Source organism: Aedes aegypti, chromosome 1, assembly GCF_002204515.2.
Source record: "Aedes aegypti strain LVP_AGWG chromosome 1, AaegL5.0 Primary Assembly, whole genome shotgun sequence".
In the NCBI taxonomy this organism is placed as follows: domain Eukaryota; kingdom Metazoa; phylum Arthropoda; class Insecta; order Diptera; family Culicidae; genus Aedes; species Aedes aegypti.
In genome coordinates, this window is record NC_035107.1 from 268,482,706 (window position 1) to 268,554,794 (window position 72,089).

The 72,089-nt window shown below is 40.6% G+C and overlaps 1 protein-coding gene across 4 annotated transcripts; it reads right to left on the minus strand.

The window, feature by feature from the left end:
- Positions 1-548: 548 nt before the first annotated feature.
- LOC5573328 (dual specificity protein phosphatase 10) lies at positions 549-34,116 on the minus strand. Of its 4 annotated transcripts, none has more exons than XM_021837773.1 (4): positions 34,092-34,116; positions 25,325-25,435; positions 19,698-19,925; positions 549-2,710 (listed from the first exon to the last, which is right to left on the minus strand). In XM_021837773.1, the coding sequence occupies exons 1-4, from the start codon at positions 34,099-34,101 to the stop codon at positions 2,022-2,024; spliced, it is 1,038 nt and encodes a 345-aa protein (XP_021693465.1). In that variant the 5' UTR covers positions 34,102-34,116; the 3' UTR covers positions 549-2,021. The 4 variants fall into 4 exon arrangements, with proteins under 4 accessions (XP_021693465.1, XP_021693462.1, XP_001654548.2 ...); XM_021837770.1 differs by lacking the exon at positions 34,092-34,116 and adding an exon at positions 33,529-33,565; XM_001654498.2 differs by lacking the exon at positions 34,092-34,116 and adding an exon at positions 31,926-33,104.
- Between the last annotated feature and the right edge of the window lie 37,973 nt (positions 34,117-72,089).

Below are 72,089 nucleotides of genomic sequence, written 5' to 3' on the forward strand. Positions count from 1 at the left end.
CATTCGATTCGTCTTTGACGTTCACTTCGTAAAAAAAAACTCATTAAAGGTTTTGTTTTTGACACAAAATATTTAGGTAGATTATCAAATTAACAAATTAAAACAAACAGAGCTATTAAAGCCAGAATGTAAATTTTGAAAAATAACATAAATTAAAATTAACATAAGACATGTTTAAAAAATCGAAAACTAAAGATGAAGTACCTGAGAGTAGAAACACTTAAAATGTAAAATTTTTGTAAAACCTAAACCAAAATGAATAAAATGAATTAAATTGAAAAAAATAATTGATACAAAATATTTCTGTCTGACTTTTCAAAAGGTACATGAAAACATAATTTACCCAAAATCAGATTTTAGTTTAAAAATTTAAATCAGAGGCAATGTTTTTTTCTGTCCTTAACTCAGTACAAAACATTAAAAATAAGTAAACTTGTGTTTCAAGCACATAATTAAGCATATAGAACAAAATTAAATTAGGATGACTCAGGACTTTATTATGACGATAAATGATATCGGATGGTGTAGAAAGAACAAGACTGGATCAATTTTGTTCATATTTGTGTTATTTTTTTTACTGTCGACTCTCCTCAGTAGTTGTTTGTTGTGTTTACACATAAATGTTTTTTTACTGTCTTAGGGACTACGACGTTTAAATAATTTAACTGATAATTTTCGAAAGGGGGTTTCCTTTTCGTGATTTATAAATATTACTTGTATAGTAGTTTTTGTTTATCGCTTTCTATTTCAGCTCATGATTTCTCCTCTTTCGCCTGGTGCAGTATTTAACTTGTGCCTTTATTATACATTTCTAATCTGTTTGCGACTGCAATTCATAGCTTTGATTCAACTTTTTCAATTGTGTATACAGAAGAGTATCGCATAAAACATTAGCAGGAAAAACAATCGCGAAGGCGTTAAGGCGCAGCAGAGCTTTAAGGATATAATTATTTTTGTTATTCAAAGTACAAACAGGTACAGTCACACGGTTTTCTGCTGCTATCCTTCTGCCACTCGAACACACGGATCGAATAAGGATATGTTTGTTCTCGAATCAAGGAAAAGAAATTGATGGGGTCAAGCTGAGAACGAAGTCTTAGCGGGGAAATTCGGCGTTATTGTTTCGTATTACAGCTACAGTTTGTTGGTTTGATTAAAATTTAACACAGCCTTTCATTAAACTTTTACACATTTTATCCTTTATTGATCGAGTTGACTCTTCTTTTGTTTGAGTGTTTTGTTTAAAGGTGTTTCGGCGTAAGCACGCTTCATTTTTTTCTTACAAACAGTCGGTTCAAGAAGTTTCTAATAGTCTAACGATGACCTTTTTAATTCTACAGTTTCTTAGCGTAAACTTGGATTGCGGTAGGCATTACGCTGGACAGCAGGAGCGCATTGGTCTGTCAAAACGTACAGATGATTTGTCCATTGTAATTGTACCATTTGGTAAACTTAAAATGTAAATGAGACTAGAATTGGCTTCCTAGAGATATAGGAGTGTCTTACGGCTATTGTGTAAAGAAAGAACCTAAGAAAAAATAAATCAAATGAAAACCAAAAAAAAAAAACATGGCGAGAGGGAAATGTTTTGGCTGCTTCCGATCGCAGCAGGTGGTGCTCGTGGCTGTCAAAAAGTGTGAGTTTCTGTATGTGTTGGTGTGGGCGTGCACGGTTGGTGCTGACAGTCGCAACGATCGGGCGACCGATGACGCTATAAATGCATCAAAAATAGCTGTTTTTCAACAAAGATTTTTTTCGCAAACCATGATATGAATGAACTTTTCATTACGAAGGGGATATAGATTTTCTTGGTTTTTTTTCAAAGAACATACTAACACACTTTCACATTGCAAAACTGACTATGCTAACAGAGGAAAGCCGATTTGCTTACGGGCTACTATGTACACTTTGAAGGACGCGTTTATAAATTAGCTCTAGAGTTTGTTTTAAAATTTGTATCACACTTTAAATAGGTAGAATATAGGGGACGAAGATATTACACCTAACTAGCTTAAGCCGAATCATGAGCTAGAACTCGTCTGGCCAGACCTCACGTTGGAACTGCTGGTGCAGCTGCTCGAAATAGAAAACGGCCGGGGTGCAACGATGCAGACGGGCGTTGCAGGGACTGGTGCTAGCGACTGAGTGGGCGAGGGCGTTGAGGAAGAGGATGACAGCGAGGACGGTGACGAGAGCGAAGATGGCGACGATGGAGGTGAAGTGGGCAGCTTCAAGGTTAACCGCGGTGGACACCGGCCATTGATTCCGTGGCAGTGCCTACTGCTGGTACTGTGAAAGCTGCAACCGGAGCTTGTGCTGCTGGTGCTAGCGGTGCTGCAGCCACTATCCCGATTGTTGTTCTTGCTGTCTTCGCTGTGGTCGTCTTCGTTGTCCATTTCCTCGTCGTGTTGGTTGAACTTGCTGCAGTTGTTAATCAGGAAGAACGGTGGCTGACTAGGTGGCACAACTGGCGACGGAGGCGGAGGCTCAAGCTTCCCGTCGGCGATCAAATTCTGCTCCAGCTCCAGCAGCTGGCCCATGAAGTTGAGGTTAGGTGAGATGATGGGACGGGCCAGCTTCACCATTTGGTACGCTTCCAGCAACGAGACGGCCTTGTACCGCATGACGTAGGCGATGGCAATCGTGGCACTGCGGCTGATACCGGCTTGACAGTGCAGCAACACGGTGGAACCTTTTTTCCGGGCGTCCTCTGAGGAAAGAAAGAAAATAAAGGAAAACGTTAGTCATTTCGTCTGAACGAACATCGATAAGATTCCGGTATCGGAACCCTCGCGGGTGAGATATAGTTTAGCGCTAATGACTTCACGAACTGCGGTGCTTGACAACCGCAAGAGATCAGGGTTATCTTATCTGTTGCACGCGGCGCATTACTCCCGGAAATCGGACACAAGCTCTGGGACTACCGAACGGCATACGATTTATGGCGTACAGGGGGCTTCAGTAATAAGGACGAAGCTTAATCATGCTTTTGTCTGTTTTTTTTCCGATGTCAGTGTTCCTAATCATTTGTAGCGTTCGAAGCTGGCTTTCTGATCTAATGAAACGGTTCAAATGTATCAATAGGTCTGTGTCATTGATGAAAAAAGAGCCTGGTGATATGCAATCTCAGGAAATCCCTGAAGGTCACATTCTCTTGTGCAGATTTGTTGGTAACCATGTGGTTGCCATCCATGGCCTACTGCATGCTTTGTTGAGTGGTCAACTCACACAGAGCCCCACCTCAGAAACACGCTGATTAATCGCAAAACAATGCGTCGATATGCGACACGCAACACCGAAAACCCGCCGCCGAATGCAGGAAGTGGCATTGGAATGATGTCACACTCGACGAATTTGACTGATCGGTCGCAAAAGAACGGTCCGAGAAGCATCAAGCCCAGGAGGGATCAGAACCATCTAAACAGCTTGGATTTTAAGTTGTTTTCATCGTTGTCGTTCTTCGCAGTGATAAACGCGCGCGCGGGCACGTGATGTGACTACTGCGATGCGTCTGCATTTGACAGAGATGATTCACTCTCACCCGCACTCTGACCGACTGCTGCTTGTGATGGGAGATGCAATCGCAGCAAGCGCTTTGTTCAGGATGAATCATCCTGCTTTGTAGGATCCGTGATGCGTGTCCCTTTTTTACTGTTCGCGCAGTTAGAATCCTTTTCCAACAAGCGGATGTGTAATGGATATCGCTTTCAGGAATATGGGATATTAAAAAAAGCGTATTCGTCTGAATCGGAACCGCTTTCTCTCCCTCCGACCTTTTTTTTTCGTCGAATGTTGTTGTTCGTCCCAGATCAAATTTCCGGTTCTGTTTTCATCCCACGGAGAGCAGCAGAGCAAACAGATTATGATTAGTTTTTAATGTTGAAGCGCTGTACAAGGGGAAATCAAACGCAATCATACAGACAAACAGACGTAATACGTGCGGTACTACCGAAGACGAATAAAAAATGTTCATGTTTCTTGTATTTCCCACAATTTTATGGCACGTGAGGTAGTAGAGCAAAATCTAGCATGCTGTGAAAAGTGTACTGCTTTCAGTCAATCTTTGGTATCGAATGCAGCACCATAAATGACCAAATGTAGTACTAGGAGACTCGCGTTCGGTATTTTAAGGGCGTATCTGCAATGATCGATTTCTCTTCGTTCGGGTTTCTCTTTTGGTAATAACTTGGTCGAATATGATGAAATCCAGCTTTTTACGAGTGCTAATGGCTGTCATAAATAGGCTCGATTTCTGGTAGCGATAATTTAATTTGACGTTTAGCTTGGGTCGTTTTACATCCAGGTTTTTACGAGCGCTATCAACTGTCACATACAAGCTCGCTTTCTGGTAGGGATAAGTCGATATGACATTTGGCCGATCCAAGCCAAACGTCAAATCAACTGATCCCTATCAGAAAGCGAGCTTGTACGCGGCAGTTGTTAGCGCTCGTAAAAACCCGAACCCTACCAGAAAGTGAGCCCCTTTGTGGCAGCCATCAGCACTGATAAAAATCAGGATACAGTAATTTACCATTGAGCCGATAAGGATAAGAATTGTGCGACGAAGATTTCGATCGCATACTGTTCTTAGAGCTACGCCTGTTTGTCTATGGTAACCATCTAACGGTGTAATCCAGGGATTGAGTATTGGGCGGGTTCCTATCAGTAGAGATTTGCATTGTCCGTACACAACTCCCTTCGCTCTCATTGCCAAGTATTCTAATCCTCCTGAAGCGCTGGGATTCGACAACAACTGTATGGTAATTAGCAATCGCAAGCGTCGACGGCTTCACGGAGCATTAGGCATCCGAACCGAGCAACCGAAAGCCGGAAATTGATTAATGACGAGGGACGTCCAAGAGCGCGCTCTCTCTCCCCCTTTCCAGTTGGAAACGTGTTTCCAATTAGAAGCGGGAGATTCTCATCTGCAGACGCAAAATAGACGTCGGGGATTCATCAAAGCTACTCGTGTTGCTGCTGTTTGCGATTTTTGATTATTGCGTGGGTGAAGGGGTGTATTTTTAATCTTGCTCGCTGGTTTCTCTCTTCTTCTGGTGTACGACGAAAATCTGCTACACAGCGAGAGAGAGAGAGAGGCCACTTCGGAAACGATGAATGAGTCATAACCTCGAAAAAAGTAAAACGCAGCAACCCACTACCGTTTCTGCCTGCGTTCAAATGCGGCCGAATTGAATTGCGCTCGGCTTGCTATGATGGAGCTCTTTTTTCAGAGACAATTTTGTTATTAAAACCATTCGACTGTTAAAATAACAATATCGAGTCGAGGCAAACAATGCCGCAAAGAAGAACGTAACGAAAATGCAGCGAAACGCGATTCTGACAGCCAGTTGTAGTAGACGAAAACACATCAGTAGGCGTTGACTCGGCGGGGCCTGCTTATAATGCTTGGTACAATTTAAAGTGTTTGATTGCGCCATAGCCAACAGAGTTCACTAGCATTTCCTGTCGCTGCGTTTTGAACGATAAACAAAAAAAAAAAAACGTCTGCAGAAGCAATTTCGAACAAAAGTAACATAATTCTCACACGTTCGACTGTGCTGAAAGGGCCGAAGCAATAGGAATGTGTGCTCGTGCGTAAAATAGCGACTTAGTTTTTGTGTTGCCTTTCACCTTCTGTCTTCTATTCGTCGCTATCGCCGGCTGGCTGTAATTCTCTGCTCTTCGGGTATGAGTCATGCCCGGTCCGAGTAGAGTGAGTACGCATCGTCGCCGTACTTTCACCCTTGGAGGCAATCCCTTCGGGGGTTTGGGTTATGGACTTTTTATTATTTCTCTATTTCAGCCCGGCAAATTCCCGTTGGGTTTTTAGCATGTTAAATTTGATCTGTTTTTGATGCAGTGCACATCTGTCAGTGGCAGGGGTGGGCAAAAAGAGAAAGTCATCGTGCGCCGAGATTTTCTAGGAGAAGGGACTGCACAACTTTGGCCGGGAGGATTATGGGGCTTAAAGGATCGATTTGGTTGGAATTTATCGATGGGGAATGTTTGTTTATAATGCACACAAACGGAAAACTTTTTGGCTGTTTTCTATTTGAGCAGGGATGTACCGCGGGCCCAAATGTAAACAATCCAAACAAGGCGGGCCAATTTTGCCAATCGAATGCCAAATGGTGCATTAAATCGTTGTCCCTCCCCTTCCGGAAGTTCGTCTGTTTGAATGGCGCAGATGAAACGTCGGGCTCCTCATTCGGAACGGTCGTAAAATTTAATTAAAATCAATGTTCATCATGCTCCCGTCCCGTGTCCGTCTGTCCGTTCGTTGACGAGAACGAAATGGGCGCTTTTATGGGTGCCAGCTTCCAGCCAGCAACGGGTAAATATCACATCAATGAATGTGCCTGAAAACGGTTTATTCTCCCCTCGCTGTTTTCCGCTTTTCACCATCAGGATGATTCATTCATTCTATGCCCAGAACGGCATTTCATTCATAGATCACAATGTGTAGTGTTCGTTTAGTGCTTGTGCAGACGTTTGCACTTGGCGCGGCAAAAAGGGAAACTCAACGCCTACTTCACCTTTTTCCCTCCATTGAAGCTGGCTGTCCACCGTATGAAGGAAATGCGAATGACAGCTAGCAGCGCAGGGGTGGGTAAATTTTCACATATGTACGCGATGTAATAAAATGCATTCTTGGAATGATTACAAGCATTTCTGTATCCTGTTCTTCCGTTCGCTCTTGCCCAGCCAGCTCGACACCACCGACGTAAAAGAGCTAATAAAACAATATTTATTCCCCCTTGTTTTTCGCATATTCGGGTGCGTCGTGTGGCAGCTTCAGCAGCCAGAAGCCCGGCATCCGAATAAGGGAAACCCCGGCAGCACCGCATTTATTGAATAACAAGTAAAACAATAATTTCCCTATATTAGCAGCAGATGCAGAAGTGGTTTTCGTACACATTTTGACACATACCGTGCCTCACGGGTGCTGGCAGGGGTGCGAACTGTGGAGCACCCGTCAAAAAAGATGAAAAACCATGATCTTTTCCCCCTTTTGGCTTTTGCTGTGTTCGATGCTGGATGATGTCGTGGAAAATGCGTAGCGATGACGTGTTGATAATATCAGCACCAGAGCTATTCATCGCACCTGCGCCTCCTTGCGCAGATGCTGCCGAGGATGCGATGATAATTAAATCAACCGATGACAGCGCGCTAGCTTGGATCCTAGCGTCAGGGGTGTAACAAAAGACGAATGGCAGAAGAAATTAATCTGAACGCCCACCTGAGTTGTCCTCCCAAAACCGTGATATCATTTATCAAACGGAGTTGTCGAAGTGGGTTTCCTTTTGAAGAGGATCATCATTAGACAGACTCTGGTGCGCAGTGAAGCGGACCGGAGGCGAAGGCAGGAAATTCGATAACATAAATGACATCATCTTGTCATCATACGGAGCCGTTTGTCAGACGTTCGTTTGTTGTTGATGTAATCGTCGTAGATGGGGGCAAACGGCGCAACCGATTCGCGTTTGGAAAGAACGACCATTAATCTAGCTAGTGTCTGCTGGTTGATGAACCGAAGAGGGTTGCCCCGATGACTACGATGGCGACGGCGAGGGTTGAGTAAATTCAATAAACGCTTGATTGTTTCCTTCGGTAGCATTGATGATCGCAATTTTACGCATCCGAGGCGTTGAAATTGCGTTAATTTTTATGGATCTGTTTCCCTCGTATGCCTTTCCGTTTGAATTTGTGTTTATGTCATTAAGTGGAACTGTCAAAGTCAAAGATTGCCGAAGGTGATTGAATTGAGCATAGCATCAAAAAGAAGTCTATGAACCACCAGAATTTCTTGAAACATCTCCATAGCAGTTGTGGTTGCCAAGCAACGCGAGGAGATCTCAGTAACGGAGTAGCCCTCGGTTAGAGAAACCTGCACCTTTCCGTCCGTGCAGGGTCTAGCTAGGGAAGGGAATCCGGACGAACGCGGCAAGGCACGACTTCTTCGAAAACCTGATTCTCCACTTCTCGCAACATGGGTATCAACAAACTTGTGGTGGAGTAAAACTTGATCGCGATCGACTCATACCAGCGCGCAGGGCAGGACACCGGAGAATGGAGGACTCGAGAGACTCTACATTAGATTGCCTTGCCTGCCAGTCGGGTTGGGTTTGGTGGAATGAGAAATTTATTGCTAAACAAGCGGTTTCCTACGGCCTTTGCAGTGACGTCACGATTGAGCAAAGGTCATTCAAATGAGCATTCCGTGCCGAGTTCCCTTCTATGTGTGCGTGGTAATTCAGTTGCGTTTGCCGTGGCATGGCCTACTTGATAGCTGTTGTTCCCACAGTGCTCGGTTTTCAAACCGCCTAGGTAACTAGATTGAATTGAGGCTTTGTTTTTTTGTGATCGTTTTGACAATTGCCGTTCTACACTCTGCCTACTTCTGTTTCGCATTTGGACGACGCGCCACTGCCATGACTCATTTGTGTGCCGTCCTGGTCGAACTGTGCGGTGTGCCGTTTTCGGTTCGTTGAATTTCACAGAAGGAAAGTGCAGTACCGTCTGTCTGTGAGGTCACCGAACCAAGACAGCAACGCGCTTGATTGACCCCTGCCGCTCGCTTTTGGTGGAGGCAGCTGCGAAATCGAGTACGACGCAATAGTTTACGTTATGATCTATGAGTCACCGCGTGTTCCGTTGCGTTGCGGCGTTTCATCGCCGCATGCCAGTGGGCCATAAAATAGTTTCGATGCGACCTTCCCGCTGCGTCCGTCGTCGTTCACACACCATGGAGGAGGAAAGCGACCCTCATCTCGTCTACGAGCATTTCATGGCAGGCCGGAAGCACGCAGTTGCGTTGCGGCGGCATAAAATGTATGATTAGGAAGGAAGCACATTAGTCATCACAGAAGAGAGCGCACTGCCATTAGTGCCAAGCACACCATCTGTCAAAAAGGTTGAGTAATCATGCGAGGCGACGACGCAGGGCTGTTGTTTGCTGTAAGGGTCTCTGCAGTCTGTTTACGCAATCGCCACCACTTGAGAAAAGGCTCTTGTGAATTTATTTTCTTTTCGGTCTGTCATTTCAAGATTAAATTCCTGAAGACCGCAATGTACGAGTCGTGAGTTTACTTTCCTCTTGAAGAGGAAGGTAGACGGGCAAACAGAGCCGCCATTGTTTGTGTGTTTATCTTCTCTTGGTCGACCGCAAATTTTTGTGCAGGGTTGGATGCTGCGCAGGCAGCAGCGGCAGGTGATGACGCCTGTAATGGATCTCATTTATCACTGTGTAAATTTGGGGTCCCTTATCTGGTGGCAGTATTGCCCGCATGTTCGTCGCGATGACTTTCAGCACTAATCACCCGGAAACGAGAGATAACAGTTCGCTTGTATTCCGTTGATTCCTGTGGATCAATCCTTAACGTGGTGTTACGAAGACTAAAAGCCCTGCATCCGGAGAACCATTAGAGGTAATAGCCTCGGCCGCCACAAGATTTATCCGGTACCGGAGCGGAAACCACCGCAAATGGAGAATTGGCAGCAGAAGAAATCACTTATTTTCGGCTACAAGAGAGGGGATGATTTTTATTGTTATTCTAATCTTTACCCTCGCATTTGCACAGGATGCCATGAGCGTCGTTGCTACGGCGGTTACCTCTGAATGTCTGCAGGGGTGTGCTGGGTCGTATGGGAAGGCTATTAAGAGCAGTATACCTTTCGGGGTTCCACCCTCTCATTAGTTGCAGCTTTTGGCACACAATGGCAGCAGCATCAGCATGGTAAAAAAGATGGTGACAACCGCCCTCGGTTCCTAAATGGGAGTAGGTACCGCTTCGGGAGATGAGTCATCCACTTTGCCTGTCCCTCGTACAAAGGGGGAATGCCGGTGATGGTACTTTCCATCAGTTGTACGACACCGAGGACTAATCTGAGCGTCGTAAAAAGATGCAAACGATTCCGCCCCGAGGCACTGATCTTTGTTTTTCCAACAAAGGAAAACTTGAAGGGTTGTTTGTGTTGTTTTGTGGGATTTTACATTGACGGCGACGAGGGATGTTGTTTACAGGCACGACCACGATTGTTTTGGTCGTCTGACCGAAAGATCAGAAAACTAAATGAAATATTACATCAGTGAGGTGTGAAATATTTCACATGAGAACGTGGTTCGACAAAGTAGGCCAATGCGATGGTGACGAATTCCTTTATTTTCCGTAAATTCCCCGTCATCGAAAATTCCCACCCCTGAAGGACAAAGGAGTTGAGTCGTTATTTGTTTATAATTTCCCGAATGACTCACGTGACACGCAAACAGTTGCGTGCATGAACGACGTGTGGAAAAAAAAATTCGGTAACCCAGTTCTGACTCCGAAAGGTGAGGAAATTCTGTTGCAAAGCAACAAAGTTGGCCCTCTACCGGACAGTCATACAAACCACAGCGTGTCTAGCGTGCAACTGCCGCAGCGAGGATTGCTTTGATTGTTTCCCTCCTGCAATCGTTTCGCTGTGGGTCTCGACTCCGAAACGGCTGGCAAAAATGCAGCAGTTACGAAAAAACGTGCAGCAATAAGAAATATGAAATCACAGCGGCAAACCGACAGACACGAAACGCGAAATGCCACCAACTTGAAACAGGTGCGCGCGTTCGAAATCGTGATCATGCTGCGTAATTGCTGCTATTATTGGCCATCATTCGTGGCCACCACACCATCGCCGACTATGATGAAGAAAATGCAAGAGCTTTGAAACGTCAAAATAGAGAGAATGCCAGCCATGCCAGCGACGACGAAGCGGGTGAAGGAATTTCGAACCAGCAGGAAAATCAATTTCACACGATGACTCACTCTGTGGGCCGCACGGTTCGGTACACTTGCGGATTATTAGTTCGATATTTTAGCGTGCTAGGTTTTCTTTTTCGTTCCTAGGAAAGAAACCGAGGAGCAATTTTCTTAAGCTTTTCATGCTGCATGGGCAAGAGGGGGTGCTCTGTTATGAGTGTCTAAACATGCACTATAAATAGCGGAGCACAAGAAAAAAAAAAACGTTTTTTGGTTCGTGATCGAGCACAGTATGCTGCTTAGGAAACAGATACCTATAGTGCAGTGCGTGTTGCAATCAAATGGAAAAGGATTACGACGAGTGGAGTTTCCACGGCGTGTACAGCCCTGCTTTTGATTGGACCCTGCAGCAGACGTAACGCGCGAGCGAATGCGATTCGATGCACGTCGTAATCAGCTTATCGCCGTTGGCAGGGCTGGGGATGCGGCAATGGCCGTAAATCCGTCCCGGAGTGACACGTGCTGCCATTTTTAGTGTCGCTTACGGCGGTACGGCAGTCACGTGTCAAGTGTCCCTTACAAGCAAATTTAATTCTCGTCGATGGTCGTGTCGTTTTTTGTTGCGCTTATAATGTTACAAACTACGAATCCTCTTGCCAAAGGGAGCAACCTTATCTTGCGGTTGGCAGGTAGCTGCGGTTATTCGTTAAGAAAAAAAATCGATGAATCGAAACGGAAAACTAGATCGGTCTATGAGTCACCGCTTTATGCATATACGCGCATGTTCTTGCAGGGGTGGATCAATTATCAGTGTTCCAAAGCTGTGATTGAGGTTGGGTGTGTTGGCCGCAGTAGCGAGCAACTTGACAAGTGATATGTCCTTGGAGCATGAGCCGCACACCAACCCTAGAAGAAACCGATCGATGATTGAAAGTGCTTTGCATTGAGCCAGCGCAGCGAGCTGTGCAGGGTTGGATTGTGTGGTAATTAGCTAGCGCCCGTCAGTTCTGGCACCGATGAATGGGTGCGAAAAAAAATTGGTCACCGAATGCGTCATCGCCTTCGAACGTGATCGGTTTGACGCTGCTAAGCTGTCAGAAGAATCGATTTCACGCAGTGCAGTCATCAAATGTTGTTGTACAAACAAAAGTTTTGTAAACACAGCAATATTCGTTTGCACTCGCTGGTTTCTTTGTTTGTTCAACGAGTACGATGCACCCTTCTGCTCGAAGCAAATTTAGGGATTACACCAACGGATTTCCTCATTATTTATTCATCGAGGGAGGGGACCGTTAAATTCACAATTAATTCCATAACAGTCTCATCCGAGAACCGAAAGATGTATGGGTCTCTTTTGCCTTCGGAATAACGCCGAAAGTTTTCCCAAATGTTTATTTAAAATTTATCTAAATTTGCTGCCATTCCGAGCGCATCAAACCGACGAAGACAGAGAAAATTAAGCATGCAAAGCCGGGTTTGATCTCGATGTGGCAATACCCGTCTGTTTGCGGATAAAGGATTCAGCAGCAGCACTCTGGAAACATCCCCCGAGGGAGTTATGTCATCCCGAGCAGGGTTGGACAAAATCAATGAGGCTAATGAACCGCATTTGCTTCGTCCCATCACTTTCGTTTACACATCAAAGTTTCCATTCGGAGTTTCGAAATATTTCAAACCTGCCACCGTTCGTTGCCAACGGTAAATTTTATACAGTGAAGCGGTGCTTCTGGACTAGTTTAGGTATGGAACCGTCTAATTATCGTCACGCAAGTATGCCATCATCGCCAGCCGCGGCAAACATGCTAATTAAAGTGAGTCAGACAGTGTCGAAAAGATTTTCCTTCCGCGGTGTAACGCGTTCTTTGCATGATGCAGCGATTGAGCCGAAAACGCAGAGCGTTGTGAGGTTCAGCCGGTATAATATGGTCATACAGAGCCCTATCTCAATTTGACTGTTGAACGCTTAAGCTGATTCGAGAAACACTTGTTTTCTAATATTTCAAATGTTTTGTATTACTGCCCATTTTAGGTCCACAAAACAGATTATAATTTTCCAGTAGATGTCATACCCCTGGATTTAAACTCAACTTTTGGATGAATTGATGAATTGGATGAATGGATGTTTTCCGTGTACCTTTCGAAATAATAGACAGACATGTTATGTGAAAAGTCAAAGTTGTGAAATTCAGACTCATTTAAAAAATAAATAATAATTGTGAATAAGTCATCTTTTGAGAGGCAATATTTACCAGAGTAGACGCTACTCTGGTATCGTTTTATTGATTAAAAAAAACATTATCGATCAATTTTGGTCATTTTTCGTCTGCAAATTAACTTAAATTTAACGAGAGGTTCTTCTTCTTCTTGGCATTAACGTCCTCACTGGGACAGAGCCTGCTTCTCAGCTTACTCTTATGATCACTTCCACAGTTATTAACATAGAGCTTTTTTTTGCCAATGATGCCATTTTCGCATTCGTATATCGTGTGGCAAGTACGATTATAATCTATGCCCAGGGAAGTCAAGGAAATTTCCAATACAAAAAGATCCTGGACCGACCAGGAATCGAACCCAGACATTTTCAGCATGACTTTGCTTTGTAGCCGCGGACTCTGACCACACGGCTAAGGAAGGCCCCATGAGCAAGTTTTATGAGAGTTTATAATAGTTAAAAAGTTCTTTTTCTGTAGAAATTGTAGTAGTGTTTTCTTTTCTCGATAGGGAAATTTACGTATTCTCGGCAGCCCAAGCCGGAGCCGTGATTCTTTTGTAACTTTCTCAGATATCAGCAGATAAATTACGCGTTTGTCTGTTTACATTTATGCACTGCTCAATCCTCTGTCGATTCACATCGACATACTTGTTAAAAGCTTTTTGGAAACGTTTTCACAACGCTTTGAACATCTCTTGTCAGTGTGACTATTGTCGGCAGTCTCATTCTCTTCGGCAGGTTTTCCATAACTGCAAGTAAATCTGTTCGGCAGCTCCAATTCACCCGCATATTGAGACGTATTTATTTGTCCTGATGATACCTCTGGCGAAATTGTTTGTTCAGTCTCTGAAATCTCATCAGAACAATCATCTGAATGTTTTCATTGGTGTGCTTTGATAGAAAAATACTATGTATTTGGCGTTTGAAATTCGGTTGCCGATAATAGTCAAATGGTGCTCCTTATCATCACAGTTTTTTGTCCAGAATTTTAACAACTTTAACAAAGAACTATGACTAACTGTAAGTGGAGCATTGGCCCTTTACAAACATTACTTTTGCTGCTGTTGAGAATGATAGAGCATGCAACTTCACTCTTTAACGTTCGTTCAAAGACTGATTTTCTTTTACATTGGCTTGACGTTAATGAAGAAGCAAGGCCTTCTATGTTTAAATTATTGTAATACTTCGGCATGCTCTATCATTCTCAACAGTTGCCACTGATTGAACTCCTTGACTAGCGCCTTACATTTGATTCCACCGATCGCATCTGAGATAATCGTCGTCAAGAATTAGCAGTGCACCGGTTGTTTATGATTGTGGTTCTTGTTTTCCGAGCAAGCATACAGGTATACCTATAGTTATATGCCCCAATTAGAGCAACGGGTTGTTGTGGCAATTGTTTGAGCGCGAGTGCAAACGCTTTTATCGGGGGCGGTCGCTCAGCTGCTGATAAAATGCGAACAATGATTACAACCTCCCGGTCGATAAGAGCAACTGCCCGTTATCGCTGTACTCCTGTGGCTCAAAAAGTGACTCATTGAGTATATTGTTCTTGTTGTCCATAGAAATCGCGAGAACACAAACAAAATTTCAACAATAGGGTTGTAAAATTCGCAAACTTTCCCATTCAAGAAACGTCAAACTTCGAACATTTGAAAAGGGCTCAAGAGGTCTTGCTGTTGAGCCCTTTTAAGGTCGTCCACGCAAACTAACACCACTATCAGGAAGATTAGTGTTAGCTCTTCCTGATAATGGTATTGGTAAGCGTGATCCAGTTGAATTGTTTTTTTTACACAAAAAAAATGTTCCTGACATTTTAAAAGAAACACGGAAAACAAAATTCATTCTAAATTTGATTCCAAGTTTAAAGGTGTGACAAAAGCAGTAAAACCAAAAGAACATATTTTTTAGGCTTAAACCCATACAGAACATTTAAAAAGTGATCTGCAGATCTTTGTTTATTCTACCATCCATACTTTAGAATCTCGAGAAAAGAAAAAAGTTGGATGTGCAACGCTTTTCAAATGCGCAATCAATGGCAGAAACAAGGTGCGCGATTCTAAAGAAGGGTGACACTGCAAAATGGCTTGTTTAACATGATGACAAAGTTACGATGACACCTTGAAATTGAGCCTGCTTTTTTTGCTGTCATCTTTGGTTGCGTTCTCCGTCAGTGTGCACTACTGGCTTAGTAATCAACAAACGCACCGGTCCGTCAGCCGAGAGAGTTGAATGAATTTTTAATATTTTTAATTCACCTCCACCGATGATGGCATGGCATCACACCGACGACGACGGTGATCGAGCCATTTTCAATAAGCTTATTTATTTATATTTACATTTGCGAATGCGAACTGCGCACTGACACTCGCCTATAGCTGTGCGAGGCCCGTCAGCAGCAGCAGTACCGCATCGCACACAGTGGGGCTACGTAAGATTTAATTTTAACCCGCGTAAGCAATCAACCGGCGGCTTTCGTCTCTGCTCGGGCTTGCACGGTCGCTGCGCGGGGCATTATACGAGTTTTTTGGCCCATTTGTGAGTGCTTCGCGCGCGCACGGTCGCTCAAATTTAGCAGTGACATCAACTTCGGACCGTTGCGGTGGTGCACGTACCTCTTTGCCGTCCATCAGGTCCTCCTTGCCCATCCCGATTTTGGTCCATCGAAGTAGACATCGTTTTTTTTTTATTTCTCGCCTAGCACCAAAGCCGGTTGCCATTGGCGATCGTCGGACAAAGAGAAACGTTAACGAAATTGACAGCCATGGCGGAGGCACAACCGTTGTTGTCCACTTGTCCGCGCCCGCTGTTGCGCTAATCAAAAAAGTAATCACAACGCCATCATTAAACTGCGAGTATGTTGATCTGAGCGCGTCCTTGAAGTTGTCTGCTTCCCTGTTCCCTGGTTACAAAGCGGCACCATGCCTATATATGCGTACTTCCAGATCAGGAAGCTGTCCGTAGCTTTAACTTTCGATGCTGTTTCTTGAGATCATAACGGAGCGCTCTGCACTTCCTCATATCGCTGGCAACAGTTGAATGACCAACCAACGACGACAACGACGAATTCACACACCCATCGTCATCGATGTGCGGTCGTCGTGTGGTCAACACACATAGTAGGTATTGCGGCAATTGCGTGCGATAAAATTGTGAAACCACACGGCGAAGCCTCGGAGCCGGAAGTTGGTGGTTGATGTGACACCACCACGACCAACGTGTTACAAGCCTTATGGGAAGCAAAAATGGCAACGGACGACCTCGATCGTGAGAATATTGATAACGCAATGAGTGGGACGGCCTGAATGCGCCTCTCTTTCGCCTTCTGAGCAAGAGTTCTAAATAGTTTTCATTGAGTATGGCTAGATTGACTATCTTCAACTGATTGACTGGAACTCAATTGTGTTCGTTGGCATCTAGAGTACAATTATGCTTAAACTTCAGTCTACATCTGTTCGAATATCAGATTAGGTCTCAGTTTACATTCGAATCTCAGGTGAGATTATGTTCGAATCTCAGATCAGATTCTGTTCGAATCTCAAATAAGGGATCATGCACAAATTACGTCACGCTCCAAGGGGGGGGGGTCGAGCCAAGCGTGACAAGCCTTACAAAATTTTCGTAGGATTCATACAAAAAGTGTGACAAAGGGGGGGGAGGGGGTCGAAAAAGTTGAAATTTAGCGTGACATAATATGTGTACCATCCCTAAGATTCTGTTTGAATCTCAAATTAGATTCTGTTCGAATCTCAGATGAGATTCTGTTCGAATCCCAAACAAGATTCTGTTTGAATCTCATATAAGATTCTGTTCGAATCTCAAATGAGATTCTGTTCTAATCTCAGCTGAGATTCTGTTGGAATCTTAGATTAGATTTGGTTCAAATGTCAGTTGACATTCTGTTAGAATCTTTGATGAAATTCTGTTCGAATTTCAGATGAGATTCTGTTCGAATCTCAGATGAGATTCTTTTTGAATCTCTGATGAGATAATGTTCGAACCTCAGATGAGATTCTGTTCGAATCTCAGATGAGATAATGTTCGAACCTCAGATGAGATTCTGTTCGAATCTCAGATGAGATTCTGTTCGAATCTCAGATGACATTATGTTCGAATCTCAGATGAGATCATGTTCGAATCACAGATGAGTTTCTGTTAGAATCTCAGATGATATTCTGTTTGAATCTCAGATGAAAATCTGTTCGAATCTCAGATGAAAATCTGTTCGAATCTCAGATAATATTCCGTTCGAATCTCAGATGAGATTCTGTTTTAATCTCAAATGAGTTTCTATTCGAATCCCAAACGGGTTTCTTTTTGAATCTCTCGTCTTCTGAGCTAGAGTTCTAAATAGTTTTCAATGAGTATCGCTAGACTGAAAAGCTATAAAGATGACTGGAACTCAGTTGTGTTCGTTGGAATCAATCGTTGGTACAATTATGCTTAAACTTAGTCAACATATGTTCGAATCTCAAGCTCTCAGCAAACACTTTGCCATATGTGCAAATACTTGCCAAATTTAGACAAATTTGTTTGTCATGTGTTTACTGACCAAATATATTTGCAAAAGCATTGTTGCACAAATATTTGCCTAACTTTTTAAACACCAATGCTTACAGATACGACAAAATATAACTTCGAAAGTATGCCGAAACTAATTTTATTTGGTCAAGTTTGCAACTCCGTTCAGTTTTCGAGTAACAAACATGGACAAATATGAGTTTGTCAGATGTTTGTCCATCGTGTACTGACCTTTGACAAATAATAGCCAAACGGCAAACATTGGCCAAACGTCTGAAATGTCAAATAGCCAAATATTTGCTCACTTGGCAAAGTGTGTAATGCTAGCTTCAGATTAGGTATCAATTTACATTTCGTTCAAATCTCAGATAACATTTTGTTCGAATCTCAGATGAGATTCTGTTCGAGTCTCAGAATAGTTTCTGTTCGAATCTCAGATGAGATTCTGTTCGAATCTCAGATGAGTTTCTGTTCGAATCTCAGATAAGATTCTGTTAGAATCTCTGATGGGATTGTGTTCGAATCTCAGATGCGATTCTGTTCGAATCTCAGATGTGATTCTGTTCGAATCTCAGATGAGATTCTGTGGAAAGAGAATCTGATGTTGGGTCTAGCTCGAGAATTATTTCGTATCTCGTTAAAGATTTTGTTTGATCTCGTCCGAAATTCCATTTGAATCTCGTTCGAGATTCCATTTGAATCTCATTCGAGATTACACTCGAATTTCATTCGATGTTTCGAATATGGTTTGAGATCCCATTAAAATCTCGTACGAGATTCCATTCGAATCTCGTTCGAAATTCCATTCGCATTTCGTTCATCTCGTTCCAGATTCCATTCGTATTTCGTTTGATAATCCGTTGGAATCTCGTTCGAAATTCCATTCAATTGTTCTAGATTCCATTCGAATCTCCTTCGAGATTCAATCCGAATCTCGTTCGAGATTCAATCCGAATCTCGTTCGAATCTCCTTCAAGAATCCATTCGAATCTTGTTCGAAATTTCATACGTATCTCGTTTGAAAATCCGTTGGAATCACGTTAAAGATTCGAATTGTGTTTGAGATTCTGTTTGAATCTCGTTCGAGATTCTGATCAAAATACGTTCAAGATTCTGATCCTTTTGATCGAGTTTCGTTCGAGATTCTGATAGAATCTCGTTCGAGGTTGTACTTTAATGACGTTCGAAATTCTGGTCGCAGCTTGTTTGAAATTCTGATCAAATCTCATTCGAGATTCCGTCCAAATTTCTTTCGACAATCGGTCCATATTTCGTTTGTAAATTAATAGGTAAATTTAATTCGAGATTCTGTTCGAACACACGGAAAACATATTTTTCTAAAACTTGAGTTTAGATCTAGGGATGTGGCAAAAACTTTTTGAAAATCTGTCAATGAGATGCTATCTGTATCTCAAATGAAATATTATCAGGTTTAAGATCAAAACCATTTCTAGCAAGTGCCCACAGAGCTCATACGCCGGTGGATGTTTTCGCCAGACCACGTGACGCCCTCTAGACTTCATCGCCTTGCAAACTTCTTATCAGGACGGTTCCTTATCGCCACTCCAGCAGGTGCCGAGATGCCGAGAATAATTGAGTGCAGTCCTGCCGAAACGTAGGCCGTCACCACTTTTGTTGACAAACACTTCTCAGGCTGAAATGAAATGAACTTGCGAGTGCGGTTGCCTCCACGCAAGCAACTGCCTACCAGCCATCCATCGATGAATGATGATGATGAGTCATGCAGTTGAAGTACCGAGCCAGCAGCAATATTGTACCAACACAGTGACGGCCGCGGGAAAAATAAATGAGGTACACACCTGAGCACTTGCGCGCTAACTGACGTTGCGTGAGTGTGTGCTGGTCCGGTGCCCCCTTGCGACGAGACGAGAAACGAGCGGGTCGTTTGTAATGATTGATTTTCATTGTAGGAACCCATGAGATCCAGTTTTTCGCGCGGCCAAAAGAAAGACCCTAGGGTCGCTTGAAGGTTGTTCGGCGCGATTTGCAAGCTGTGTGCAACACAGAGTAGGCCAAGCGCTGGAATGCAGTTTGGCACCGTGAGCAAGTTTTTACCGGGCGATGCGGTCGCAGGCTACTGTGTTCGCGTTCTACTTCAAATGGGCCGTTGCGGCAAGGTTGCGTAAGATCGCGGTTGCGCCGTTAAAATGCTGGTTCGTTAAGTCATTAACCTTGTTTAGCGTTTTGGAAAAAGGTTGGGGGGTACTTACCAATGAATTCGAAAGCCTCCTGGAAGTACTGCTTGATGTTCTGGTGCGGGGTGTCACTGGCTGGGATCTGCTTGTACTCCAGGCCCGGTTTCAGCAAACTGGCTGCGGGTTGTTGGCAGGTGACGTTTAGAACGTAGTTGGCTCCGACCGTTGATGGGTCGATGGCATCCCGGCCGTTGCCGAGCAGAAGATGGGGAAACACGGGCGAAGCGGGATGCGATTCGATGTCTGCGCGTCAATGAAAAAGAAAGGGAGAAGGGGGAAAGTGGCATTAATTGGATCAAATTTGTATGAGTCATTGATATCGATTGGCGGTGGCAGTTGGTCGAGCAGTAGATTGCTAGTGCGGGAACCAGGCAGCAAAAGTACTTGTGGCAATAAATTCCCAGCAAATTAATATAAACACTAGCCCTCCCGCAGGGCTGTGCATTCCCGGCGGGTGCGAGAGAGCGAACAACAAGGCAATATCACAGAACGGCGATAACGAAATACATCAATAAAGTGTTTTCGGTTGCCGAGTACACACATGCAGAGAAGTTAAGAAATCGAACGACGCAATCAGTCGGGTGTGGATGATTAAAATTGACGTCCGATCCGAACGCGGTTGACGAGGGGTTGGTGCGAGAAATGAGTCACTGTTTGACACTTTCGTTGTCTCTGGGGCCGCACGTCAAAGCCAGGCGATAAGAGAGCGCAACCATCAGGGGTTTCAATCAAGAGAAGGCGATATTTATTATTTGTAACACGATATATCGGTTTCCCACTTTTGTGCTAGGCCGTTGCTGATGAAATGTACGTTTTGGGATCGGTAATCGAATCAATTGACAGTGATTTCCGCTTGAAAATGACACGTATTCTTCGATGGACAAACATATGGGAAATAGGGTCCTAAAATTATCGATAAAATCTTTTCTTTATTTGGAAATATGATGGAGCGTGTTCTTAGGACTACTTTAGAAAATTATCACTCTCAAATTTACGACTAATTTATATATAAACATAAAAAAATAGTTGAAATTTCATTTCTGATAAGATTTGAAATTCAGGGGCGTGCCTCAACCTCCAAAAAAATTTTTGGGACTTGTAAATTGAGTGAACATGTAGGTAATTTAAGAATAGGTTTAATCTGAGAATCATTTGAAATAAAATTGTTATAGGCCTTTAGAACCCTATCAATTGAACACTCGCGAATGCCTCATCAATCACGGAATGCTTACACGAGTGCCTTTTCGCGGATAGCTTCGATTCGATTAAGTGTAGATCAGCAAAAACTTTTCGATGATCAGCCAAATTCAACCGATCGCGCAGTGCTTCGACTCGGTGTCATATTAAATTGCCATCATTGCCGTCTACCGCACGGCTCCCAGCACGTGTTCGGTGCAAATGTAAACCATTCATTAGAGCGACAAATTAGGAATGAATGAGCTGAACAATGTGATTCTTAATTAATTGAATCGTCGCTCTCGGCGGCATCCAGCGGGCAGATTTCTGCCCGCTGCGCAATAACTTCGCTTAATGATATTTTCTCTCAGCCGTGCCTTCAATCAAACCGCTAAATGTGACTCATTTTCGTTTGTAGATAATCAAAATATTCCAAATCAGAATGATCAACAGTGATGCTGTACAGTTGTTTTCGCTTATCTCGTTGTCATGTGATCTGGTTGTTTACTTTGTCACTTGGCACGAACAGACATTGACCGGGGTCCCCTCGAGCACGCATCTTCCAATAGGTTCTCAGTGTAAATTGCTATCAATTGTGCAAATTATCATTGACTGATTGACGCGGTGCTAAAAATAGTCAACCATACACGTGCTGCCCATCGTCTTGAACACGGGAATCATTGTTGTCAACTTACAGCATCATCATCCGATCCAGCGCTGTATTATGCCATCAAAGTATGCCACTTTACCTCGTTATGACAACGAGCTCAGCAAATGATGCTTATTTTGTCTAAACGGAGCTGATTTGCTTTGATTGCTTTGCTGCACCGCCACCTTCGCTGGAATTCGTTTTCGTTGAGAAAACTCTCCTAGGTAACGTGCCCACCAAACCAGTAGGCGGTGAAAACGGCTGTCCAAAATCTATGGTCACACTGACAGAAAGCAGGGGTGTGTTTGCGGAACTGACGGCCTGCATCGGACAATCGAAATTCCTCACCGGACTGATCATCGCAGCGCCGCGCATTCGTCTCACTCGTCGTGAGTGGGAGTGGAGTGCTTTGCGTGATCGAACTAAATGGGTAGATGAATATAAAAAAAGATCGTAACTTGTTAGTTCGGCCGAATGAGAGAACACACGCTCACAGATAAACGTCTTCGCGCGCGGGTGAGACCAAAAATAACAACAAAAGCACATTTGGGAGCGAAACAGGTTTTGTTTATTATCCAAGAAGGCGATGCGCAACTATGATTGGCTTTGCGCCATTGTCGTGATTGACTACTTTTTTTTCGGAAACAAAGCGTGAGTAATATCGCGAAGAATTCGTTCACTACTCGTCACCGAGCAGTCACCTGCTCAGTAAAATTTATTACTTGTTTTGCAGCCTTGCTGATAGTATTTTTTTATAGTTTTTGTTTGACAACAGAGACGCAGAGAGCGGTTTCAATGTTCGATAGCCTCTCTACTTTGTGTGTAGAGTTACTTGACCGTCCTTGGAAACAGCGGGACAGCTGGGATGAATCAACGGTAGATCTACAAGAAAGAAAAGCCAAAAATCTCTTTCGTTTATTTATAATGTGGCGAATAGAAAGGCTAAATAAAGCAGCACTGTGAAATAATCTCTTGATTCCGTTTCAATCGGAAATTTCCGAGTGACGTTCGAGCGTTTGACAGTGTCCGTTGTATGCTTGATGGTTGATCGTCAACAGGTGAAATTTCTCACATCTCAGCGCTATTTGTCGACTCCGATCGGATGGTGCGTGAGGCAAACGCATTCGTCATCGGTAGTTGCCAATCCGGGAAGAAAATAGCGCTTGAGCACGATTCCATGGCATGCTGCCGTCTGGCTGCTTTGCATATCATTAATCAAACTGTCTGCCAGCACTGCAGTTTGACAGCTACTCAAAAATTTCGTTGTTCCACGCATCAAATTCTCTCACGGTAGGGGCAGGAAACGCATAGCGAGAAGTCGTGCGAACCCGCTCGGTATGAATTTATTTATTTTCGAAAATGACATCATTTTTTCACTGAGCTTGACCGCTACTTTGCTTAAGCCGCTGCCGATGAAGCGATGAGTTCATTTATTCTTTTAGTTTGCGCATCGCTGCAAAAGGATCGGTGCTGCGCTGCTGTTTACCGACTATACGGTGACATACGGCGTGAAGTATGTAAATATTGGCAGTAAAATCGGGACTGTAATGGTCCAAGAATCCGAAATAGAACTCACGCTCGGTTAAATTTCGGCAATTTTCCGCATTATTGAACCGCCAACAGAGGTGTGACAAAATTTCAATCGTTATTGCTCTTCGAGCGCGGATAGCTTAAAAAATGCACAGACATTCCCCCGGTGACCAACTGGCCAACTGGCGAGTGGAATATTTTTCAAGCTGTCGATTTTATAAACCGATCCAATTTGTTTTGATTGTCCACTTGTGGCGGCTCCGTCCGACAGCTACCCGTGCAGGGGTGTGTGAGTTGAACTCGCGGCTCCGTAGTGTGGAAGTGCATATCTCGAAAACTTATTCATACAGACTCAAGTCAAAAAAGTATACAAACTTACTTTATCGATCCTACGTGTTAAGCAGGCGGAATTCTACACGTACCGCTCTGTACCAACTCAACTTTTCACTTTTAGAACGTTTAATTTCCGGATTTACAAAACGACGAAAGTAACATTTTCAACTTTCGCAACCTAACCACTACTTTCGCCGCCCCGCTGTATGGAGAGACAAAGTGACTTAACCACGAATCAAAACAAAACACTACTTGAGCCGATTTTACACTGGTAGAAAAACGTCGAAAGTAACTGAATGAAACGGCTTATCATTTTCTTATAATTATTTTTGTGGGAAATAATAGAAACTACCTAGTTTTTGAACGTGAGCTGAGTGCATGCAAAATTTGAGCGAAGTACACGGCAAAAAAATGTTAAAAAGGTGATTCATTTTAAAACAGTTTAAGAAGATAAATTGTGATTTTTCCTATTTAATTTTCTCAAAACCGTATAAAAGTTACTTACGTCGATTTGAAAAAGTAATCAAGATATGATTTACTAAACAGAAAGCTGAAATCTGCGAGTGCACCGTGTCGATTGGTGTGATCGTGTCGGGTCGCTTGCTGAAGTGATTTTTCCATCAACCGCTGGCACACAAATGCACAGATAGTTTACGCCGTGGCGTTTTGTTTCGTATTGTCCATTAGCATGCTGATTGGTTTACGTAATTCACGCGTGACGTGCAATCGACGGTGTACTGCGCTGTCAAAACGTGCGCTTCTCGCTGATTGACAGCAGTGCTGCTATCATCATACCACGTAGCGAATTTATATAGCAGGCTGCGATAACCTTTCGTGAGTTATCAAACCAGACAAACCACATGTTCGTCGTTGTGTTATTTTTTGTTTTTCATCATTCATACAAGTAGGCGAGTTTTGCATGCATACGCTATATTTACGCTTATTCAATGTGCTCTTGGATCGCTTCTCCATTCTTTGTGTGTGCCGTTTTTTTCTTGAATGAAACTCAATCCGATTTCGCTCTATTCCACTGAACGATCAAACCTCACCGAGTTGTATGTGAAGCGAGAGCGATGTGCGGTGAGCAAGCACAAAAAACCGTGAATGTGGGAAAAACAATAAAATTTCATAATGAATAACCATGAATGAAAGTGCGGTCGGAGTGGATGCATCGGCCACGTTCTCGCTGTTACATTTGTCACGATGTCACATGCGCGAACGGCTTCCGAAGATTATAGTTTACAGCGTGGACATGAATTTTACATCTGTTTGACGCGTTTACAAGGGTAAACAAAGCGAGCGAAACGGATCGGGGAACACGTTCCGCCGATGTAGTACTAGAATGCATATCTGCGTCGCAAATCATAACATTCTGGCAGCCGGGATGGAGAATGCGTCGATGGAAGACGACGTCGACGAGCGTGATATTAATGAGCTACATATCGTGGAATGCCATGTCCGATGGAGGCAACGCGCCTACGCATCTGTCTTCGGTTTAGCTGGTATCATGTTCATTTCCTGTTTGTTTGAAGGAATACCGAGAATCGTCGCCGTTTGGAGTGGACGCGGTATAGTGTCGTCCGTAGGTTTACGCAGGGGTGTCAATTTATGTACTATGACATTCACGTCGAACTGCTGGGAAAGTTTTCTTGTACAAATCATTCACACATAACCTACTTAGATCAAGTCAATTGTATCGATCAATATAACGAAAATCACTTGAACATCCCTAGCGCACCATGGATTAAATCCCGCGACAAAATGCCAGCCTAAGCGGCCACCGGCTGTAGAATGAACTAAAATTGCTGACTTCCTCATTCTTGGTTGATTACGACGGCCAAACTCCAAACATCACCGCTGCGGCGAACGGTGCGGCCCGAACGAGTTCGTTAATTCAATTAACGAGCCCGGGTCCGGCGAAGGAAGACGAGATGGAAAACAGAGATTCACTTACCGTAGGAAACGGCCGGGCTGGAACAGCTGCGTGCCAGCGGGATCCGGGTGCCAGGCGTGATCGATGAATCATCACAGGTATCTTTGTGCCGTTTGTGCGGATTGTGGATTGCTGCGAAAGAAGTTGGGAAGAGATGCGAAATGTGCATGATTAGAATGGTAGAAGATTCTGCATTGGGCAGAAGGCAAAGCTAAGTCCGGGGCAATTGGGTAGGTCAAGAAACGAGTGAGGGATGTTGCTCGCTGAACTATTCTAAACGATCACAGCAACATTGCCTCTCTTTGTTTTCTTGCTCTTTCATCTATAACTGAGCTGCGTTTACATCTTCCGATGCGGTTTTTTTGTACGACCCGTTAGGCAAGGATATTATTTTGCGATCTATAGTAAAAAACTTTTCAAAAGCTTCAGTATTGCACTGTCATAATCGAAAGAGGGCGAGATATGAATATATCCTTATTGTTCTTTAGGTCGTTAAGAAAAGTTCAGCGAGATTTTATCTGTCAAAACTTCTAGAACAGAATGACTCTAAATACTTATTTCTTGTTGAAAATTCGGAAAATTTCTTGAAGAAATCAGCAAGATTTCTTTTAACGATCCAAAAGAAATCTTGCTGATTTCTTCAAGAAATTTTCCGAAGTCAGTTTCATTTGAAATAATACTTCTTCTTACTATGAGAATGGTCCTGAGATTTGAGATAAAATTTTGTTTTTATTAGATGACAAAGATAGAGCGTGTTCCTGCTACTAGTTTGGCAATATTTTTTTCACTACAATATTATGCGTAGTGCGAAAAATCCTCTCACCGAAGATCTAAAAAAACTAGTGAATAAATTGTCACCCAACACGCAACAACAAAGACATTGTCACCTCCTATTCTTGTTGCAACAATTTTATTCCGCAACATCAGTTTATCATCACTTGAACAGAATATGACAAAAATCGATCACCACGTGCGCACCGATTTTCTGGGCTTTGCATTGCAATTTTCGAGATCTTTCTCCGTGTTGGTAAACATTGACACATTATCAAACAGCATTCATAATACAAATTTGGTTTTGTGTTTAAAATAATCGATTGTTCGTTAGTTGAAAAGGTTGCAACAATGCTGCGCTCTGTGATTGTCATGACAAGTTTGCTTTTGATTGTGTCCTTATCCGCAACAGTTGCGACAAACGGTTGTGAGCGAGCTTGCTTTGTTGTTTGTTTTTCGTCTATTTTGATGACAATTTGATTCACTGCAGTTACTTCAAATCGGTTTCGTGTCTTCTGTGTCATCATTACTTGGACAATCAGGAATAATTGCACAGAAGTCATTGGTTTGGACCAGTAGCATTGGTTTCGCTGAAAAACAAGCTAACATGCGTAAGTTTTTGGTTTTTGTTCATTTAAATCTGATCTATTCCAAATGATATTGAAGTTCATAAGACCACAAATATCATTCGTCGAAGGAGAATCTGACAGTTTCACCATGGGGCAACTGTTAAATTCGAGGCAGACGGAAGATAGGTGAGCAATGCTTTAGTTTAAATCACACTAGAATTTCAGCTTATCTGTCAACGAAGCACAAAAGAATCCATAGCTTATGATCAGCGCTTACTGCTGATGAAAATACACAGCATGGATTTGATTAAAATTGGTCACGCATCCAACAAAGTACGTATCTGTGCCCAAGCAGCCACTCCAGGAAGCGAAATCCCAACGCAAAAGAAACGCGACTACTTTAGCGATCAGCCAAAGTACTTGGCATGATGGTTGATATGGTGATCTCAGCCAGTCAGTGGCAGCAAGCTGGGCGCAAGCAAACCCCGTTTCCTGGGTGACAGCTCTTTGTTTACTTTTTGCTCAAACCTGCTGCTCCGATGATGGCGCTGATTCATGGTGATAAAAATACCCCTCGATCGGTGATCGCGCGCGGCACACCTGAAGATCGCGTGAACTGGGGGATGCGAGGAGGGCTGAGGGTGGCACCGAGCCGCCGCCACGAGTGGAATCCAGCCAGCGCGGAGTTGCTCCGTGGGCTTCGAAGCGAGAAACTCGTTTTCGTTACGTGCTACCATGGCTCCAGCGGCTGTGAAGAAATCCAAACTGGCAGCCAGCCACGAAACAAACTTGGAAAGGTCGTACTTCTTTTTTCTCTTTTCTGTTTTATGTTGGTGTTGACGAAGCAGGCTTCTTTCGTTCGGGCCGGAGTGTTGCTGCACTCCTATATTCTATTGTGGTAAACGGTCATGATGGCCAGAGGCAGGAATGAGGATGGCGAGGCAAAACGGATTGGCATTTTTGCTGGTTGTATGCCTCAGCTTCGGAGTGCGCACCTTGCAATCGAGTTGCGAGCTCAGCGGGATGTTGGGAGCTGTTTTTTGTTCGCCAGAAGAAAATGGCTGCCACTTGTAACCGAAGTAGGCCTTGTCTTCCTGCTTTGCACAGGTGGATTTCTGAAAAGTGGATCGCTCAGTGAAAATCACTTTCCAAACAAAATCCAGACGCTGAACATCAAACGTCAAAACTACTGACTGCTCGAACAAAGTAATAAAAAAAGCGGGGCTTTAAATCTGAAAATAGTAGCCGCGCAAAACGTTACCGAAACAGACAATGTTTACAGAAGCATGTCCAAGCTGCGAATTTACGACCTACGCGGTTCTGAGTGAGTCATTCTGTCAGGTCAATCCACGATCTCCGAGGGGTGTTCTTCGCACCGCCGGCAGAAATTAATGTTTTATGGCACCATTTCAACATTGCAACTCTCATTATTAGCAAATCAAGCGTAAATCAGCGTGATTTATGTGTGAGCGCCGTCGAAGAGTTCGGAAAATGCTATGGGATGCGCGAGCTGCTCGTTTTCCTCCGTGTCTGCTTAGCATCATTTCCAGAAATCCAACAACCAACAAGATTCGAGCAAACGAGCAATCGATACAATCGAGGTGGTATGTTTCCCTTCACTCACGAGGTCGCTTCGCTCCGTGGTTGCGGCGAGAAGCTTGCGAAGGAGTATAAAACATAAAGAGCTGTACACGCAACTCGGCAAGGCCGTCTTCGTCCAGCAGGTTCGACTTCACTGCACGCCAATGGCTCTGGCCAATGTTATATGAGCCGGCAGCTCAACACATCGTTCGCGTCCTTCGCCGTCCGTCCGTCCGTCCATAGCCTACTACAATTAAAAATAAACTTCTTATAAACATTTATACTCTCGTTTCGCCACCTTGGCACCCTCCTCGCAGTGGAAAAAAGTGAAGAGCTCTTTGCATGGGCGATTGGCCGTTCGCGGTCTGCGCGGTTCATGATGCTGGCTGGCTATGACTCAGATGTTTATAGGGAGATTTAATTTAAAAATAATACATCCATTTCGGATCAACCGCAAGGCGGCGGCGGTGGTGGCGGCTGCTCGTCCGACTCTAGGTTCGGTCGATCTTCTTTTTGATCTTCTGTTCAGCAGCGTATATGCAGATCGTTGCAGACGGCCGGACGGACGAGGCACAACATTGGCAGACCCCCTGGTTTTGCGCTGATGCTTTCGTTGCTGCAGCAGCCGCGAGGAAAATGTGGTGGAATGCGCAGGAGGCGGTGGATTATTTTCATTTTCTTTCCTGCCTTGAGGTTTCCTGTCTCTGTCGTATCTTTCTCTCTGTTTCACATTCCCTCGTTCGTGGTTTGATGGTGGCTGACTGCTCTCTGACGACGACGCGGTTGTTGCTGGTGTGGCTATTTTCTCAAACATATTTTGAAACACATTCGTTCGGGTAGCGCTCCGCTACACCGTTCAGTTGGTTGAACCGTCCTAGAGAGAGAGATATGGATGACTCATTCAGCGCAGATTTCTTCGGCGGACGCGTGTGCTTGCGCAGGGGAAGGGCGTGAGGGAAGCAAGGGAACTCCCGAGTGTCTGCGCTACGAAGGCATGCGGACGTACACGCAAATGAAGAGATGTGTCCGGCCGAAATTTTCGAAATCATTGGGGGTCTGAGGACTGAGGAGGATGGGAATTTGTATGTGACATAACGCATCCAACTAATCCACTTAAGGTTACCTCTGTTGAACAGATTTGTCAACAACACTATATAATGTAAATAAATAGGTACATTATTTTGCAGTGTAAGAAATTCATCGTTTGCTTGCTCGGGCCGTCTGTGGCAGCATTAGCTCAGTTTCTATCGAAATCTTCTCGGAAGGGTTTATCGCAAACGAAGTTACTTTGTTTACAGTGGCTTTACCAGCGAAATAGTTTGTCTTCTTTGGAAAAACGTGGTTTATGATTTTGAAACTCAAAACATTCGAAAACAGAACGAACAGCGTTTACTTTGATTGAACGAAGGAACAGAAAAGTATCATTTCGTTGCTTTGCAACGGCTCTTTTTGACATATGAACGATCAATTTCTATCGCTTGTCAAGTCGTCGAGCATGGTTTTCTTAACGGCTTAAGAGCCAAACCAATATTTGACATTGCAATGATTCTGTCAGAGTTGAAACCGATGTTTGTCCGTTGATTTATGCCATGCCGAATATTTGCACAATTGGCAAAGCGTGTACTGATAGCTTTAATCAGCAGTTTAAACAGCAACTTGCTTTAACTCAAGTCATTCTCTTCAACTCAGTGCTTCATTAACATGTTCGTAGTTTTACTTAAATGACAAGCTTTGCTTACTGTTTCGTAAAGACAAGGATGTTTCACATCTAAAATCAAATCAATCGACTTCCGGAGTGGCACTTTGAAGCGTAAATCAAATGCTATTTGAAGACTCCGCCAAATAACTAAATAACAAATTAATGGATCATTATAATAACCAAAATGGCCGCTATGAAATGCATAGATAGCGCCACCGTAGTCTTGTGTGTTTGACAGATCAGCAATGCTGTCACAATGTTAAATGCCATATACAGTGACACCGCTGTTTTGATGCTGTGAGTGCCAAATGAGTGACTTATTATTGCCAAATGAGTGACCTATTTAGACCTGTTTGGAAACTTGTGTAGAATTGATGTTCTTTGATTCAAAACATATCTTTGCAAGCTCTGATAAATGACAAGAAGTCCATTCAAAATCGGCGAACAAGCTAACCCGAATCTCTCCATATGAGGATTACTCCCAAGCTTAGAATTCAACCAAGTCCAGCATGACGGCATTCGTCACTCCGAAACGATGCAGCAAATTCCCGGTTTTCTCGTTTATAGTTGCGCACCGGCTGCCACACGGAGGATTCCCGGAATCCCCGTCCGCTGGATTATGCTGGAACCGAAGAGTCAATTTGTGGCGGCACTACTGGTGAATCACTGCGCTCTTTGCACAAACAGTTCAGTGACTGATGCTCCGGTTCACGGAAAACATCATTAGCCGCGCAGCCAGCAAATGTTTACGATTACTCGAGAGTCGTCTACCAGCAGATCTTCGCCGAAGGCAGTTTATGGACAAGCAGTTTTTGCCGTTGAACGGAGCGAACGCTGTTTGTCGCTGATGACGAAGACAACGATGACCACAGCAAACTTTCAGGTGGTGATGATGTCACTTGCTTGCGGATAGTAAACACTAGTCGGGAATGGACGGTGGGATCGCTGGAACTGCGCGACTAGTTGCGACAGTTCCAGGAATCGGTTATAATTATGCATATATTCAACTGGTAAAACAGGATGTACATCGGGTGGTACGATAAGAATGTCAACAATGATACTGAGCAGGAAGGAAACCGCTGATTTCGTGAAATAAGTTTAGATTCTCCGAACGATACTAGGCCACGGTTGGGAAGATTCTTATCTTGTTGCCTTACTGAAAGCACTTTTATATCAAAACTATGTGAGATGATGCTGATCTCTACTTGATCTGTAGTCTTGTATTAAAAGATGAAGTAGTTTAATTAGTTATTTCAGCATAGCAAGATCATGACAAAGCATTACTGCGTTGAAGTGTCTGAAAAACTTCACAGAACGATTTTCCGTGTACTCGTACACATCAAACCCAAATTGCACATTTTCGGTCAAATTTCACTGAAGCATGCCGCAGGGTTGCTTTGATCGACCTACCAAAAGCCATGATCGTCCAGCAGTCCTTCCGTTCGGAGTAGGCTGGAAAGATGCACGCAGCACAGGTGTTGTTGGTGGAATCGCGAGTTGAGGGGTTCACGCGTAGGCGTTCAAGAGCGCTGTAGTGCGAAACGTGGACGGTGACAGACACTTGTCGTTGGTATTTTGGTTGGGTCGAGACTAATGTCCCGCCGTGCGCGCGCGGAAGCTGCGAGAGACTCTCGGTCGCTGCCGTTTTGGCTCGATCAAGCGACTCGACCAAAGGCAAAGGGATTTACGTCGTGCTCGAACGAGATTCTAATTATAAAATGCAGTATAAATACGTTCCGAAAAGGGGGCCTGACCGGCCAGGGGTGGGCTAGAGGAATCGAGGACGGGAAGGGTTTCGTGCGATGACCAATAGCGAGCGGAATGACAGCTCATTGCGGAGGTATGTGGTCTAGTTTCTGTGTGCCCACCTCTTTGTTGTTACGCTCGACTTGAGAGTCGAAAGGATCAAAAATAGAACAGTCGGAGGTGTGATGTACTGCTGTTCAACCTCGTCCATGGTGCGTGGCGAAGCGCGTTGATTGCGGAGGACTTTGGTACTTACCGAGCTTGGTGGCGGGCATAAGCCGTAGTCCTAGGCAGGTCGATTCGCGCTTTATTCTCATCTTGGTTGTGGACGTTGTCACAGCTCCGGGTGTCACCGCCGACGGTGATTTGACGGTGCTGCTGCTAGTGGAGCTCGAAGCGACTGCCCGTGACGATGACTGATTGGAGATAATTTTGACAGGTGACAGTGCTTGCACCTCTGACAGCTACGTGTTTGTTGTCACTTGCCCTCTCTGCGTAGTAGGCTTTGACGGATGATGGAAGCGAAAAACTATTTTGCGCGCGAGATTGTTGTCCGTGTTGATATACACCCCTGCTTTATTTAGCAGTGATCTCACCGGTGATCGGGCCGTAATGAAATCTTCGTGTTATACCCTTCTCTCTTATTCGATAACTTGTTTTTCTCAATCGCTGTTTTCTTCGCTCTTGGCAGTTGTAATTAAAATATTGTAATGCACACGAATCGGGTTAATACACATGAATCACTTGTACTTGCTCGACATTATGCAAGAGATTTACTACACAACGGTCGGGTGATTAAGTATAATTTATTTTCTTTGAGTTTACCTTCTTGTGAACACTCCACACTTGATACTCTCTCACTCGCACTGTGCAGTATCAAAGCTGAAGCCCAATTTATTCGCACTTGTTACACTCAATATTGACTCGACTCGTATCTTTGCACAGACTTTTACGTTGAATTCGTTAAAAAACGGCACTTCATTTGTGTGTGTAAAAGTGTTGGTCACCGAAGTAAAAGCACTTGATTTCACTTTGTATCACTTGTTTCTGGTTTTGTTATTTCTGTTACTGCTAAATCCTTGTGTTGTCAGAGTAATCCGCGTCATTGGGGTCTAGAATCGCGCGTTTGATGTGACACTTGTAGATGATCGTACTGTCAAGCGAGGATCATCGATCAAAGGAACCGGATGCGAGAATTTTACGCGCGAACTGGCCGTGATAAGTCGTACAACTGACGAGATCGACGGCGAACGCTGGTTTCTAATAAGGATTCACTTGCAATTTGACAGGAATGGTGTTCCTGAAGGAGCGCGAAAAGATGTAAACCTTCGGTTCTTCGTACCAGTGAACGGAATTACACGCGCGTGCTGCTCAACCGACCACAGAAATACGAATGATGACTGATGACGGCCGACTGCGGGGTCGGGTTGCTCACCACAGTAACCACATTCCTTCCTAGTAGTGCTGCACCAACACAGCGTGACACGATGGCACCAACACAACCCTGCGGTGACGTCACGCGGAAATGAGTCGTCTCGGTGCGAGACAGTTGCACGTGTCCAGATTTCACGAGTATGTGAGATGCGTTTTTTCGCACAGGGTGAGTTTTTGCTCTCAGTTGTGTAATTTCAAATCTGGAAGATATGTGATTATTTTGGACTTGAGTGTAAATATGGTTGTCCGCTACTTGAAGCATGAACCACTTGAAACAACTAATGACACCCTGTAGGTGAATAATTTGTTCAATACTTGAACGACAGAATGGGCTCGATATATCGTGCGTTCAACTAGTGACAACACTTTTTTATTTGACAGTTGACAGTTATTGACAGAGTTTGACAGGTTGACTGGTCACTTACCTGCCTTTAAGAGAGTTTTCATCTTCACGTAACATAAAAGCATGCCAATTAAAACCAATCTCGATGTTCTGTTTGCAACGCATTTTCCCTACGCTAAGTTGTGCCTCATCTCTAATCAAATGTTGACGCACACACACCACTTCCAAATCTTCATAGCCTAGAAACCAGCTGGCGAGCCGTGGCGCATGGTTGATGCTCTCATGGGTTGTCTCGATTAAGATGCTCCATTTATGAAAAATCGTTCATTTTTTCACAAAACAGCAGATATTTTGGATAATTTTCACATAATTTATGACGTTAATATCGTCCGAAATATCACCTAAACATATCACTCGACCGGACTACCTAATCATGCAATCAAACCCTGCTCCATGGGGAGCAAGAGCGCGCGTATCATCGTTCAACGGTTCGCCACTCACACAACCATCCGACTTGACCAAAGAAGCCAATCCGTCCGTGCAACAACCAGACCTATATCACCATATTGATGTGTTTACACAGGGCACCAGTTGTTGATGTTGTGTTTACGTTTCTGCTTCGTCGTTGATGTCTTGCTTACTTACTCGTACACATACACACCCCGCGCTGGCGCTTCTTCTATACTCCATCGGCTGCTGCTGCTGGCTATATGAAAAAGTATGACTCATCCGAATGATTATATTTCTCCGCTCGCCTCGCCTTGCAACCGCGCGCTCCATCCACTTGACGACCTTCTGCTGCTACGTTTCTCGCTTACTGTGATGTATCATGTACGCTTTTCGCTCGATGGTTGATATTGGATTTGTCGTGGTAATTGTAGGGTTCCGCATCGCTCTGTCACTCGTTACCATAATTGATATGGTAACGTTTGCTCAGAATGATTTGTGATAAACTGACAGCAAACTAATCCGTCACATTGCGTATTTGAAATAATAGAATGCCACATATTAATCGAATGGACGAAAATAGAAGCCCACCCCTTAAAATCGCTGGCACTGTTTGCACCGAACTTCTTCGCCACGATATGTGCGTGATTGTGTTGGTGGATATGTTGCTGATAGTACGGTCGGGCTTAGTTTGCTGCCAGACTGATGTGCATGAATTTCGTCGTTTCGTCTGCATACTGGGTCCCTGATATGCAATGACTCGGAGTACGCTGGCGCGCATACACAGTTCCCGAAAGTGTTGGCCGCCGTTGCCGTTATGGAGTTGTAGATTTTCTCGCCTCTTTCTCCGTTGCACCCAGGATTGGTCCGACGTGTCGTGATATTTCACCAAACACGGACGGTTCGTCTAGTCGGACTGTTTAAAGTTTGAGCCTTCTTCCTCTTGATCTTGTTGGCACCCTGTATTTGTTGTGACGATCTTCTCCTTGCATGCATGCACCATTCGGATGGAATATTACCACACAGTCGGCAGCACCAGTAAGCTAGCGTGGACATTGCTGCGACGTGTTGGGTACGATAATTAGAAGCGCTGCAAGCAAACAAGCCTAGACTGGCGGGCGATGCACGTAAATTTGGAGCGAAGAAATGCTAAACGTATAGCACCGTATAGCAGGCGTTGATTTACTTTTCCGAGCAAAGTAGGCGTATTGATGCGAGAGTAGGCCTAATTGTCAAAAGTTTTCCGCCTACTTCTTCAGGTGGTAATCCAGGTCGCATTTATGACCGACCGCATGAATCATCGTCGTTCTCGATGGATGGTTAGGTAGTTGTCGTGTCCTTTCAAGGCCTTTTGCGTGGTTTGAACAGATGTCAGTTGCCTTTTCGCAGGTAACAAACATCATCAATGTGGTTGGAGACTGTATTTCGGCCATGTATTTCGGCTCAAAAAGAGATCTGGAGCATTTTGGAAATGATTTTATAAGTAGCTTCCCAAAAGAATTGGCTTAAGGATAACAGTAAGATTCTACGAAACATAAATTCCTGGAGAATCCTGTTGGAATTCTTTCAGAATCCTGTTGAGATTCTGGCAGAATCCTGTTGGGATTCTTGCAAAATTTTGTTGGGATTCTTGCAGAATCCTGTTGGGATTCTTGCAAAATTTTGTTGGGATTCTTGCAGAATCCTGTGGGGACTCTTGCAGAATCCTGTGACGATTCTTGTACGATTCTGTGGGGATTCTTGCAGTGTTTTGTGGAGATTTTTGCAGAATCCTGTGGGGATTCTTGCAGCATCCTGTGGGGAATATTGCAGAATCCTGTGGGGATTCCTGCTGAATCCTTTGGCGATTCTTGCAAAACATTTTGTAGAATATGCTTGTAGAATCTGTGGATTGTTGTGGAATCCTGTGTGGATTCCTGCAGAATAATGTGAAAATTCCTGTACAACACCCTGAGGTCATTCTTGAAAAATCCTGTGGCCCTTTTTGTAGCATCTTGTGGAAATTCTTGCAGAATCCGGTTGGGATTCTTGAAGAATCAGGTGGGGATGCTTGCAGAATCCGATGGGAATTCTTGCAGAATTCGGTGGGAATTCTGGTAGAATCTTGAGGGGGTTTTGCAGCATCCTGAGGAAATTCTTGCAGAATCCTATGGAGATTCTTGCAGACTCCTGAGAGGATTCTTGCAAAGTCCTGAAATGATTCAAACAGAATGCTGAGAGGATTCTTGTAGAACCCTGAGAGGATTCTTGTAGAATCCTGAGAGGATTGTAGCAGAATCCTGAGAGGATTCTAGCAGAATCCTGAGAGGATTCTAGCAGAATCCTTAGAGGATTGTAGCAGATTCCTGAGAGGATTCTAGCAGAATCCTGAGAGGATTCTAGCAGAATCCTGAGAGGATTCTAGCAGAATCCTGAGAGGATTCTAGCAGAATCATGAGAGGATTCTTGGAGAAAATTTGTTGTAAAAGCAATAGATGTTAAAGACGCATAATAAGCAATTATTTGGGGAATTCAAAATTAATCGGAAACAAAATGGCAGAGAAAATCAAGGATACATTTTCCATCAACAGTATTAATTGTTACGAAATCCCACGAAATCTCAGTGATGACCATGTCAGCTTGCAATATCGAATAATTCCGAACAATCATTTCCGCCCGTACGGAGTGATAATTGCTCTCGTGTGCCGCGCGAGGATAGCGCTGAGGCCGCAGTTATTGCAACTGTAATCATGAATATCACCTTTCTTTACAGGTGTGCGGAAGGCAGATAGTGAGACAACGTCATCGTCGTATAATAATGAGATAGCTAAATCCCGACTCTCGATTCAAGTGTTGCGATATTAGAAAATTGTTCTTTGAACAACAAACGGCCCAGAAAGCCGAGGCGGTAAACGCTCAGCTATTCTGCAAGACCATTCTGAGGGTGGTGGGTTCGAATCCCGGTCCGGTCAAGATTTTTTTACTAACGCTAAGGAGCAGCTTCGGTTCCAGAAGGGGCGTAATTCCAGTGTCAAATGAAAGAAACAACGAACGGCTACGAGTGGTACGTACACAAGAGTTGGACCCGTTGTATACCGTTCGATAACATTCAACTTGATAACGTTTGATTGCGGGTCCTACGTCATGGAAAAACTTGGACATTAGAGATAGTGGTGTTTCTAGTCCTGTACCTATATGGGAATCAATTTCGCAAAGTCGGGTATTTTTAACACTTGTGGTGGCTGGCAGCACGCTTGCTAATGGCGATGATGAGTAAGCCAATAATGATTGGGCGTATTCGGTTAGGTACAATTATCAGCGGGTTTTCGTGGTTGATAAAGCTCGGAGAGAGACAGACAGGCAGAGGATTTTCAGTTGTTCACAACCTGATTCACTACAGTAGTTGAAGATGCTAAATTAACTATAGTAAAGGTAATTGCTGTTATACATATAGTGGAAATATCATCGAAAGGTTTTTAATTTTTGGTTGACATTTGGTAGGTGTTCAGACAAATTGGACCAAGTGTTTTTTGTTGGTTTTAGGAAATCGTACGCTAAACATTAAAACTGATCAAATATTTGCAAAATTTACTGTAATATTGCAAATTATTTATTTGGTGTAACATCTGTATCAAAATAGCATCGACAAAATTGAAACAAATGGGGTCCTTAGCATTTCTTTACAAGGCCAAAAAATCACCTAGTCCAGTCTGTCTGAACATTTAAAAATGAATTTAGTGCAGTTTCAAGGTAAATTACACTGCGGAACATGTTTTTGTCTAAAGCACCAAAATATCGCTAATTATATAATTTATGTTACTGAATCTACTGCAGTTTTCAAAACGATCATACATAGCACGTCTAGTTTTTGAGACATTGTCCTTTGAAAATGCATTTTTTGCAATTTCTCATCGTAGTAGGCTGTTTTTCATCACGCCAATCTGTCATGAAACGGCCTACTTTCCTGCACTGAATTATGCATTGCGGTAATAGTCATTAAGCAACTGGAACTAGTGCTGTAATGATTAATTACGCAACGCATTCTCATTAAGCAACTGTTTTGAGTTACGTAATAAATCATTACATAACATTTTTAAGAAATTGTAAACACCATTATTAATGCATTTCGATATGGCTTCTTGTACCCCAAAGTAGTATTCTACGAAATTGCAAAAAAAATTGTAAGCAACTCATTGCAGAACTCGATTTTTACAGCACTCGTCGTAATTATACAACTCGGCAAGCCTCGTAGAAGAAATGTGGGACTCGTTCTGTAAAAATCACCATTCTGCAACTTTTTGCGTAAACTACTATCAAACGATTTAAGCCAACTTGCAGTTTACCAACTTGTAATTGCCCAATTTACCATAGAATTTAATCTTTATGTGTTAAAGAATACTTATCAACAACGTAATACTATCAAAACCCAAAAATGTTTTTTGATGCTTTAGAAAAGTATTGTATCTTGCCATAAAAAGCGACGAGTTTTTTTATGGAGACTACAATGTTGGAAATAATCGATTTGATGGATATTTTATTTTTTTATTTTGTTTTGGTTCGTCTGTAGGAATTCTCAGAGAAACTTCTGAGGAATTCCTGGATGAACCCTTGAGGAGCTCCGAAGGAGTTCCTGGATGAATTGCTGGAGGAACCATGAAGAAAATTTGAGGAAAGAACTGGTGGAGCTCCGAAGGACTTCCCGGAGGAACTCAGTATAAGATGTAGCCGTAGGTCGAACTACTTATTCAATGTATTACTCTTTTGAATTACATATGAAAGTCATGTTCAGTTTTCAGTTGCGTCAACTTCAACACTCTGAAGAAATTCCTGGAGGATAACTAGAAAAACGTGGAAGAACTCGTGAGGATTCAGTGGATTAACTTCAGAGCGATTACTAGAAGAACTCGGAAGAATTCCTGGAGGAATTTCTAGAGTAACTCCGAAGGAATTCCTGGAGAAATTTCGAAAGAATTCCACTCTTTTACTACATAAGGGCCTAACTGACATGAGCGATTTCTCTTCATCGATCGTTTCTTTCGCTAATATTTCGCGAAATTATATAAATCTGTAATAACTCTTGTTAATGAAGCAAGATATAGTGATTCTTTATCCTACAGCATATAAATATGTTACGAAAAGAGGATCAGTTTTCTGCAACAACGCAAAGAGAGCAACAATGAAGAGAAATTCATGAATGCAGGTAATCTCTTATGAAAAAAATCAATGCTGAATTACTGGAGAAATTCCGAAGTACATCCTGGAAAAAACGTTGAACAAATTATTGGAGGAATGCCCAGAATAACTCTGAAGAAATTCCAGCAGGAACTCTGGAGAATCTCCCGGAAGAAGTCTGAAGGAAAACCGGAGAAATTGCTTGAGAATCTCTGAAAAATCTTGAAGGAATGCCTGGAGCAACTCTGAAGGAATTCCCGGAGGAACTCAGAAGAAATTTTTGGAGGAACTCATAAGAAATTTCTGGAGCAACTCCGGAAGAATTGCTGGAGGGACTGCAGATAAGACTGTATGAAAAACAATGCTGAATTCCTGGAGAAACTCCGAAGCACATCCTGGAAAAAAGTTGAACATATTATTGAAGGAATGCCTAGAGTAACTCTGAAGGAATTCCAGCAGGAACTCTGGAAGAATTCCCGGCGGAGCTCTAGAGGATTTCCTGGAGGAAGTCTGAAAGAACTCCGGAGAAATTGCTGGAGAAAGTTTGAAAAAATCTTGAAGGAATGCCGGGAGCAATTCTGAAAGAATTTCCGGAGGAACTCTGAAGGAATTTTTGGATGAACTCATAAGAAGTTCCTGGAGGAATTCCGGAAGAATTGCTGGAAGAACTGCGGAGGAATTCATGGGGAATATCCGAAAAAAAAAAATCCTGGAGTACCTCTGGAGAAATTCCTGAAAGAACTACGGAAAAAATCCAAAAGGAACTATGAAGGAGATGCAAAGGAATTCCCGGTAAAGCTCTTCGGGGGAAATGTTGAAAAAAAATCCGAAAAATTACTGGAGGAACTTTAGAGGAATTTCTGAAGGAACTCAGAAGCAATTCCTGCAGGAACTCCAGACGCATTCCTGGAGGAACTTCGGGATAATTGCTCCGAAGAAATTCCTGGAGAAACTGTGGAGGAATTTCGAAAGAATTTCCGATGGATCTCCGGAAGAGTTCTCCAGCAATTACTGGATTAAATCCAGAGGAATTTCTGAAAGAATTCGCGGTGCAATTCCACAGAAAGTTGCGAGGAATTGCTGGAATCCCGGAAGAATTTCCGGAAGAAATTATAATAATATATTCCTGAAAGGACATCCGAAGGAATCACACGAAGAACTCTTAAGGAATTCCCGGCAGGCATTGCATTTCATCTCATCATTTGATCATCTGAGAAAGATACGGATCGAATAACAAGATATCATGTTAGAGCTCTTTGATCGATCATTTGATGGTTCATTTGATGCTAGATAAAATCTTTCAACTCAGCAGTCCACGCACAAGAAATTGTAATGATAAACAGTCGAAATCGGTGACAGCGTGCGATGGCAATTTCATAGCGCTTTTCGTTTAAAACAGTCAATGGACCGATGCACGAGTTCACTAATTTTACATTTGAGCGGTGCCGAATTCACTAGTTTCCATGGTCACCTAGATAACACGGCACCGCTAAAACGTCAAATAGTGAACCCGTGTATAGGTCCATTGAAAGTGAATCAATTGTAGAAAGTAAATGATGCTTATTTCATGACATCAAATAATCCATGTTTTTAACTTGAAGGTTTTCAAACTACCGAGAGTTGCCATTGGTGTCCGAATTCAATGTGCCCTGAATCATCTAGAATTTAATACGTAATTCCATCGACAATTAGCAGATTCACAATTAACCGGATTGTCTCTTAAGGATCTCCTACAAAATATGCGTTAAGCAAGACCCTTGTTTTTTCGGAAAGTTTTGTGCGTGGGATTTCAGTTGGGTTCAATAAAATAATCTGTGCAAAAACGATATGTTCAATACTTAATTTTAAGTATACAAAACATCTTACAATAAAAAATCAAAGGTTATCCTACGTACTTCGCTATGTATTTGGATGGAATTTTTTTTTTAAATGTCCACGAATTTTGTCCAAAAAATCCAATGAATAGAATACTCTTAGAACCACTCAAGATACAAACAAAAGATCAGCTCAATCAGCTAACTAGAAAACCGCAGAAAATGTCAAAATGGATGAAATCTTACATATTATCATGTCAATGATATCACAAGAACTTTGTCATAGATCTGGACACGTCAAACTATGTATCCACCAAATGCTCACAATAAATATGCACAAGTAGGTATGCTTGAAAGAGACGGGGTTGGTGGTCTGATGGCTACCGCTTCTGCTTCATATGCAGAAGGTCATGGGTTCAATCCCAGGCCCGTCCCTTTCCTCGTACTTTGTAGTTGTATATCTCTCACTTGCTTCTATCTTCCTTTCTAAATATATCACACTCACACTATTCGTTCATAGCAAACGCTAGAACCAGAGACGGACAAGAAACCGTTTCCCTAACGCTTCCTACTTCCACGCGCACGCCTTTCTTACGCCTGATACATAGGCAGTCTGCTAACCACAAAAGCAAACCTCTCTGCCATGCCTTTCCCCCAATCCATACACTCCCGCATGAACTGACGTGGATGCAGTGGAATATACGGTCTACGTGGGAGCATTGGCGTAGCTAGGATTTTTTTCTGGAGGGGGCCTAGGGGGGGCCTAGAAAATACTAGTTTCACAGAAGTAATGTCGGTCACAATAATCACGATTTTCCCAAATTTCGTAGTTTTACCAGAATTGTATTGATTTTATTTGTTTATTATTTTGTCTCATTTCACGGCACATCAGAGATATTTGTAAATTTCAATCTTCGCTACTGGATTCTTTTTGAATCCAGTCCAAAATTCTTCAAGAATTCTAGCATAAAAAACTTACAACGAATGTCCTTTGTGGTACTTCCACGAACTATTCAGGTATTCAACCATGTGCTTTGAAGAGATTCCTTCTTGGAGAAGAAATTCCTTCCTCAATTATTTCCGTACTTTTTAGTGCTTTCTCCAAGAATTCCTTTACCGGTTCCCACTGAACTCATCCTGGGATTCTCACGAAAAATCATTCCTAGACTAATTGATCACCAGAAAATTTCTCTACCAAATAGCTAAAAATTAAAAAAACAATTGAAGAATTTCTGCAGAGAATGCATTAATAATTCTTTTGATAATTTTTTCTGGAAGGCCCTCTACACACTAATTACATATACATTCCAATTGTTAGTTAAAAGTATCTTCCAGTTGTCCATTAAAAATTTGATTAGGTTGTTCAGGAACAACTGAGAATTTCATCAAAAAATAGTACACAAAATTCTATGACTCTCACTAAAAATGTCTTCAAGATCAACAAGCAAGGATTTATTCCACGAATTCTTCAGATAGTTCATCAACAGTTCTTCCCACTTTGCTTTCGAAGTTCTTCCTAAATGTCTCTGCAGGATTGTTAAAAAAAACCGCAGTAAATCAATCAAATGATTATTCCAGGTGCTGCTCTAAGAATTCCTCGTAATATTCCACAAGAATTTCATGAGCAATTGTAAAACAATACAATTGAGAAAATTTTATTCATGATTTTTCAGAGAAATTCTCCGCATTTGTATCTGCATTATTTTCACAGATATTTTTTTGGATTCCCTAAGATTCTTCCGAAAAATTCACCAGAGATTCATCTGAATATTTTCCAGAGATTTTTTTTGTTTAATCCGCACTAACGATGCTTTTCGGAATTTTTGAAGAAATTTTTCATCAGATTTACTAATATTTTGCAATTTATTCTTGAACTTTTTGAAAATTTCTCTAGAAATTCCATAAAATATTCTTCCAGGGTCTAGAATTAACTATATTTTTTTGGTAATGGTAATCTCAGGATTTTTCCATGAATAAAATTAAAAAAAGAATATCCATTTTCAATTTTTTGATTCAAAAACTACTCCGGGAATATCACAATATTTTTAGGGATTGCTCTACATATTCCCCTACAAATCACTCCATATCAGATATCTAGAGAAACACAAACAAAAAAAAGGTTTGAAAGTACTTTGTTGGTCATCTTTTGAATAAACATTATTCGGAAAAAATACAGAATTCCTGTCGTAAAATTCAAGAATTGGCAATGTACCTCATGTTCCTTGTAGGATTTACTACAAAAAATCTTGTTTTTTTTCCTCGTCTCTTATAAAATAAAATTTTACTAAAAGCATTTGTTACTTAAATCTTAGATAAAATTTTGTATCAACTCCGAAGTTTTATGACACTATGATGAACATATTGATGTAGAATTTTTCCTACGTTCAGAATTTCAAAACAAACTTTTTTGAAGGGTCTATTATTCTGTAATACTGTAAGAGTTTAACGCGAAAACATTGCCAGTATGTTTTTAGATCATAACCGTACGTATACAAATTCAAAACCCCTATAATTCTCCATTTCTTAAATTCTCTAAAATATCGCATTTTTTTGGAGTAGGTATGGAGAGATTTTTGTACGAAGTTCCTCAAAGCGTCATGCGAAGGAAGGAGAAACAAAAGCAGGTTGAGAGGTTGAAGCAGGTAGAGCAATAGATGGTTAATGGTAAAATGAAAGTCAAGTGATTATTTAGCTTATTTCTAGAGGTTAATTACAGGATAGTTAAAACCTCTCTAATTAATTGACAAATAAAATAAATTTCTCAAGAAGTTGCATCAGAATCTTGTTTAGAAATTATTCTGAAAAATATCCTTCCTTGACCTCCGGTTTTCTACAATTCTGCCAGCGAGCCTATAGAAAGTCCGCCCTAGTGGATTCTGCTAATAATTGATAACATTATTTCCAAAGAAGTGTTTTAAGGATCAATGCAAATTTCTTTACTCTTCTACTTCTCAGTTATTTTTCTACATATTTCTCTACAGATTCCTGAACCGCTATGCCAATTTCAGATGCAAAACTTTTTCTGGGGTTTTTAACAAATTTCCTCTGAAGAATTCGCAGGCAAGCGACATCTAAAAACCTTTTTTTTCAATTCTAGAATAATCCGGGGATTTGAAGAGAAATTTCTCGAAAAAAAAACATAGAAGAATGTTTGACGCATTTTTTAATGTATTTTGGAAATATTTGTTCAGGACTTTTATGAGCTTTGCGGAAGAATTTGTAATAAAATGTATGGAAAAAAATATTTAAAGGGATTCGCAAAAGAATTTCTAGTAGAACAACCAGCAAAATATCTCAGTATTAGATTTGACAGAATCAACTTTTTGAGGAATTGCGAGAAAAAACTGAACTTGTGAAATATTTAGTAACATGTTTTAGGTAAATCCGGGAACATATTCCGAAATCAATTTGCTTATGAAAAATAGACAAACAACCCGAGGAGGAAAGAATAACTCATGTATTGTTCAGTTTTCAATACCTCGTTTTGGTATTATAAAGGTATTTAAAAAAATGTTTCAAACAATTAAAAATACTTCATTTTGGTATTCGAAAGGTATTGAAGACTGCTGGAGGTGAACAATTATTGAAAAAAAAAAAATCACTTTTATATGAAAATACATCATTTAGGTATTACAATACCTGATCTAATTATCAGCTTGGCATTTGTAGAATATGCAGAAGGTATTATTTGAGGTATTTTACCTCTTATGCAGGGCTCATTCAAACCTCATTCAGGTTGTAAGTATTGCAAATTATCTGGTATGGAATACCTCAATTTGGTATTCAGTAGTTATTTTCTTCTGCTCGGTAAGGAATGAACGTGAACAAGGAGGAATTCACTATGAAAGCCACCCTTCAATATTCCTTGAGGGATTTGATTATACTAAAATTCTGTAAAGAATATCGAAGTTATTTAAAAAATTCTACAAATCTAAGAACTACCGAAAAGCTAAATTACATATAATTTGCAATTGGATTAGATGGACAAATTGATGTGAAGATTTGCGAAAAAGTTACACGTCTTCTGAGTGAGAATCGAACTCACGACTCCCCGATCTCTAGTTGGGGCGCGTTACCACTACGCCATGAGAGGACTCATGAACGCAGAAGTTAACCTGAATTCTATTTCAGCTCAATAATCACGTGGTTCTTTTTCGCAAAGTGCACCTCTTTCGGAAGAATTAGATGCCCATCCAAACACAACGCTTTCTATATATATATCCAATGCCTAGCCCGAGAGCGCATTGTTTTTTAGGTATAGGAATAGCACACTACACTAGCACACTACATTGGTTGTTGCGCGATTCACCGAAGTCAGAACCACCACGCTGCTGCTATGTGAGACAAGCGAGGTTTCCTCCTTTCAGTTGTTCAACATAAGAAAACGTAACTACTGAAGAGATTTTTGTCAATAACTATGACTCTTGTTATTGACAAAAATCTCTTCAGTAGATATATTGATTCAGAAGATTCTGCTACGTGTTAATTTGTTGTGTTTTTTTTTATTATCATCAAAAATTCTGGGGGGGGGGGGGCTGTATGATTCTGGAGGGGGCCAGGCCCCCCTGGCCCCCCCTGTTCCTACGCCAATGCGTGGGAGTCAGTTCAATGCATCATCAATTCCTCCCCCTTCCCCTCATTGGTCAGCATTCTGACGTGGCAGGTGCCATTGTTGCCTACACTGAACAAAAGCTCCTGCCTTAAATTGAATGATTTGTAATTCACATGGCTGCAAATCTTCATATTCCTCTTTTCGAATGACTATTAAACAATATGATGCATCCGCAGACTGTTGAACAAAAATCATCCATTTTTATGATGACTTTCAGTATATATCCGTATGACAATGTGTTGATAGTTGAACTTCAACAACACAAATGAATAACATGCAATTTATGATGGATTTTCATTTCTGTCACATCCCAAATCAAAAATCATTCAATTATAGTTTAAAACTTCATTTGGAAAGCAAATGATCCTAGAATTGAAATCATCCTTGTCAATCAAAACAAAAACATTGCGGCAGCAGCGGGACTTGGCATTTCTTCGCGGGTTTCGCAGGTAATTGTCCCTATTTATTAAAGTATTATAAAGTATATTCACTTTCAATCTGTTTATTATTAGGTGACCAAGAACAACTCATCGCCTACATATATCCAGCGACTTTGGTGTGGGTAATGCGGACACTTAATGATTCAAGCAGATTTATTACAGGCAGCTCATTAGTGTGTTGATTGTAAACAAGCGTAATCCATCCGTCCTGTTGCACATATTCCCACAGATTTTTATATGTATTGTCATAATAATCAAAATAAAAGATGATTTGTCGATATTATGGGTGATTACGTATTTTCAATTTGATTTCTTTAAAATCTTAAAATAGAAAGTAATGTGGTTTGTTTACATACGTGTATGATAATCATTCAATTTCAGGCATATTTTACTTGAACATAAATCATTTTTAGACTGGATGATTTTCATGCGATGCGATTTGTAAACAAACGATTTTGACAGCGATGAAAATCATCTTGATTATGTCTGAAAATAGGTGTGGGGCTCGGATGAGGCAAAAATCATTCAATTTATGGCGGGAGATTTCGTTCAGTGTAAAAAATAGAAGATCACCAGCACTTATACACTGAGGATGCCTGTTAGTCCCAAGCAGTCATTCGGTTGGTTCCTTGTGTAAGTGCAGCTGATCTGGCGATACTGGAGTGCATCCACGGGCGGCCAATCAAGCTCAAGCTCAAGCTCAAGCTCACAAGTAGGTATGCTTGAAATCCTTTAAACATTTTTTAAACATTGAATCTGCCGAGGATCTCGAAAGCGTTCTCAAGGGCGAATTTCGCCCCAAATCACTAAGCACTCAAATTGCGGACCTTAATTGTTTGTTGATTTACGCATTGCACTGAATTCTTTAAGCATTCCTAGGTAAAAAGACGCATAATGTAGGTACATTAGTTGTGGATCAATCCTCCAAGAATATTCATACGAAAGTATCATCGTTCAAACCGTTTTGTAGTGAACACAGTTTAAGCCTTATTGTTTGACTTATTCAAGCTTCTATTTCACCTTTAATTTTTAAATTTGTCAGTTAATTTATGGATTAGATCCTGAATACCTTCGTACAGTTAAATTTTCTAAGATGATTTAGCAGATTGAAACATTATCTGTAGGGGAAGACGGGGTAAGAGCGCCCGCCGGGGTAAGACGGACCACCTTCAGTTTGGCATGAAAATGGCAATTTTCTTAAAAGTTTTCCAAGCACTTTCTATAAACACAAGATTTTAGACATTCCGGAGTATTTAGTGTGATATTTACATCAAATTTTTCATAACAAATGTCAAAAACAAAGTTTCTACTCGTCGATATTGAATATGATCTAAATTTAACAGATGCTTACTTAAGGATTTCGGAAGGGATTTTTTTGGAAAAACATAACAAATTACCCGTCCACGCTTTACCAGAAATGTGAAATATGCTTCGGTGAAGTGAAATATGAATTTTAAATATTCAGCTTTGAAAATTGCCCAAGCGGGGTAAAACCGACCACTGTTGACGGGGTAAGACCGCCACCCCTAATTTATATCAAATAACTGTGTAAACCATTTTCAAAGTTTTAACTACGTTGTACATTACTGTTCAAGTGAAATGAAATCAATTTTCTGAAAAATACAAGCCAAAGCCGCTTAGTTTTGACAAAATATGGGCGTTGCAAGGTAATAATAACAATACATTTAAGTTTTTTGAAACAATTAACCCTAAAAATGAATCAATATTCACGTTAATCAATGTGGAATTCATAAAACATTTTACTTTTTAGAATCACAGGAACTGATTTAATTTTTCGCAAAATTGTGTACGAAAATCGTGGTGGTCCCTCTTACCCCGTGGGTGGGCGGTTTTACCCCGTCGCTAAAAATAATCGTGATAAGACATCACTTTTTAAAAGCTTCAAGAAATGAATCTTTTCAAGAAATTCAACACCTGCGATGTTTTTTGATCATGCCAAAGGCTTCAAAAAACGACATGCTGCGTCGAAAAAGGATTTTTTGATTCTTGATTTTGACATATGAATTAAATTGCTTAGGCGGGCGGTCTTACCCCGTCTTCCCCTACCCCAAACAACTGTCAAGATCTTCTGAAGCATCATATCGAAAGATGATATCACATCAAAGCGCTCTTGGATTGAGGATAAAATCTCTCCACCATCCCAAGACGATCTAAGTGATCAGATGAGATTGTAATGCCTGATTCCCGGAGAAACTTCTGCATTGACTCTGAAGGAATTGCTGGAGGAACAGCGAAATAATCTTTAGAGAAACTCTGGAGAAATTCGTGAAGGAACTGTGCAGGACATCCCGGAGGAACTTTGAAGGAATTCCTAGAAGATTGCCAAAGAAATTCCTGGAGGAGCTCCATGGGGCAAATTCCGAGGAATCTCTGGTAGTGTTTCTGGACGAAATCCTCGGAGGAATTGCTTTTGGAAATCCCCAGAAGAACTCCTGGAGCAAATCCCCGGAGGAGTTCTTTCCTGCATTACTACAAGAAATCCCCAGAACAACTGGAAATCCTCTGAGGAATTGCTGGAGTAAATCCCCGGAAAAGTTCTTGAGGCATATCCTCGGTCAAATACTTGAAATTCTGGAGGAAATCCCGGAGACTTTCCTCGTGCAAATCCCCAGGTAAATTCGTGAAAAATCCCAGGAGAAAATCTCTGAAAGAATTTCTAGACAAAATTTCCAGAGGCATTTCTGGACAAAATCCGCGGTGGAATTGCTATTGGAAATCTCATGAGAAATTCCCGGCAAAAATCCCTGGAGAACTCCTGGGGGAAAATCTCCGTAGGAATTCTTGGAAAAATCTCCGCAGGAATCCCAGAAGAATTTCTGGAGGAAATCTCCGGAGCAATTTCTTGAAGAAATTCCTGGAAAAAAAATTCTTGGAGGAAATTCCTTGAGGAATTCCTGAAGGACATCTTCGCAGGAATTCCTGGAAAGTAATGAAATCTCCGGAGATTTTTCTGGTGCAAACTCCTGGAGGAAATCTCCGGAAAAAATCTCTAAAATAAAAGAACCCGGAAAAATTTCTGAAGGAAATTCTCGGAGGAATTTTTTAATGTATTTCTGGATGAAATCCCCGAGGTAGTTCGAGAGGGATATCCCCGGATGAATTCTTGAAATGCCTAGGGTAAATCCCCGGAGGAATTTCTGCAGGTAATTCCCGAAAGAATTCCTGAACGAAATCCCCGGAGAAAATCGTGGAACAAATCCTCACAGAAACTCCTGGAGGAAATCCCTGAATAAATTCTCTGAATAAATTCTCTGAATAAATTCCCGAAGAAATTTGTAGAAGAATTCATGATAAAAAAAACCGGAGAAATTGCCATTGGAATGCCTCTATGAAAAAAATCTCCGAAGGAATTCTTGTTGGAAATCCCCGGATAAAATTTTCAGAGGAATTCCTGGAGCAAATCTCCAAAGAAGTTCGTGGGGAATATTCCCAGTGGAATCCTTAAAATCCCCAGACCAATCCCTGGATGAAATTCCTCGAGGAATTTTTGGAGAAAATTTCAGGAGGAATTCCTGAAGGAAATTCTTGGAAGAAATCTCCGGAGATATTCCTTGTGCAAATTCCCAGAGAAACTCCTGGAGAATATCTCCGAAAAAATCGCCGAAAGAATTTCTAGACAAAATGCCTGGAGGAATTTCTAAAAAAAAAGACACGGAAACCGTCTTCAGCCATTTAGCTGCACAGACTGTAACTTAACACTAGACAACGGACAAGCATGTTTCAATGGCTGCAGCGGGAATCGAACCCACACCCCATGACACGATACGCTCATTGCCTGACGACACTAACCGCACGGCCACGAAGCCCACATAATGAATTCTCCAGAAAAGTTCCTGGAATGAATTCTTGGAGGAAAACCCCGAAAGAATTCCTGAAAGAAATTCCCGGAGAAATTCCTTGAGGAATTCCTGGAGCAAACCCCCGCAAGAATTCCTGCAGTAATTCCCCGGAATTCCTGGCGGAAATTCTTAAAGGATTTTTGAAGGAAATCCCCTGAAGGATTTCTGGACGAAATCTACGGAGAAATTTCTGATGGAAATACTGAAGGGATTCCTGGAGGAAACTCCGGATGTATTCCTATAGCAAATCCCCAGATAAAAGAATACTCCCCGAGTAAAATCAAAGGGGAAATTGCTGGTGGGAATCCATGGAGTAGTTCCTGGTGGAAATTTTGCTAGACACAGTTTCGGTAGAATTTCTGGAAGAGATCCTGGAGGACTTCGTTGAGGAATCTTCAGATGTATTCTCGTAGAAATTCATGGTGGAATCCCTGGACGAATTCCTGCAGGAATTCCTAAAACCACGAAAAAAAGCCTGAAGATCGCTTTCCTTCCTAAATCTTTCAACTTTACAGACTTCCTAGACTACAAAGCTATTTCAGGGAAAAAAAATCCGAGCTGGTAAACAAACATATGTCAAACCAGATTTGGAACTGCTCAAACCTTGGTCCAAATCCGACCAAAAATGGGCCAGGCAGTTAGCCTGTTCCAAATAAAATCCAGCTTTTTACGGCAGCCTGCTATAATATTTGAATCACCCCCTTTTGACATGTATTTTTTTTGCATGCACCATAATTTTTATAGATCAATCTTAGCAAGCTTTGTGAAAATGAAAATTTCTAATGTTGACTATGTAATGTCAGAGTTTTTTTTTCCATTCCTGTTTTCTGAAAAACAAAATGACAATATTTTTCTAATATTCTTCCTTTCTATTTTAGATTAGAATGAAGCGATGATAAGCAATTGATATGAATATAAGTTAAGTAATTGATTTCAGTTGAAGATATCGCTCGGCAACAATTCAACAATTCAATCCAATGCTTATAAGAGAGAAATGGGACTAACATTGATGGGTAAAATGCATGCATGCAGTTCTACTTTTTTTAGATATTTTCAACAAACCACATAAGCTGGAGCAAGAGTTATGCTAAAGTCCAACGCAATGTTATGTGAGATCGTGCAAAACAAAATATGTCCAATGCTCCTATCAATTTTGTTGCTACTCAAAACTATTGCCCGTTATTGTTATAGTTCCTTTCCCATTTTCGCCTAGAACTCCTGATCAAGAAATTGCAAGACCTTTGTCAAAGACTCCACATAACATTACGGTAGATTCATGCTCAAGATTCCATGGATTTTATCCCTCTAAGTAATCAGTGAGAATGTGTTTAGCCAATATTACCTTTTACAACTTTTATAAATCCTTGATTAAGAAACAATTTTGTCTGAACGAGTTTCAACTTGTATTTAAGAACCAAAAATGACGAAGCTCTTCATTCATCAAATAAAAATTATCAATCCACTTAGTATGACATGACTTTTTTCATAAGATAAATAGGTATATGATTTATTCATTTCGTCAAACATTTGCCATTTTATTTTGCACTACGGTCTTGAGGAAGAAGATCATCTAAACTAGGCACCTAAAATGAGATAAAATTGATTTTAAACGAATATGAAATATGACAAGTGAAAAATTAAATTACTACAAACACATCATAACATTGGAGTAAAAATTCTTGACATTTCAATCAATAAACGCAAATGATTGCTTACTAAGCCCTAATTATAAAATCGGTTGGCAAGGCATGTCAAATCTAAATTACCCCTTGTTGTTTTATAGCTAGCGTAAAAAGCTAGATAAGAGTTAGACCAGTAAACTGGTATAAAATAAAATTGGCACTTCATTCGAAACACCAATGCAAGCTCCATTTTTTTTACTATGGTCCAAAAATTTGGACCAAACCTGTGATTTGGACCACCGGTAAGGATGCCCCAAGTTTTCTACAACGCTGTCGCAATTTGATTTCTGTGAAATTTCACCGAAATCTCAACACGGATGTTTCGGTGATTCGTGCGGTGTTTTCTTATTTAACAAAATGATCTGTAAAACTTGATGAAGCTCATCTGTCAAAAGTACAGAAGTGTTCGGTGATTTTGTAGTAATGTTCCGTGAATTTATTGTTTATTTTTGGATGTTTCACCGAGCGGTTCGGCACTGTTCTACAAATTTACGGTGATTTATTGGCTATTCAAAAGTCGCTAGTCTTTTTCCTATGGATTGAGTGTTCTAAATTCAAAAAAAAAAACAATAAAAAATGCGGTAATGGTCTTATCCACTGGTGTACTAAACCAGCTCGGTCGAAGAATTTTGACACTAGAGCGGGTCCAGATCACGTGGCGACCATACGGGAGCGTGCCCCGCTCTAGTGTCACAATTCTCAGACCGAGCAAATTTAGTACACCGGTGGATTAGACCATAGAGCATCTGGTATATTGAAACTGGCATAATGATCAATTAGCAAAAGCTTCACAAAAATCGGTCACTGGGTCTGATGAAACCACACAGTGCCGAATTTGTTCCTAAGGCGAACCCTAATCCCACCGATATCGTAACATTTCAAACAAAAATATACACCCGTCACACGTGATGTCCTCCGCCTACGTGTTAAAATTCGCTTACTTTGATGTGGTATCCATATCTATATCCACACACGAGCTTGTCGACTCAGCGTCTGCAACAGTGAAATTTGCCTCCGCCTAGCCAAGCCATGGTCGCAATCAGAGCAGGCTGGGAGTTGACACGAAAATAGTGTGCTGCTGCATGACTCACAAAGAAGGCTTGATATTTTTCTTGCTACCACTCCACCGAGACGTTGCTGATGGGGCACAAGAGGTGCAGGCAGAAGAAATGCAGACGTCCTTGAGTGCCATGACCGCCCCAACAAGGGGCAAGGACTTCCGCAAAGGGTCAACCTTTTGAAACGAATGTTGTATACCGAGACGGGGTACAAAAATGACGATGCGATGCGAACGTACGAATGTATGACTCATTCTCGATGCAGAGCTGCCCTCTACCTGGTAACAACTGCTCCTTCCCATTGCCGCGTCCCCGCACGGTCCGCATTAATTATTTTTATTGATCCGAGCGCCATAAGGAAGCGCCACAAGTTACTTATCACCGCAACATCGACACTGGTGTTGTTGTTTGCTTACGTCTGCGGTTGCGTATTTCTCTACGTTTATGGTCACGAATCAATGAGAATATATACTAAGGTGTGGAAGAAGAAGCAATGGCTATGTATTAGTAAAGAGAAAAAACGTAAACAAAAATAACTACGTCACTAATTTACACAGCTTCTTATGGGAGCTCGCCCGCTTGTAGTTGTGAAACATTTTGCACCGTACACGGATGTCACGCACACTAAATGTCGTCTTCCTCACCTCGGTATATATTCTCATTGGTCACGAATGACAACAGCAAAACAGGCGAAAGAGATTCCACCACAGATGTTAAAAATAGTTGAGCTCCGGCACGGATGACGTATAATCCTTGTCGGAATGGCAATGCAAAATTAGCGAACATGTGTTTCCTTTCGACTTGGGTGGTCGGTTTCAATTTGTTGGACAAAGCAAGCCGAGGTTTCCGATGCAAATGTCAATCAAGTACGATTTTCCGTCACCAGAGGCACCTCGATCGCCACCACCACCGCACGATGACAGAACACTCCCTGCCCACTATGGACGATCAGGTGGCCAATGATCGAAAAAATGAATTGTTCTGATAAGGTACCGTGGGGCAAGTGGGTAATGGAATTCGCATAGTTGAGATTCTTCAAATTCTAGAGACTATAAATTGAAACAAATGAGGTTGTGTTTATTTTTTAGCTTGACTCCCACCATATATAAGCAGCATGCTAAAATTGATTTTTATGAAAAATTAAAGAAAGAAATACAGAAAAAGTTTTTGAAAAATATCTCCTTATTTTTCACTTGCTCCAAAAGTGGGGCAAGTGAAAAGTTTACCGTTTTAAACAACAAATTCAAAAACAAACAGTTATATTCACGATTTCTATTAGCTTTAACACTTGTTAAGGCTTCCCAATGAACAATAACATAAGTAACATGTAAACAAAGAAAATGTTATTCTCTTCACTTCAATTCTCTTCTGTTCAGTTATGTTAGTTGAAATGATTCGACAACATTATAACTGCAACATTTCCAATGTTAGTTCTCACATCATGGGACAGCAATTGCATTTCTGATCTGTAGAATTTCCACCGCTCGTTATTTGTTTTTAAGAAAAGCGAATATGACGTCGGATAACTCTTCGGAAGACATAATTTCTTGGACCGGAATCCATCAAATAAGTATTTACAATCTTTTAAATGTGGATAGACCAATACCCCATGTTTATGTTTTGAACTAGCTTTACATAGACATTCCACGAGATTTCCGTGTGTTCTCTAATATTGCAACTTTTCAGTCAACGTCTTCCTTTTAATTGGCTGCCCGAAGTAGACATATTGATATTGTAATGTTTGGCAACATCTTTTAGAGAATTTCCATGATTTCTAATAGCTTTTGACGCTTGAGTATAGTGTTTCTTGAATTATCAGCACGTTATGTTTTTCTATGATAATTGCGAACCATGTTTACTTATGGCTACTTAAAGAGAAAGCACAAATTCACTCTCTAATGATAAACTTTTCACTTGCCCCACCTGATAAGAAAATTGACGGTGTTTAAAAATTTAGTTATTTTTAGGTCTACGTCGAATTAATTCTAAAACTTTTTTTATTGCAGTTTGAAACTGTCACAGAGGACAACTAAGAAGTGGTACAGGAAATTATTGTTCGCAACTTTTTTCCACTGAAAATATTAAAATAAGATTGTACGCCGCCAACTTGTTACGGAGTAACAGTTGACAGGTTGACAATTTTTCACTCTATTATGCAATAATGGCTGAAAAATCTCAGAAATATCTTATCTATCGTAATGTTCTCAATGACCTCAAAGGTTTACGCATGAGTTTAAAACGTTAATTCACATATTCAGTAAAATATATCAATTGTTTTCACTTACCCCATTTACCCACTTGCCCCGCGGTACCTTAGTATTTTTTTATACATCATTCTGAAATTTGGCAATGAGATGTACTTAGGTCGATTAGTTGTGGGTGTTCTTATAGTTACGGTAGTGCCATTTTCACTGATTTTAATACACTAGCCACAGAACCGACACTGCCAATGGATCATTGAATGTAGTTTTTGTTAGTGCTCACCGCATCACAACAAAGGCGCCACTGTATATGGGATTTAACATTGTGACAGCATTGCTGTTCTGTCAAACACACAAGGCTACGGTGGCGCTATCTATGCTTTTCATAGCGGCCATTTTGGTTATTTTAATGATCCATTAACGTATTGGCTTGTTGACACACGGAATACAGCTAACTCTCTCTTACTCGATATTTCGTATCTCGATATCGAGTAAGAGAACCATAGTGAAAGTTGCTTTTCATGGCTACCTCGATGGTCCCTTGGATCGCATTTGCACTGATTTTGTGTTTTATAACTCGATACCTCCCCAACTCGATCGTCCCTTCAATATCGAGTTATGGAGAGTTGACTGTAGTTTAAAAGAGCGTTCAAATTGCTTTAAAACTATGAGCTTCGAGGCCGTGCGGTTAGTGTTACCCAGCACTTAGCCACATCGAGTCAAGGGGTGTGGGTTCGGTTCCCGCTATGTCCGGAAAACTTTTCGTCAGAAATGTATTTCGACTGCGCTACTGGGTGTTGTATGCTAGTCCGTTGTCTAGTGTGGTGCTTCCTTCAAAGGGCAAATCGTCCACTGGAAGCATCAATGTGTCGGTGTGTTAAAAAACTGACGAAATATCACTTAAATTGCTAAAACTGTTCTTACTCGTACCAATAGTTGCGGTAAAGTGTTCCTATAGTGGAGGATCTCATAAGAAAACCACGGATACCGTAACTATAGGAACACGCTAATTGCGCTTCTTAAATTTAGGCGGTTAAATGAAGTTCAATAGTGCTTAGTAATTCCACTATTAGTACATCTACCCTATATGATAAAACTTCAAGCCCAAAAGATTTCAGTAAAACCACAGATAATCTATGGTAAATAATAATCTGTGGTAAAACACTCCTTAACGAAGAGAACAAAACTACTGGAAGTACAATAAGTCATAGAATCAAAAAAAAATCGTGAGCTTTTTGACTTTTTTTTCAATAATTTTAGCACCTTTTCTTTAAAACAGAGGATAATTGATGATCGCTAAATTTTTCATATTATCATTACTCTGTAAGATCTAATATTAGTAATGGTCTTCGCAACGTTAATCGCACAAGTTCTTTGGCTTTTTTTTTAACGAAGCATCAACATGTGTCATAAAACTTATAAATATGAAATAAGATAGTAAAAATCGTTTTGGCCGCCAGTCTATATGGAAGCTGCCCATAGTGCTGCCTAATGGATGTGACATATGGCGATCGCAAACGAACAATCATATGTGAGTAAGCAATAGCCTGAATATGAATAAACGGTGTAATTATATGAAAATCACGATCACGATCTACATTCCCCGACTCAAGTTCTAAGACTTGACATAATACAAACGACGCGTGTTGTTCTGTCTCTCTCGAAGCAGCAATGGATGACCGGGTTGCCGGTTAATGTCTACTCGCGGATTAGTCATCGCGATCCAACTTAGCCCAAGTTATTACCCGGCTGAGACAATCTGCCGCAAAGTTTGAAGAACTTTCCATTTCTGGCCGGCAGCGCCATCGGCGTGCGGTTCTGATTTCAATTGTCTTTTGTTCGTGCCCCGATGGCAGAATGACCGAGCAACCGACCGCCTCAAGTCTGAACGAGGAGGTGTGGCATCCATGAATGGCGATACTTGCACTTGCAACAGCATTGTCACAGATAAAAAGACGTAGCCCGAGTAGCATACATGTTATATGTTGAGGTAGAACGACTATTATATGCCCAGTTTTGATCATATATATGTTAATATGCTGTCTGAGGATATTTTTTTTTCGGCCTTAGCAGTCTTGAATAACGGCGAAAACAAGTTTGCCTTTACATCCGACGGTTTCAGTTGTTTAATTCAACCTTTATCAAGGATTCTAAAAAGATCGAATAGTTTCTTATCGGTTTTTAACTCTACCCTACCATTACTTACAAAGACGCGTTTCGTTGTTAAAGCCTGATTTGCTGCCGAACAGGAATCGCTAAAGATATTTCTCGCCGATTCCTTGCAGAAATTTTCTACAGCGACTCACATTTGAATTGACATTTCTTTTCAACTGCGTACTGCGATCAGAAAAAAAGCTCATTCTTGATCGATTCCTTGCAGAAATCTTCCATGCATCAAGATAGGCTGAGAAATTTCTTGTCAGCAGCGAATCAGGCTCAAGGACCATTAAACCGATAAGAAACTATTCGATCTTTTGAGAATTCTTGATAAAGGTTGAATAAAACAACCGAAACCGTCGGATGTAAAGGCAAACTTGTTTTGGCCGTTATTCAAGACTGCTAAGGCCCTCAGACAGCTAAATTGTCCTGTCGAAAACTACCATTATGTTAATATCCCTGAATTGTAGCATGTGTATTGCTAAAAATCTACCGAATTTCTATCGATTACCTCTTAAACAGTTGATTAGAACATATGATAGATAGCTAGTCTGTCACCCACAGCACTTATATCGTTTTTGGTCGTCTTTGACGTTTACACACTACCACCATCTGGTATCCTCTCGACGAAATACGAATGAAGTCTTCGATCGAAGACTGTTCCAATTGTTACGTCTGTCTGCCTGTGCCATTGCCATCGCGGGACGCAATTACCTGTGTCTGACATTGCAAAAAAGTGACGCTCTTCATGAATGTCATCTCGGTTTAACACAATTAGCTTCGGATGATGTCAAAATATGTATGAATAATAACCGGGCCGCGGTGTGGTCTCACCATGGTGGTGGTGACAGTAATGTCGGCCGTTTCTTTCTTTTGTCGGTGGATGATCTAAGACGGGTTTAATTAGCACAGAATGACAGAATCGGATTTTTATGAGCTAATAACAGTTGCAGACAGTGGAATCAAGTGTTTCAAATGCTTTCCTTATATAACAGTGTTGTAGAAAACTCGTTGCAGGACTCGATTTTTACAGCACAGTTTTTCAACTTTGCTACTATTTCAGTACTGAATGAGTCGATAACGAACTCAACTGTTGGAGGTTTTACTGTAGTCTTATGGGGCTCTGCACTGTCTTGATTTTGCATGGGATTTTGACGTTAACTGGCCTTGTTGTTTACAAATTATATGTAAGAGTGAAAGAGAGAGAAAGATTTTTGTGCAGAGCCCCATAAAAACTGTTAAAATAGAAAAAAAGTAAGCGTTGATCTACCAAAGTACAGTAATACCTCGATATAACGTAACTCGATTTTTATTTTCGTTACGTTATATCGAAGCAAAATATTTGTTTCTGAATTTCGTTCAACATGTATTGTATGATGTGAAAATGGGTCTTACATTGATATTATTGAACTAGCAGACATTTTCAGGTTATTTCACATATTTTTTTCCGTTTTTCATTTTTTTTATTTTTATTTTCCTTTTTTTTAAACTCTCTATTGCAGTAATCCTTAGAGAAATGTATTCAGGAAAAATCTTTGAAGAAATCCTTGAACACTCAGAGAAACTATAAAAGAAATTCATAAATGATATCTTTCAGAAATCTTAAAATAAAGTTAATGTCCGTTGAACATTCTTAGCAGACAATTATGATGCTTCCTGAGTTTTGTTATGAGGAACTCGTGGTAAAGCTCCTAAAGCAAATATTTTTGTAATTTCATTGCAGAATTTCTGAATGAATATCTCAAGAACTCATTAAAAATGTTCCATTTTCAGAATTCATGAAGGAATTTTCATTGCAAAAGTTTCTGAACGAATACGTGGTGGAATTATGGGCAGTATTATAGGAGAATTTTCTGGGGTATCTGGGTAAATTTCTTAGTTTTTTTTTTAACAAATCGCTGAATATATTTTTGTAATAATAATAATTCAAAGAAAAATTTCTAGACTTATCGTTTTTAAGAATTACTTGGACAACCCAATGAAAAAGAATCATTGAGAACTTTCTTAAGAAATTCCTGTTGGAATAAATGAAAAATTTCATTTCACATAGTATCCTAGTAGAAACTTAAATAGTACATAGATTGGTTTTTGCATAATGTTTTGGAGAAACTTGCTGAAGAAAAGCCAAGAAATTTGGTTTTCAGGTTTTTGGACGAATACCTGTACGATTTTTTGGAATAATTTGTAGAGCATTCCAAGAATTATAACTGGATTGTTCTCTAAAAGAGACGCTAGAAGAATTCATGAAAACTTACTGCAATAAATTAATGAATCTCCGGACTCCAGAAAAATATAAGGTATTATATGCGGAATGGTTTAAAGAATTCATAGTTGAATCTACTTTTTTTTTCAACTTGATGATTTTTTTTTACAAAGGCTCAGTATAGAATTCATAGGCATAAAATTTGTTTTTGGAGAAATTCAAAATAATTTGATTTAATAAATCTAATTCTTAGAATCCGGAATTTCTTGGAAGCGGTACTTAGAGATATTCTGGAAAAATTCTTGAAGCAATGTTTGAACCATTTCTTGGTGGAATTATATGCGAACTTTCTGATGAAATTCCTGAAGGAATTCCTCAGCCGGAAGTCCGTTAAGTAAATATTGATGACATGTTCCTAGAAACTCTCAGAGGAATCTCTGAAATCGCTTTGGTGGAAACCCTGCACTTCAATTAGTTTTCAAACATTAATATCAGGGTTAACTAGTGGTATTTCAGGAATATGCCTGTAGGAATTATTTAATAATTTTAAGAATATGTTTTAAGTTTTATACATGAATACCAGGAGAGTTCAAGGTGAGTCCATGGAGAAATTATTGGTGGAATCTCCGGAGGCATCCCCAGAATGATTCTAGTTAAAATCCGTGGAGAATCAAATTTTGGAAAAACTTTTTGAAGGATATATGAAAGAATTCCTAAAGCAAAAGCTTAATTTTTTCTTAAGCATTTGTAAGAAAAAAAAAATATCAAATAAACGTTAAATGGATCGGCGGTGGCAGCGTGGCACGTCGACACACGTCGACTAATCTGAGTTTGATCTAGTATTTATGAATGCAAAGTCTAATCAATTATTAAAGTTTTTATAGAAAATTGAAGTGAGTAGCAGGCTTGGTTCCAGTGGGAGCGTAAATGCAACTAAAATAAGGATATCGATTTATGTCAGTGATAGTAAACGCTTGAATTCCTACGATTTAGTATTGGTTGATGTTTGAATCTTGGAAAATGTTTATTGCTGTTCATAAATCATGTTTTCAATAAAAATTGGAAGCCAAAAAAGTTACGTTATATCGAGGAAAAAAATTACGTTATATCGAGTTACGTTATAATGAGGTTACCTTATATCGAGGTATGACTGTACTCATATTTGTCTCACGCCGAAAACCTAGAATCGAATCCCATCCCTAGAATAGTTACTTATGACCTGAAAAGGTTAAAGTGACGACTTCCTTCTGAGTTGTTCTCAAGATGAACTAGCCCAGGGCTAACAAGCTCATCAATATTATAGATTGAAAGAAATGTGTAACCATAAGAACGAATAAATATAACGAATAATATAATCTGGTGACCTCTGTACTTACCTCAACAGAGATCTCTGTAAAGATCTCTCCCAAGTATAAGAATATGTATATAATACTGGTATAATGCCAGAAAAGGCAAAAGTACCGTCAAACGGGGTAACTTGCAACAATTTTCAACTTCAAAGCTATATGGATGAAAAATTTGAGAATTCAGATGAGACAAAAACCATCTAGTAATCTAAACGCCATGTAAAGAATACCACACTGTATTAATTTCATCAGTATTTGGTTTTCTGGGATCAGGAGAGACGAAAAATATGACAAAAATATTTCTAGTTAAACTTTCACGAATAGTTAGAGTCAATGTAATAGTACATACTTTTCGGAAACGCACTGGAAGATCAAAATTGCTGTTGCATGGGTAGTCAATAAAGTTTTTGGATTTTTATAGTGTAGAAGGATCAAATCATCAAAACTTTTTTTTTCAATTTGTACACTACTAAGTACTGAAACTGATAGCAAATGCCTCGAATGACATAATTCTACCGTTTATGTGGTACGAGGAACGTTTTTCAACATAAATTTCATACAATCCAACGTGTAATATGATTTTCATCTCCAGCAAACCAACCAAAAAAAGAAACAATACCCAAACCATCACCAAAATCTTCTGTTGTATACCTAAGGTCAATAAATGGCGGAATACATTATAATAATTCAACACAATGCTGAACGAAACGACAATTCGGTTACATGTCGAAATGTTGCAACTTTCACCACTGTTGCAAGTTACCCCGTTTGACGGTAGCGTGTTGCTATGATGCCGAAATGTAAGCGTGTCTCTTCTATAAGAAACATCTGTGAAGTATCGTGTGTATAGCTCTACAGAGATTTCTGCAAATACTTCTACGGAGACCATCATTGAGGCCAATGTGAAGATCTTTGTGAAAACCTTCTGAGAAGCCCTCTGCAAATACCGCAGAATAAACCGCAGTATAAGCATCTGACGGGGCTCTTCTTCTTCTTCTTCTTCTGCTTCTTTCTGGCATTACGTCCCCACTGGGACAAAGCCTGCTTCTCAGCTTAGTGTTCTTATGAGCACTTCCACAGTTATTAACTGAGAGCTTACTTTGCCAATGACCATTTTTGCATGTGTATATCGTGTGGATGGGAAAGAAGATACTCTATGCCCTGGGAAGTCGAGAAAATTTCCAACCCGAAAAGATTCTCGACCGGTGGGCTTCGAACCCACGATCCTCAGCTTGATCTTGCTGAAAAGCTGCGTGTTTACCGCTACGGCCATCTGGGCCCCTGCTCTTCGTAAAGACCGAATGATTACGGGTTTGTGATGACATCAATATGCAATTATTTATGTTTGTAGATCCTAAAGCCTGTATTCTACAGTGTACTTAAGGACCTAGAACATGCGAACAACTTCCTACAATATTACGTTTACTTGTATGAAGTGTCAATGTTCTTCAAAAGTTCAATGATATCTGGAAGGTGAATAACTTGTATCGATGTAGTGTAGGGCTATTTTTTTGGAACAGGCTAACTGTTTGATCCATTTTTGGTCGGATTCGGACCATGATTTGAGCTGTTCCATATCTGGTTTAACACATGTTTGTTTATCAGTTCGGATTTTTATCCCTGAAACAGCCAAGCTGGGGATAAGCTTGATAGTCTACGAAGTGAAAAAGAGTGTTTTAGAAAGGAAGGCGGGAAAACAATCCTCCAGGAGTTCATACAGAGACACCTCCAGGAATCATCAGATCATTTCTCCGGGGAAGTCCGCCTTAAGAAATCTCCAGGAGCTCTTCCAGAAATTCTACCGAAGTTACTCCGATGTGCCTACCAGGATTTTCATCAGAAATTTGCAGGAATTCCTCTTAAGATTACCTCTAAAAATGCTTTAAGGAATTCCACCAGGAATTCCTACGAGGATTTCCTTCAGGAATTTCTCCTGGTAAAGAATTCCTGCGGGAACTTGCTCCAGAAATTCCTCCGGTGACTTTTTTTTCCAAAAATTCCTCCAGAGTTCTGAAACCTCCTCAATGAACTTCTTCAGAGTATCTCCAGGAATTCCTTAGGAGTTCTTCTACAAATTCCTCCGGAGTTCCTTCACGAATTCTTGTATAATTTTTGCTTGGAGTTCCTTCTGAGCCCTCCGGGAATTTCTTCAGAGTTCCTCCGAGAATTCTACCGTTGTTACTAAGGACTGTTCATTTTATAAAGAGGACACCTTGTTTATGCTATATCTTTTTTATTTATTGATGAAATCGTAAACGGTTTTCTGTGTATCGTTCAACTATTATTCTACAATGTTATGAAAATACAGAAACTTACAAAATGCTTTCGGTTAGTTTTTGCAAAAACTCCTAAGAAAAGCTGTTCGTCAAGTTTAAGCATTATTTTTCGCATGAAAAAAATCCTAAGTTTAATGTTTTTGCAAAAACTCCTAAGAAAAACTGTTCGTCAAGTTTAAGCATTATTTTTCGCATGAAAAAATCCTAAGTTTAATGAACAAATTATATGTTCCTTTACTATTCAACTTAAGGTAGAGCTTTTAAAAACATCAATAATATCAACTACCGAAAAGCTAAACATTACATATAATTTGCAATTAGATTAGATGGACAAATTGATGTGAAGATTTGCGAAAAAGTTACACGTCTTCTCAGTGAGAATCGAACTCACGACTCCCCGATCTCTAGTTGGGGCGCGTTACCACTACGCCATGAGAGGACACATGAACGCAGAAGTTAACCTGAATTCGATTTCAGCTCAATAATCACGTGGTCCTTTTTCGCAAAGTGCACCTCTTTCGATAGAATTAGATGTGTATGTATATGTATATATATATATTAGATGTGTATATATATGTATATATATATATATATATATATATATATATATATATATATAGATATAGATATATATATATATATATATATATATATATATATATATATATATATATATATATATATATATATATATATATATAAATATATATATATATATATATATATATATATATATATATATATATATATATATATATATATATATATATATATATATATATATATATATATATATATATATATATATATATATATATATATATATATATATATATATATATATATATATATATATATATATATATATATATATATATATATATATATACATATATATATATATATATATATATATATATATATATATATATATATATATATATATATATATATATATATATATATATATATATATATATAGAGACTAGAGATCGGGGAGTCGTGAGTTCGATTCTCACTGAGAAGACGTGTTACTTTTTTGCAAATCTTCACATCAATTTGTCCATCTAATCCAATTGCAAATTATATGTAATGTTTAGCTTTTCGGTAGTTGTTAAACTTCCACTCGGCTGGTTGGCCGTAAACCACGATTCATAATTAAAAACAAGTAGGGGCTCCTGGGGTAATATGCACTGCCGGGGCAAAACGCACCTTGTTAATTTCTCTAAAATGAACGAGTTTTGAAAGAAAAACACTATGTGGATTGATGGAACTTTGCAAATTGTTGACACCCTGAGAATTTCATGCATTTTGAAAAACTTAACAGGGAGATAGAACAACAAATTCGAAAAGCACGATTCTGATGTAACCTTTCCGATCATTTCACTTGTTTTTTTGAAAGCTATGGGTTGAGATCTGTACAACCTTTAATCATTAAACAGATGATTATAGACTGGGTTAGCTGTTGGTAAGATTATTTGGCGAAATATCACAACGATTTATATTTTCCATAACATTTTGTGTTAAGCACCCGGTTGGGGCAACATGCACTCCATTGGTCGGGGCAGAACGATCCATTCCAAAATAAACAACAATCATAAAAGTTAGGTCATTTGAAGTCTTTACTAACGTATTTATGCACAATTGTATCATCTTGTACACGAAAATCACCCAAAACTCGTGTTTTTACGATAAATAAGATTACGTTTTAAGCACGATGGTGCATCTTGCCTCATTGTTGTGGTGCATCATGCCCCTTTGTTTAGGTGCGTCTTGCCTCAATGTTGTGGTGCGTACTGCCCCAAAAAGCGGGGCATCGTGCCCCGCATCAATCTTAATTCACGCAAAAGTAGTGTTTGAAAAAAGTTTAGTTTTCCAACAATCTAATGTAATTAGGATGAAAATTCGCCCTACACCATGTAGGGTGAACCCAAACCAACTAGATTAGTGTATTAAAACACTACATACATGTTGTTTAGTGTTCATTTCGGCACATTTTCCTTAAGTGGTGCATATCACCCCAGGAACCCCTATCAATAATATTCCATTAGTTCCTGACGCTGAGTCACTTTAGTGATCTATTCCTTATGGTCAAATTTGCTGATACACCATCTTTTTACTATCAGCAAAAAAGTAAAGTAATAAACGTGTTCAAAACTGGTTTAGATTACTAAAGAAACTATATATGTATAAAAAAAAGCAAAATCTTGAGTTTTAACCGCATTCTTGGGTACCAAATTTACTCTTTATGGTCGTTTTATTCAAAAATCCCATACTTTTAAAATTATATACGCATGTTTATCGATCTAGAGCAAACTGTAAGCGTTTTTCTCAAAATATTTTGATAGGTAGTCTCAGAATAACATATTCTGAAAATAATACATGCAAAATAAATTTGATTTAATTCAAGCAGTGTTCCCAATCTTGATGATTGTCATTGTGCTTTGAGTGGTCTTCTGAAAATAAATTATTTTTTTTCCTATTGTGCTTAAAATATGACGTGGGGACTAAATCAGCAACTCTATGGCGGCGTAAGTTATTTTTATTATAAATACTATATTATTACTTCCGTCTGGACGTACTTTAAACCTTAAAATTCTACTCATATCAGTTCCATTTTAATTTAAGATATTTTTCTTTAAAAAAAATTGATAAAAATGATTTTATGATATCTGCAAAATTGCTTCTCCAAAAATAACTTGGTATTTTTTAGCAAGCTTCTAATTGATGATGCTTTCTAAGTACAACCATTTTTTGAAAATAAAAAATATAAATTGTCGAATTTTCCTGCCGATTTTTAATAATCCTTGATTTTGATAACCTCCAAAAATCGACCGTTCTAAACGTTGTGCCTTATTAGTGTGAAATCATATTATTTTGGTAACTTTTTTATTACCACAGCATTGTACAATATTAGTCGAACGATGTACAGAAAACCGATTTCGATTTCATTGATAAATTAAAAAAATATTGCATGTCCAAAGTGTTCACTTTATAAAATGAACAGTCCTTACGGGAATCCCTTCAAAGCTCCACCGGGAAATTTTTTGAATTGCCTTCATGGATCCTCCAGGCAATCTTTCAGAGTTATTCCAGCGATTCCTTGGATTTCATCTATAAAATTCTCCGAGCTCCTAAAGGAATTGCTTTGGAGATCCTCCCGAATTTCTCTGAAGTTTCTCTAAAAAATAATACTCCAACAATTTCTTCGACGTGCGTACAGGAATTTCTTTGAAAGTCCTACAAGAATTTATTCAGAGTTCCTCATGAAATTTTTACGGAGTTCCTCCAGGAATTCTTTTGGAGCTCTACCGGGAATTTCTTCAGATTCCTTCGAAGGTTCCTCCGGGATTTTTTAAGGAAGTTCTTCAGCGTTCTAGTAAAACCTCGGAAATTCTCCGGAATTCTTTACGCTTTTCTTCGGGAAATTCCCTACATTTACTCTGGGAATCCCTCCAGAGCTCCTCAAAAGATTCTGGAATTCCTCCAGAGTTCCACATGTAATTTCTCCGGAGTTCCTCAAGGATTTTTGTTAAGTTCTTCCAGGAATACTTCCTGATTTCCTCAGACAATTCCTCTGGATTTCATCCACCAATTCCTCGGAACTTTTTCTGAATTTCCACCAGGAATTCTTCTAGAGTTCCTCTATGGGTTACTGTATCCAGTAAATCTTGGATTTATGTATCCAGTAAATCTTGGTTCTTCCGGAGATTTATCTAGAATTCTTTCGAATATCCTCCATAGTTTCTCCAGGAATTTCTCCGGAGTTCCTCAAGCAATAACCCCGGAGATCTATCAGAAACGTCTTCGGAGTTCTTTCAGCAACGCATCCAAAGTTTCTCCAGGAACACCTCCAGAGTTTCTTCAAGAATTGCTACAGAGTTTCTCCAGGAATTTCTTTGGAGTTTCTCTGGGATTTTGTACAGAGTTAGTTCCTCCTGGAATACCTTCTAAATCCCTCCGGAAATTCCTTCAGAATTTCCGGAGGGATTTAGAAGGGAATTCTTTCGGAGCTTCACCAGTAATTAATTCATCCTGAGTTGCAGAATGGGTTGCAGAAATTCATCCGGAGTTGTTTCGGCAATTTTTCTGGTTTTTACCTAGCATTTCCTCCGAAGTTCCTCCAGAGCTCCATCGGGAATCTTTTTGGATTTGCATCGTAGTTGCTTTTGGATTTTTTCCGTAGATCTTTCAGGAATTTCTCCAGAGTTCCACCAGGGTATTTTTCCACATTTCCCCCATGAATTCCTCCGCAATAATTTCGGAATTCCTTCAGCAATTTCTCCAGGAATTCCTTAAGAGTCCCTCAAGGGATTTCTTCAGAATTCCTCTGGAAATTCCTTCAGAGTTGCCTCGGGCATTCCTCCAAGAATATTTTCAGAGCTCCTCCAGGGATTCTTCCAGACTTCTTCTGGAAAATCCTCCAGAGCTCTGCCGGGAACTTCTCCAGAGTTCCTGCAATAATTCCATCAGATTTACTCCAGGCATTTCTCCGAGAGTTTCTTCGGAATTCCTGCAAAATTTGTTTAAAAGTTTCTTCAGGAATTCCTTCTGAGTTTCTTCAGGAATACTGTCGGAGTTTTTCCAGGAATTCCTTCGGTGTTCATCCAAAAATTCTTCCAGTAGCTCTTTCAACACCTTTGCCGGGAATTCCTTCTGAGCCGCAGGAGTTCCTCGGGGAATTCCTTTGAATATGCTCCAGAAATTTCTGCAGAGTTCCTCCTGGACGTCCCCCATAGTTTCTTCAGGAATTTCTAATTCCTTCGGAGTTCCCCCGGAATGTTTTGGAGACCCTCCAAGAATTTCTTCAAAGTTCCACATGGAATTTATTTGGAATTCCTCCGGGAATTCCTGTGGAGCTCCACCGGTAATTCCTTCAAATTCCCACCATTGTTCCTCCAGGAACTTTATCAGAGTTTCTCCAGGAATTCTTCAGAGTTTCTCCAATAATTCCTCAGAAATACTCCGAAGTCTCCTAGGATTACTTCTGGAGTTACTACGAGAATTTCTCCTAGAATTTCTTCGGAATTCCTTCATAGTTCCTCATGGAATCCTACCGTAGTCCTTCCAGGAATTCGTTTCTTCCTGAAATTCTCCTGGATATCCTGCTCAAATAACTGCTCTGCTTGCACTTTAATTTTTAAAAGTGGGTCGAAATTTCAACCTTGACACTTTTGATCATTTTGATCAAAAACGCCACTGGGGTTTTTCCTATCTGACATTTCGGAAAACAAAATAACCGAAAATTTGAGTTTCAACCAAGGAATGTGGCGAAATCTCATAACAAGTAAGTAAACAGCAGCAAAAGTGCGTAATGATTCCATGAGAAAGTTCCGGCTGAACATTCCTTGCTTTTAAGACAACGTAATCTAATGCAACCCATGTGGTGTGGTGTATGATTCAGAAAGTATCATCAAATATTTTTTTCGGGATTTGACACAAGGATCGTATATAACTGGAGTATGATGCAGTAGTCACGATGGAGAATCACATGTTTGCTATAACGACAGCTGGCTTTTGTTGATACCGAAAAGCAGTGATTCGACAGAAATCTTAACTACACAAACATTGATTTGCTGATTACACCAACAATGCGTCACCGTCACTGTATTAATCATCCGTAAGATGACAAGTGTGATGAATAATGTTTGTCATGTGTACATTTTGTATATGGTCATCTGGAAACACACAATTTCAAATACTTCGAAGTGATTCGATTTATGAATGGAACAATAGTCACTTTGACAAAAAAAAACTTACATTTAATAACTGTACAAGTGCTCATAGAACAATGCTCATGCTCAGAAAGATCGAAATCGGGAAGACAATTTCCGCAAAGGACGGATGGCAGCACACAGCCGTAAGCAAAAATTGTTGGGCTAAGGAAATAGTTTTCTTAATAATTTAAAGGCATTTGGAAAGAATCATGGCAGTGAAGATAGCATCCTTACACAATGTGTATGCATCACTGGATCACTGGAACGACTCGTGTTGGAAAAGCTATCATTTTCAACTTGCTTGTTAAAAAAGTGTTTCCGAGATTTCTTAACATAACAGTATTCAAACCTTTAATTTGCAAAATACAATACACAGTCACGAGCTTTGGATACATGTACTTGTTTCAAAAATATGAAACTTTAATCATTTGGCATTAAAAATATACAAACAATTGCTGAAATTTGTAATTTATTTCAATTTTTTTGTGGGTTTTTGATGAAATTCATAAGGATTTTATTTTTGTTGAATTAGAAAGAACACAAAGATAAGTTTCTAGTAGAATTTTGGTAGATTACATTGAGGCATACTTGCAGAACAAAACTCAATGGAATATGTTTTGAACGTTGTCTTTGATCTTTGATTCAAAATAGTAATGATGCATTGTACAAAACATCTGTTCTGCTGTGCTGCATCCATGATATCCGATAAATCTGATTCATTCTTCCGATTTCGCAACAATTTCCCGCGATTTTTCCGATATAGTTCAGCATACAATACCTACGTCATTCCCACCCAACGATATATCCTGCCCTTACACGGTAGAACGTGAACCACATACATTGAATCATCCGTTGTCGCGGCAGTCCTAGCGCGGTGGTCCTCAGTGCAGCAGCTGTGAGTAAGCGTTTGTCCACCAATAATGGCGACAATGATGACCTAGAATCCCACTCAGAACAGAACAACGGAAAATGCATGTGTAATTCTTCCAAGTTTTCTTTCATCACCCATCGAATAGCTCCTCCTTCGGTCATAGAGTCATGCTGTTGCATCGATTACCGATGATTCAGAACCTCCCCCGGCAAATGGTCAGCCACTCATAGATCGGTATGTATGACTTCATCTGTCAGCAATGCTGGTTGGCGAAGAAGGAATTTCGCCCGGTATCATCCTGGATATAGTTAAGCGCTGGAAAACACTCAAATTTACGAGCCAGCTTTCCTCCATTTCGAGAGATATGTGCATTAATCAAGCCCGGTCGTCAGCAGGTCGCTTCCATTTGCCAAAGGTGGCGATGACACATAAGGAAGTCAGAACCAACATCTCAAATAGCTAATCTATCTTAAGTCGAGGAGGACTCTGCTCTTTTACCTGTGGTGGCGGTGCGTACACATTTTTACCCTGAAACAGAACATGATACTCCTATCAATAGTTTCCTCGATTGGTAAAGTACCCACGGTGTGCCCAAAACCGATAATAATAAAAGAATGTCCATTTTTTGTGCATCCACTATCCGAAAATATGATATCCTTCTTCCTCTTCTTGAATATGAAAATGTTTCATCCGGGAAATGGAAGTTATAGCGATTTAAAGATTTAGGGTCATTTTCAAGATTTTTTTTTTATTTTTGCGAAAATTCCTGTAAAACTGCGAACTTTAATAACTCGGCTAGGAAGAAGAGATGCTTCGATATCACATATTTCGCTATCCATGCTACCACATCAACATGACGAAAGCAGCTGTTAATTTGATGCATAAAAGCAACTGCTGCTTGTGGCGATGGACACATGAAAAGTTCTCCATGGAGAGGAGAATGATAAAATAAAATTAAGCTGTGGAGTTGTGCCATTATCTATTTTCGCTTTGTTTTGTAGACGGATAATTTCGCAAGGCAGCTTTTCGCTGAAAATTGTGGTGATGGAGAAATCCACTATCGAGAGAGTGAGTGAGAATTCGGAAGCTTGTACAGAATTGATGGTGATCATTTTTCGGCTCCAGACACACCGTGGTCCCCACTTGAGGTGTGCGGTACCAGCAGAGCGCATTACCCAATCAAGTGCGTGATGCAACGCAGAAAAAACTTATCGCACATGGTGTGACTCATGCGTGTGAAGGGCTCAGGTGAAATAGTCAGTCAGTGCCATGAGCCGCCGATAGCAGAGCCAGAGAGCTTTTCGGTCGTTATGGAGGAACATACACCCTTCGATACACGACGGAGTGAAGTGCCAGGCTTTATCGGAAAACCTACAACAGTTTTCAAGTGGCTGATAGCGACTAATTGTTCTATGCCAGAGGCTCCCAATTTACTAGGTTTGTTTTTCTTCAAATACTGTTGGGTAAGGATAGCTCAAATGGGGTTACACTGATTAGTTGTCGCCTTCAGAAGAAAGTTCACTGTTCCCGTTTAGTATCATAAGGGCGTATCCGTAGTGATCGATTTCTTTGCCAAAGTTGCCATTTTCGCATTCGTATACCGTGTGGCAAGTACTATGATACTATATGCCCAGGGAAGTCAAGTAAACTTTCATCCTTTCATTACGAAAAGATCCTGGACCGACCGGGAATCGAACCCAGACACCTTCAGCATGACTTTGATTTGTAACCAATCGGCTAAGGAAGGCCCCTCATTTTTACAGTTATTCTTCCTGAAATTTCCCAAATAATAGTATTATGCACAGTGCAATGCACCTAAAAATCACCGCAGGATTTCTTCTAGAGATGAAATGTTTGCTTCAAGAATTTGATTGCTCAGTTACGTTTTTTTGCAGAACATAAGTTTGGACTCAAAACTTTTACAAATTGGAAGGATTGTTTCAGGATTGTGGCTAGGACCTGGGCTTCAATTCTATTCGATGGTAGATGAATAAAAATCCTCAACCCCTGGAAGTACGTGTTTGTAAAACAATGCTTGGTAATTGAGAACCACTGTTCATGCACAATGTCCTACTGCCTTGTTCTATCGCCAACGATGTGTCACTGCTGTGCGTAGAAGTTGGCGCATGCATTAATTGGTTCCGTATACCATCCTAGTAAAAGTACACTTTTCCGCCATCATATGCAGTAGACTGATGCAAATATTGAACTTTTGGCTCCCCTATGCTTAAACTCTGTCAAATGGACTGAAACTTTAGAAAAAAAACTTGTTTTTAATTAAAAATACGACAGAGCGTGGTTTTGCTGCTATTGTAGCAAATTTTCCCGCTCAAATAACGATTATATCACATACAAATTTATTTTTTTTAGTTAGCGTTAGCGTAGTTACGGTATACTTCGTAGATTGGATACTAGCAACATTCATGTTTCTTTTTAATAATCTCATTCTGATTACTTTTAGGAACAAGGCAGGGGAGTATTCCTTGTTCAAATCATAAACAAGAATACTAAAAGCATGAATATCGCTATTCCCGGCCACGCCCATCTTTACCGTATATAGGAGATAGGGGAAGGAAATGTTGATGTAGCACTTACTTAATGAGAGGTCACCGACTCAGCGACATCCTCATAAGTACTACGGAGTTGGAGGTTGGGGAAGGTCAGGATTCGCCTAGAAAGCTGGCGATAGACCGTGAGCATTTGTTTTTTAAGTGTTTTCAATTTAATCTGTTGAATGCCGGCAATCAAAAGAGAAAACAAGAGTTTATTTATAGTATAAATGGTATTTCGCGTACAATAGCCTACCTC

Coding starts and splice junctions, on each gene's coding strand:
- LOC5573328 (XM_001654498.2), bottom strand. CDS start 31,986: ATGAGAATAAAGCGCGAATCGACCTGCCTAGGACTACGGCTTATGCCC. Junction 25,436..31,925: donor TATGCCCGCCACCAAGCTCG/GTAAGTACCAAA, acceptor CTTCTTTCGCAG/CAATCCACAATCCGCACAAA. Junction 19,926..25,324: donor CAGCCCGGCCGTTTCCTACG/GTAAGTGAATCT, acceptor ATTGACGCGCAG/ACATCGAATCGCATCCCGCT.